General features: G+C 43.1%; 1 protein-coding gene across 1 annotated transcript; it reads left to right on the forward strand.

The window, feature by feature from the left end:
- The first annotated feature begins 12,817 nt into the window (after positions 1–12,817).
- On the forward strand, positions 12,818–38,598 carry HS3ST1 (heparan sulfate-glucosamine 3-sulfotransferase 1). Its single transcript, XM_069202797.1, has 2 exons — positions 12,818–13,137; positions 37,229–38,598. Exons 1-2 carry the CDS (start codon positions 13,031–13,033, stop codon positions 38,277–38,279), a joined length of 1,158 nt encoding a protein of 385 aa, XP_069058898.1. The 5' UTR covers positions 12,818–13,030; the 3' UTR covers positions 38,280–38,598.
- The last annotated feature ends 33,491 nt before the right edge of the window (positions 38,599–72,089 follow it).

The raw sequence follows: 72,089 nt of genomic DNA on the forward strand, positions 1-72,089 counted from the left end.
TTCAGTGTTGCTTTACAGAGTTGTGTCAGCACCTATTTGACAGTAATCTGACTGATCCTAGAAAGCTTTCTGAGGAGGCTGACCTCTGCGTTAGCACCAGAGTATCCAAAAAGGTATCTGGAGAGGACACCTACAAAGGTGCTCAGGGTTTCCACTAGAAGAAAGAGGAGAGGATCTTAAAAATAAGGAGTTCTCATAAGGCTCCCAAAACAGTTCCCGGGGGGGTGGTAATCAGTCCCCACCTGAATTTGAGAAGAAGCTAGGGTACTTTGACAAGAAGAAAGGGAAATGTATCCCCAAATGCTTAGAGTGCTTCAAGCATAGACACTCTAAGGGCGACTACCAGTGTCTCAAGAGGGCACAGCCCCACAGTGGAGGGCCGACACCTGGGTTGGCTAGTGTAGCACTCTGGGGGGAGACAGTCCCAGTTAGCTTTGTGGAGCGGATAGAGGTGTTCCTAGTATCCCTTGGAAATGAGGAAATGGTGCCAAAAACCCACATGCCTGCCAATACTTCCAAGTATAGGCAGTGGGTCACCATTAATGGGCAAAGGGAGAAGGCTCTGTGTGACAGTATGACCACTGCCAGGGGTCAGCTGGTGTCAGCAGAGCAGGTCATCCCCAATATATTCCACCAGGTCATAGTCGCTGACAATCGTGAGAGTCATCTACTGGTGGCTCTCGTACCCTTTGAGTGGGGGGGCTCTGGTACTCTAAAAGTAGCTGTGAGTCCTGCCATGCCTGTAGATTGTCTGTTAGGCAATGACCTTGAGCATACTACCTGGAAGGAGGTGGAGCTCAGGTCCCACCTGGAGATGTTAGGTTTGCCTGAATGGGTCTGCATGACCACATGGTCCATGGCTGCCTGGGAAGGAAGACAACGGCGTCTGGAGCCTGGAATAATGGCCCAAACAGCTGCACATGGGATGGGAAAGGGGCGCAGGAAACCGGCCCCAGAAGTTCCCGCAGTGGTTGATGTAGCCCCAGAAGAGGAGGCCCCTGAGCCAACTGGGGAAGACATTGCCGCCCTGGGTAGCCTGTCTGAGCTTGCCGGTTGGCAAGTAGAGGGTGGGCCAACCAGGAAGGAATTCTGCCAAGCGCAGAAAGAGTGCCCCACTCTTCAGGGTCTGATGCAACAGGCCTCAACCCAAGCAGCAAGTGCAGCCTCTGGAAATCAACACATATATTGAGAGAATGATCTCCTCCACAGTCACCCTAAGGTACCAGCCACTGGGGCAACACATGTACTGGTGGTCCCCCAGTGTAACTGGACCTTCCCACTGACCCTGACTCATGACAATCCCCTGGCGGGACATTTGGGGGAAGACAGGTCCTTTGCCAGGCTTTTCACCCACTTTTATTGGCCATGAATGTGGGTAACCTCAGATACTTTCTGTAGGTCCTGCCCAACCTGCCAGGCTAGTGGAAAGACAGGGAAAAGGCTCAAGGCCCCCCTGATCCTACTCCCCATTAATGGCATCCTCTTTGAAAGGGTGGGCATTAACATCACTAGTCTCTTGGACCCAAAACCATCCTAGGCAACAGGTTTATCCTGGTTTTGGTGGACCATGCCACCCCCTATCCAGAGGCAATCCCTCTAAGGACAGTAACTGCACCAGTGGTGACCGGAGCTCTAATGGGGATATTTACCCGTGTGGGGTTCCCAAAGGAGGTTGTTTCTCACAGAGGCACGAACTTCATGCCAGCATACATGAAGTCCATGTGGGATGAGTGTGGGGTAACCTATCGGTTCACCACCCCTTACCATCCTCAAACCAATGGGCTTGTTGAAAGGTTCAACAAGACCCTGAAAGGCATGATCACTGGCCTGCCTGAGGCCATGAAGCACAAGTGGATGTCCTCTTGCCATGACTTGTTTTGCTTATAGGGTGGTGGCCCAGAAAGGAGTGGGGTTCAGCCTCTTTGAACTTCTCTACGGATAGCCTGTCAGGGGACCACTCAGAATAGTCAAGGAGGGGTGGGAGAAAGCTCCCAGGAAACCTCCCCAGGATGTGGTCAGTTACATGCTGGCCGTCTGCAACCAGATGCAGCGTTTCAGGAAACAGGCCAAGACCAACCTTGAAGCCAGTCAAGAGGTGATGAAGGAACGGTATGACCAGAAGGACACCCTGGTAGAATTCTCACCTGGAGACAAAGTATGGGTGATGGAGCCAGTAGAGCATAGAGCTCTCCAGGACAGCTGGACTGGCCAATTTGAGTCAAGGAGCGAAAGGGGGAGGCCACTTTCCTAGTGGACCTCAAGACCCCCTCAAGCCCCCTAAGGGTTCTCCACCACAACCGACTGAAGCCTCATTTTGAGAGGTCTGAGGTCAGCATGCTTCTCGTGACATAGGAGGGTATGGAAGAAGAGAGTGAGCCTCTCCCCGACCTCCTCTCTGCCAAGGAAGGTGATGGGTCAGTGGAGGGTGTTAATCTCTCTGACTCCCTGACTCTAGATCAGAGAGGAGACTGCTACGAGTTGTTAGAACAGTTCTCTTCCTTGTTCTCCCTCACGCCTGGGCTCACACACTTGTGTGTCCACGATATTGATACAGGAGACAGCCCACCTGTAAAGAATAAAATTTACAGGGTGTCAGATAAAGTGAGGTCCAGCATCAAGGATGAAGTTGCCAAGATGCTGGCTCTTGGTGTAATAGAGACGTCCAGCAGTCCCTGGTCCAGCCCAGTGGTGTTGGTTCCCAAGGCTGCCACTCCTGGTGCTAAGCCAGAACTTAGGTTCTGCACGGACTACCGGAGTCTCAACTCTGTCACAAAGACAGATGCTCACTCCATCCCCTGAGCTGATGAGCTTGTAGACAGGCTAGGCGCTGCCAAGTTCCTTAGTACCTTTGACCTCACATCAGGGTACTGGCAGATAGCCTTGACTGAAGGAGCTCAAGAGAGATCCACTTTTTCTACTCCTGAGGGCCATTACCAGTTCAGAGTAATCCCCTTTGGATTGAAAAATGTCCCTGCTACCTTCCAACTGTTGGTTAACAGGATCTTAGCTAGCAAGGATGCCTTCTGCGCAGCCTATCTAGATGACATTGCCATCTATAGTTCTAGCTGGGAGGAACACCTGCTCCACCTCAAGGAGCTGCTTCAGACCCTGTAACAGGCAGGCCTGACCATCAAGGCCAGTAAGTGCCAGATTGGGCAGGGTTCCGTGGTGTACTTGGGACACCTAGTAGGTGGTGGCAAGGCGCAGCCCCTCCAGGCAAAGATGGAGACCATCAAGGCCTAGCAACTCCCTAGAACCCAGACAGAGGTGAGAGCCTTCTTAGGTCTCACCGGATACTACAGACAATTTGTTAAGGATTATGGCACCATAGTGGCCCCCTTAACAGAACTCACAGCCAAGAAACAACCTACATTGGTGAATTGGACAGAGGCTTGTCAGGAAGCCTTTGACTCCCTCAAGGAAGCCATGTGCACGGCCCCCGTGCTCAAGGCCCCCCGATTGCTCCAGAGAATTAATCGTGAAGACAGACGCTTCAGAGCTTGGCATAGGGGAGGTCCTAGCACAGCTGAATGAGGAGGGCCTAGACCAACCAGTAGTCTTTATTAGCAGAAGAATATTACCACGGGAACAATTGCTGTGGTCTGGGTACTGAAGAAACTGAGACCATACCTGTTTGGGACTCACTTCCAGGTTCAGACAGACCACAGGCCCCTCAGTTGGCTCATGCAGATGAGGGGAGAAAATCCTAAACATTTGGGGCAGTCCATTTCCCTACAGGGGATGGACTTTACGGTGGAGCATCGCCCGGGGACTGACCACGCCAATGCTGATAGTCTCTCTAGATACTTCCTCCTTAGCGATGAGAGCTCCCAAGGGGTTGGATACCTCTCCCCACTTTCAGCTGGGGGGACACAGGTTGGACTTGACAGCCTTAGAGTGGTCACCCCTAACATTTTGCCTGCCTCCCTCCATTTTAGGACACTGTTTTTGCTGGTTTTAGGACTCTGCACTCTTTACCACTGCTAACCAGTGCTAAAATGCATATACTCTCTCGCTTAAACATGGTGACATTGGCTCATACCCAATTGGCTTATTTAATATACTTGTAAGTCCCCATTAAAGTGCACTACATGTGCCCAGGGCCTGTAGATTAAATGCTACTAGTGGGCTTGCAACACTGATTGTGCCACCCACCTAAGTAGCCCCTTAACCATGCCTCAGGCCTACCACTGCAAGGCCTGTGTGTGCAGTTTCACTGCCACTTGGCCTTGGCATTTAAAAGTACTTGCCAAGTCTTAAACTCCCCGTGTTCTACAGATACGTCACCCCTAAGGTAGGCCCTAGGTAACCCATAGGGCAGGGTGCTATGTAGGTGAAAGGCAGGACCTATACCTGTGTAGTTATTTGTCCTGGTAGTGCAAAACTCCTAAATTCATTTTACACTGCTTGTGAGGCCTGCTCCTTTCATAGGCTAACATTAGGGCTACCCTCATATACTGATTGAGTGGTAGATTCTGATATGAAAGGAGTAACAGGGTCATATTTAGTATGGCCAGAATTGTTATACAAAATCCTGCTGGGATTTCTTTAGGCTGCCAGCTTCTCCTTTCAGGGTCCCAGGAACTGGATGTGCACCACAGGGCAGAGTAGGAGTCTCTCCAGAGACTCCAGGTGCTGACAGAGAAGTCTTTGCTGTCCCTGAGACTTCAAACAACAGGAGGCAAGCTCTAAATCGAGCCCTTGGATCATGATGGTAGTAACAGGAGTAGGCCAACACAGTAGCATTATCATGGTTAAACTGTTTTTACCATTCTTATAATGTTGGTTACCATGCTTAGTTTTATCTGCCTGATAATTGCAGCTCATGCTTTCTATGCTAAAATAGGATTGTTGGAATAAATGTTTGAAAATACATTTTTGTATCTTCCTTGTGTCTTATCTTGGGAATGCAAAGTGACAACAAAAGGGTCAATCTGTTTCTACAAGTCCTTTGGGAACAGAAGCAGTCATGTTCGAGATTGCAGATACCATCCGGTACCCTGGTAGGTTTAGAGGTTCAGATGGGGCACTGTGAGCTAGCTAAGAATAGTGTCAACATTTCCTGATGGCATAGATGCTCTGATTTTTTTTTTTTTACCCAATATATAGTCCCACTTAATTTGTAGGAACCGAATAACATGGTCCTGCCAACGTTCTAGCTAAGGTACTTATTTAATGGGTCTCCTGAGTGATTCTTGCGTGTGTCCAAGGTCCCCGTTTCACCTTTTATATGAAGACATTCATGGTGCTAGTTAGTAATCCTCCTAAGCATAATAGGAAACCCCTATTTTAACTTAAGTCTTTAAAAGAATCACCTCACCTAGTATTTCCTCTCTGAATCCTGTTCTTTAAAATGGCCAATGCAATTAACATTTTGTTTAATTGTAGACAAGCTGTTACAGCACATTTATTGTCACAGGGACTCCCTCTTATGGGTGGAGATGGTACCTTTGTGGCAGAAGCCTACGAAGCATATAAATGTGAAACTTTTTACTATTGTGTAAATTTTCCTGCAGCCGATGCCACAGCACAAATATTTCATACATACACTAAGGCTCCAGTACCTAATCAGTATAGGCCATATAATCCATTAGAAATTGCATAAACTTTTTTTCAGGAACAACAAAATTAGTTCCAGGGATCCCTCCCACATCCACTTCAAAATGTTAGATTAGGTGCACTCAGTAATGATGGGGGCAACCTGGTCAGTTCTAGCCAGCTGAACAAAATTTCCAAACAAAGCACCATTGAATGTTGGTGAATTCTAGACACTATACACAGGTCTAGATACACTATATAGACATTAAATGTAGTTTTTTATGCAGATAATAACAACTGCCTCAGCAAAGGCTGTTCAAGCTGTGCTCGTAATTAACACTGTCATGAATAATGCAATTATGGGTACGTTTGCCACCAGAGGGGTGAAAATTCCGTTCTGGTTTGCATAAGAAACAAAACAGGCTTGAAGCAGTGTTCCCCCATAGAGAACCCCAAGAGAAACATTGAACTCTCACAATGTGTCTACCAATTGGTATGGTTCCCCCTATTGAAGATTGTGTCACCTGAGGCACCGTCTTTGCTGCCATATATACCATAACACATGGCACACTGCTTATAGCTGCTTTGCCTGACGTGCTAAAGCATATTCAAAATGAATATAGGGCTGCCCTTGTCCAAGATTTGGGGATGAAAGTAATTGACAACTTTGCCACTGTTTCCCCAATTATTTTAATTAATGTAAAAGAGGGGCAGCAGCACTGGGACTATCTTAATGTCTTGTGCAGTGGACTAAGAGCACAAAAAAACAAAAAATATTGCAGACAACTGTACATCAAGATAGTTTGAGAGCCAGTCCTAATAAGCCACAGTTTAAAGGTAAATCTGAAACAGATAATACTAAGTATGTACCTGAGTCTTGTAAAAAAAAATAGCAGGGACAAACAAAAAAGTAAATACGAAACAAAACACGGTGTGGATCTCCGCAATTGGTGCTCACTGAAAAGCTTTAAGTAACTGTGACACACTCAAACAGCCTGATAGATATCAGTATACATTTACACATTTCCTTCATGTACCTTTTAGGACTCACCAGACAAACACTCAGCGAGGAGTGTTGAAGAGAACACAGGCATGAAGAGTATGTGGAACCGAAAATGGGCTTACAACGCTCATATAACATCAACATAAACAAGCATTTGCAATGCAATGGGTCGTGTGTTTGCTCGATTTAGAACTATTAGCATTGTAAATTCCTCACTGGACTTTCCTTGATACATACATTGAAAATGAATGGTAAAACAGTTGACATAAGCAACTCTATTCAAAGCACCACCGCTGCCATGAGCGTGAGTGCAAGAGTTGTTGGCTCCCTGCATGAATGTCTAGAAAGGATCGCGGCTGTGTTGAAAGGCAAACTGAAACTGGAGGAGGGGCCCTCACATGCTGTAACTCGTGACGTAGTGTAATCGCCAACAAAAATGTTCACTTAGTTAAACTCCCTGGGATGGAACTCTGCAGCAAAGGAGGGACATTTCACAAAATGCACCAATAAAAATGAAGCATTTAAGACAAGCACAACAAAGAATGAATAGCAAGAGTGGGCATGGTTAAAAGCCCACAGAGAGATTACAACAGGCTAGAGCACTTTCGTGCTTGACCCTAAAAAGTAAGAGAAGTTTCCACAACAAAACAATTCAGTTTATAAAGAAGAAAGTGCAAAGAATTTCAGCTAACTATGCAACACATATTGAGAAATGTGCTTCAGAACAAGACATGGGCATTAACACTGCTTGACAGCGCAGCAGAGGTCACAATAATTCACTGTTCAAGAGTTTTTGGTTTCAAGAGCAAAAACTGAATTCATTCAATTTGAGACACCAGATCAGCCAGTGACCCCTCCTGACAGACTTTATGATTTGGACAAAAATATTAAAGTCATTTTCTGGCAAAAATTAACATACACCTATGACATTCTCTTGGCTGAGGTAGATTGGTCACCTGAGTTTCTTACAAACGTCCTGCAAGGAGATGTGATGTTACCTTCCTTCTCTGGTTTTGTAACTAAAGCAATTAAACAAATGTATGATGAAGAGTGGGCTCTTGCACAAGCCCTTGCATTATACCACAATCATGTGTGTTGGGATAAGGGTGCCCCTTACCATATAACACCGTTCTATCCCACAAGTGCAACCACATTACCCAATGAAACAAAAAGCAACAAGCTTCTGTGAAAGAGATTCTCTCACAACTGGAGTACCAAGGGTGTAACTGAACCCTGTTTATCTCCTATGAATAAACCTCTTTTTTCTGTATTGAAACCAGATAATTCCTATTGCATCGTCTTAGATTACAGACATTTAAACAACCATACATGCTCTTTTGCAATAGAAATTCACACAGTACAACTTTAATGAATAATATAGTCCACAAAAAGTATAAAACAACATTGGACATTTCCCATGGATTTTCCTGCAAAATATTGTGCCTGAAAGCAGAGATTTAACTACTTTCAGTGCCCTGGGAAGTCAAAGAAAGATCTGTTGACTTCCTTAAGGTGAGAAGAACAGTCCAGAATTGTTGGCTGCCTGAATAATATCAGTTTTACAAGAAATAGACTCAGAAGCATTGTCTTATGTCGATGGCACATATCTGACAAACAACGACTTAAACACACACTTAGCCAGAGTTGATCACATAGAATTGAGATTTGCCGAATATGGCTACAAATTTAATTTTCACAAAACAAAGATTGCCTTTCTCAGTGTTCTATTTTTGAGATACAAATTCTCTAATGAAGGCAAGGCACTGTGCCACATTTCTTGGAGAAATATGCTCATTTACAACCACCTAATACCATAAAAGAACTACGATCACTTTTTAGGCTTTGTGAACTTTGGTAGAACTTACATACCAGAATTTGTACAATGGATTAAACCACTGTATGATTTAATTCATTCAAATTTTCCCAGTAGATATTGGGCATCAGAAAAAAATAACTCAGGACACTGCAAACTGGCATGATTGCAACCAGACACTTGCATACTTGTGCTAACACAACTAATTTAGGGCCTGATTTAGATCTCGGTGAAAGGGTTACTCCGTCGCAATGGTGACGTATATCCCACCCGCTGAAATTTAAATACCATTGTTTTCTATGGTATTTAGATTTAGGCGGATGGGATATCCATCACTGTTGTGACAGAGTCACCCCCTGCCAAGATTGAAATCAGGCCCTTAGTAATCCGCATAATTACAGGGTTCACTGGCTATAAACTTATCACCTTTAATGAGGGTGGCACAGTGCTGACTGCATATAAGCCACATCGGAACGCAAGTATCAATCATGCCACAAAATGGTGCAGATGCTGCAAAACGTGGGCCAGAGTCCTCATTCTTTTGCATCTCGGTACTGTATATCCGAAGGTGCTCGACCTTACTCGGCATTGGATGCTGTCATGTCTTGTGGGCTGAGTTTTTTTCATCCATTGTGGCTTCTTACTGCTTGCTTCTGTGCTTTTTGGTCTTAGTCTTGACCCACATTAACAATCAGTATTAGTTTGTTGGAGCTTTTTGGGACCCATCCACTGCTTCACCTTGGTAACCTGCACTATATCATGGCACGATTTAACCTTATGATCCCACATGGTTTGTGGTAACACATGGAGTAACCCTCAACTGTACCTCAGTCATAAATTCTTATGCTCTGATAATGATCCCAATATTGTATTAAGGGATCGAAACTTCATCAACTATTGTGCCCTGACTGGAATTGTTGTAATTGTTTAATTGTATGAAAATGAGCATGAGCACTTGCAGCCAGTGACCTTAACAATAGATTTATGTCACATGCGATATGCCCACATGTGGAAATTTCCCAGGACTTACCTAGTGGTTGGTTCCCCACTGCACTTATTTTTAACTCAATAAATATATATAATTAGCCATTTTTGGATATTTGGCATAGACTTAATTGTATTTCTATGCTTAACATATTGTTGTGTTGTACACTCAAAAGACCATTGTTCCTTTAAAACTTTCAAAAAGTGGTATTTTCAAAATTGTAACTATAAATCTGACTTTACAATTAAAGAGGATTTATGATTACAATTCCATAGGTACTAAACATGATATATCAACTCCTTCTCAATTAGGAATTACAGCTTATTAAATGTCATAAGGAATCCCTAGTGTAAATCTATGGGAGGGGTAGGCCTCACAGTAGTGAACAACTAATGTGGGTGTTTTTTCACTCCCAGGACATGTAAAACTTAAAAGTATATATCCTGCCTTTTAATGACATAGCGCTCTGCCCTATGGGCTACTTAGTGCCTACCTTAGGGGCTACTTAAATGTAATAAAGGATGTGTTTAAGGCTTGGCAAGAGGTTTGAAATACCATGTCAACATAACAGTGCAACTGCATATATAGGCTCTGCCATGGTAGGCTTTAGACACGTTTAAAGGCTATTTTAATGGGTGGCAAAAGCAGTGCTGCAGTCTCAATAGTAGTACTTAATTTACAGGCCCTGGGCTCATGTGGTGCATTTTATTGGGGACTTCTAAGTAAATGTAATATGCCAATTGTGGTTTTACTAATCAAACCATATTTAGGGGGAGAGCACATGCACTTTAGCACTGGTCAGCAGTGGTAACACGCTGAGAGTCCTAAAGCCAACAAAAAGAAATAATCAAAATATGAGGAAAGCAGGCAAAACGTTTGGGGGAAGACTACCCTAAGGCTGTCAGGTTTAACAGGGGCAAACTCCCCCTTTAAATAGCATCTCAGAAACCCCACCTGAAGAAATTCATTTTTATACAAGAAAGCCTTTCAGCAGCTTGTTTTCTTCAATCTGGTGAAAGCCATCCTTGAAACAAATGTGCCAAAAAGTGTTCAATGAAAAAGAATGGCAGAACCAGTTTCTTCTAGTGTGTTTTCCGTTTAAAACAAATACAACCCAAAAAATCATCAAAGATACTGTGTGAAATAGAAGAGGCAGTTTTGGTAAGAAGAGATCCATACTGAACAAGTGATTTTTTTCTTACAATTACATCATCAGGGATATGTGATCACCACCACATGTAACACTGCTTTGGTTTAGAGTTACTGTTAGCATTAAGGTCAGCCATGTGTTCCACTGTGAAAATGATACACTAGTATGCATTTGTGCAGCAATGTAGCACAAATGTTTATTTGCTGTGGAACCAGTATTTTCTTTGTTTCTTGAGTTTTCTAATAGGAATAAAATATTATTTTCTGTTGTAGTGAAAAGTTTTTCTGAGTACTGCAGGCAGCTGTATACAAACAACATATAAAAAGGGACAAAGCTCAGAAAGCAAATTGGTAAATTCTGACCCAAAAAGAGAAATGTAGAGGGAGAAAAGCAATTAAGGTGCTGAGGAGCAAAGTTGGGGTCACAAACTAAGCTGGAACCGAGAGCCAATACAACTATCAACTGGCGCCAGACAAGAAGTCACGGGAGCAGTGTGGTTAAATATGCTCAACACTATTGACCCAGAAGTGAAATCCTGAGCTATGAAGTGCGCACCCTGTGGCAGCTAGCGGGTCACAGATACCACTGATATGCCTTCCAAAGTTTCCAGTCCCTTCCCTCGATGAATCAGGCGATAGCATGATTTACGTGGGAGGGACTCTTGATAATTATGTGTATGGCAGGCCCAAGCATATCTAATCGTGAGCAAGTGATTATATGACCTTCTCCCTCACTGGCTTCTGCCACATGAAGGATAGGCTTATTTTTGAGTCAGTGGACCACGAGGATTTCGAACCGGGGCAGAACCAGGTTTCCTTTCTCGAGCCTTCACTGGATCGCCCGCCACTGCCCTAGTTATGCAATCTGTAGTTTAATGTACGTTTAGCTGCAAAATGCACATATTTTACAACAAGGATCCATATCATGATTTAAGCAAATGTACAAGCACCTGGTATTTAGAAGGACATATTCACCTTTTAAGATGTGCCAATCTGAAGTGGCACAAACTGAAAGAACAGCATGTTTCTGCATTTCTCCTCTTGCAGCAGCCCTGTCAAGTACCAAGCAACCAGGGTCAAAATAACTCATTTTAGTGCTAGTGTCCTCATCCCCACACTAAAACATATTAGTCATCCATTTCTAGCTCTTAGCAGTACAATGAAATGCTGCAGGAGCGCTATGGGATGGAAAATAAGCTAAAGCACCCAGCTTTGGCCTGCTACACACTCCTACCCTAGCAATATTGAGCTATCATTGATGTTAAGTAGGGGTGGATGTTTCCACTGCACGTTCACAAACAATGCTGAGGCCAGGCCCAAGTTCTTGGGCCACGTGGATATTTGGTGCATAACAAAAAACATAAAACAGGCACCCTCGGGACACTGAATCGAATCGCCCAGTAGCCTTCTGTTGTTTTCTGGGCTTCCAGTTTTTGATTGGCTCCGTCAGGCATCTGAATGTTTTTTTTTTCTTCTCCTGTGCCCGCTGGAACAGTGAGGCGTGGACCACGCAACAGTTTTCACTGCTGGGGAACTGATTTCACCTCCAGCATATCAACCCACCAGATACTTTGGGAGATGTGGGGTCATTGTTAACTCAAGATACCCCACTTGTTATCGTGCCCCACTTTCCCACCTGCACTACAGTCAAGAGAACCACACCTATGGGGTTACAATTCCCCATTCAGTCCAGCGGACGGACGCACATGTAAAAGAACAGCCAGACTGTCTTTTCGGACTCCTCTGTCGACCACCCTGCCAGAGCTGTGCCGCCCCCAGCAGCAGCACAGAGGCAAGCATCCTCCTGAGCACCACAGCTCTGTAGTAACTTGGTGCACCCATGACAGCTGTATGGTTTACAGGTGAGCACGAGAGAAAGTAGGTGGGTGTATGAAGAAGGAGGGGAACACAATAATGAAGTACTTAAGGAAGGTGAGTGAGAAGTGGAAGGAGTCAATGACGTGTGTCAGCAATGTATATGGGATATTTCATAAAGATGTGAGAAGAAAAAGATCGTAAGTGGCAATCACCGAGAGACTGTAGGAAAGTGGTGTGAGGAGAATATGAGTGATTGAGACACTACGAAAATCAGAACCTTTTTGAGTGACCTCAGCAACCCACAAAGAGGTACCTAAAAAACTGCTTTGTTTATCTTGCGACAAAATGTAACTCAGAGTGTAGAACATGTATTCACACACACGAGTAGCTTGCAGTGAGTGTGCAGAGTCCCTATCGATGTTTGACAGGGACTGTCGCCAGCTCAAGACCAAACATCACCATCCGCTTACAAAGGCAGCGGCGGCCTCTGCTGTTCACTCCTCGCAGAAAAGAGCAGTGAACGCTGCTGGCTGGTGTGAGAGCGAGAGCGGCAGCGAGTCCGGCCTCAGGGTGGGCGGGACAGGCAGGATAGTGACGCAGGAGGAGGAGAGCCTGATATTCACTGGCAGTCGCGGACCAGGGCAGGTTACACGCGGCTCCTGCCAGCAGCAGACGTCTTTCGCTGGGCAGCTCAGAGCTCGTCTGGCGGCAACGGGGACCGGGCATGCGGGGTGGCGGAGGAGGGGAGCGACGCAGTCCGGACCCGTCCCTTTCTATCCGCGCTCATGGGTCAGGCTCAGGAGACTTGACTGCACCACCTGCACGTCCCAGGTGAGAGAAGGGGGAGTGGCTGGGTGACCGGCAGGCTGGAGGAAGCGTGTGCTCGCTAGAATTCTGCGCTCAGACTGTGTGGATTCTCCAGCTGGTACAGCGAGTCCGCCCCGGCCATAGAGGGGAGGAAGCGTGTGTAATTTACTAAATGCTCACCGTCTCCCCCGCCCATCGTTTATAATGAAGGGAGGGGAGGTCCTCGTATGTCACTTTTGCTTGTTTGGGAGGACGAGGCTCAATCCTCCATCTAAAATATTTATCCCAAATCTATAACTTATTCAAATGCCAGACAGACGAAAACGCCAGTTCTTCCATGTTCTGGCTCAATATATTTATTTAATTCATACTTATTGTCACCAATTATACTTTTCATCGTTACAGGCATGGAAGGAACGTCACTTTATCATGACATATGCCCAGTGTGCATGCCTGTTTAGCTGTCTTTCAGATTGTTGTTTACCTTATTTTAAATCCCTGCATCATCAGTTCAAAGTGGCTATGCTATCTATGAACGTGTATTCTACCATGACCTTTAAACACCCACCTCTTCAGACCTAATTCCTGCCCTTTTTTATTGGTGGATAATACTGGTTTTGACAACTATGGTTTAAATTCTGTCATAGGTATGCACGTCTTTAAAACTAACATTCTTGCATTATAAGTTGTAGTGTGTTAGGATCTGTGGAAGAGGTGGGCTCAGTGTTTTTAGCCTTTTGTTTAATTCTCTGCCTCTTTAGCACAGCAAGGGAACACGTGGGTCAGTCGCGCGCTGACCTTTGCTGCCTTCTCCCTGTGTATGAGTAATAGTAGACACGTGCATGTTAATTGTCCCCGCGACACACTCCTAGCGCACTGGTGACACACGTCTCTTGGGACGTTGGTTCTCTTCCGGCTGACGCATAACATGTACAATCGCACCTATGTCTGCAGTATACAGTTCCCACGGGTCATATCATATGCAGGTGCAGCAACAGGAAGTTCCGGGCACGTTGTACGCTCTCTTTTATTTACACTCCGTGCCCCATCCATGCAGTCCTGAGTGTTGTCTGATCTCTTTCGTCACTTCTTTGGCGCTATGTTTGTCTAGTGCCTCGTGCTCCAAAGGTCTGGGGCCACTCCTTTATCTAGGCTCCACCTTGAGGTGTGCCATGCTTACTAAATGAACTTCACCAACATAGTATTTCCTATGATTAGGAAATCAACTTCCTGGTTTCTTAGAAAAGGTAATCAGTGGTTACCAAAGTTTTATTTGAAGGCGATAATTCATTCTCGCTCAACCGAGATAGTGAGTGGCAGTGTGGAACGCAGCACTCGCACTGGAAAAGGGAAAGTGTCCAGGCTAATGTATGGCGTTCACAGTCCATTGAGAGCCACAATAATCTATGGACTGGCTATTGGCGCGCATTGCGGTTTCCCGTCAGTAATAGCTATTTTTTTATTTTATCTTTTTACATCAGTTGCCCCCACCGTTTTGAGGTTTTATAACAGTGCAGAGGACTAGGACCACATTAGCTATGCTATTTGAACTGACACTTGTGTCGGCCAGTACAAAAAGACACCCGCGTACTGTGCAAACCCGTCATTCCTGCACAGGTCAGTCAGTGAAGATGTATTTTTTTATTTAATCTAAAGCAGGACAATCCAGGTGTTCTGGAAAACTGGTGCAGATATTTTGCAGTGCCTCATATGTAATGTGGTCACAGATTGTGTTTTGGTGCAGAATAAGCTACCGGAAACTGATTCACACGAATAGAGCCAAAATGTGTTGGCTGGGTCCCAAATTCTAGTCAACAAAAGTATATATTGTGCAATAATCTCATGACAGTAGCAGTAAATGATTTAAAAGGAAAGCTGTAGATATCAGACCGTTCAACAGAAAGGCCCTCGGCAAGGAGAATGGTGGGAACGCTTATATAAGGCAATGGTGTAATGGAGGGTGGCGGGGAGAGGCATGGCAGAGACATGAACATTTATGGCTTAGAAGATTCAACAAGGGTTTGCAATGCAATGGGTCTCACGTTTGCTCGAGATAGAGCTGTTTACAGTTGTAAACTCCTAATTGGACTTTTCTTGCCACATACATTGAAAATGAAAAGTAAAACAGTTGACATTAGCGCCACGGCCGGCATAAGCATGATCATGAAGGAGAGACACAAAAGGAAAAATAAGTTTGCTTTCAGTAAAACGTATTGGTAAACGTGCAATTATCCAGGTAACACGGTCGATGGCCAAGGTGGTAACAAAACTGCCCTACGGAGGGACAAACATAAAGCATTTACGAAAGATAAAGGATTTTTGAAAGGCAAGCCCATGAACGAGTGATAGGGATGGGCATGTTGTGGGCGTGGTTAAAAGCCCACAGTTAGATTACAACACTCCAAAGCGCTTGCGCACTTGACCTAAAAATGCCTATCAGTAACCTAGGGAGGTAGCAGGGTTAATACAAGTGCTGCAGAATTATTCATGGAGTTTGCAGGGCAGACTGATTGATTTAAATCTCTGCGAGGTCAGTACAACCTTTTATCTACTCAATATTAATTAAATTAGACCATTTCATTACACAATACAAGTGCGTGCTTACTGTACTGTAGCAGCGAATGGGTGGCTGCCAGCACAGTATAAAGTACAATACACCAGGACTACACTTTCCCCATCAAGTATAATCCTGACAACATTTAAGTTTGTGTGTATGTGTAGTGGAGAAGAACTACTGTAGACTCACACACACACTGTGCATCAATATCCTTGCAAACGTTTATAACAGTTCTGTGGCTGGAGTCCCAAAGCAAATCTACTGACGTTCTTGTCTACATGGACATGAAAGCCATATCGACATGAGAATTAAATTGAACATCAGAAATAAGATTTATAATTGAAGCAGCAGCTGTTCCACTTGCAAGCAAACATTTTGCTAAATAAATTGCAGCTGTAAAGCTGCAGTACCACTATCCCAATCTAGGTGTCCCCTCAGATTCCATATGGGAAACGGTCTGTTCTACCGTTGCATATATTTACGTCCTTTTATTTTCATATGTGATGTCGTATGTCGGGCCACAAGCTGTGCATTCTGCCGGCAGTGTAGTTCTGCTTGGCTATCAAAACTAGAATTCTTCAGCATTTCTTTGTTTCATGGCATACCCATAGCATCCACTTAATTGACGTTTTTTATACGTTTTTAATATACTTTTGTTTACTCGTTAGAGAACCGTATGTTTTTTAAATAACATATTTGTTAGAGAACCTCTTGGGTTTGTTACAGTATATTTGAACTTGCATGTACCCCAGCTCTCAGGTCCTCATATGAGAAGGGGTCATGGCCATCAGGCCTTGCTGTACCCCCCCACTTCGCCATAGCCCCCTGCAATATCCTACACTCTGAGCACAGGGCATGGTTTTTGCTACTACCCTCCACTAAACCTTCTTGTTTCGAGACTTGATGTACATATCCTTCAGCCATACCTTGTGGTCTTGAGCACAGGAGATATCCCACTCCACCTGTCCTTAGACCCTGCTGCACATTTTTGGCCATACTTGGGTTCCGGTCAGGTGTATCGAAAAAACTTGAATTCCTACTGTTGCCAATTAGACGTGGAAAAGGCCAGGCTCTGGCAGATTCATCAATGTCATTGATAAATGACATATTGCCACTGAAAGAGGCTTTTCTTATCTTTCTACATTTGAACATAAGGTACCTGCTGTTCTCTATTTCCAAACCCATATGAATACCCTGCTATAACCCCATTATCATGCACACACTCTGCAACACCTTTGGGAGAATTCCTCACAGGCTTTTGCATTCCTTAGACAATATATGAGTAGCATCCCAGTAAGCATAATGGAGGAGAACATTCACATATGAAAGAAATAATGTAAAAATGACCAGTTTATAATGGGGAATAAAGAAGGCAAGGCCTTCCCCTGTCACTATAGACTAGAGTAGTTTATAGGTTACTCATTCAGTACGGCTGCTGCTGTTATAGTTCACGTTTCTAGATGATGCAGAAAGGATACAGAATGTAAGTATTGGCAGGGCATGAGTCCATACAAAGCCAACGTATGCTATTCAGCAAAGTTATGATATACTATATGTGACTTAAAATCATAGATCCCTGCTGTCATCGGTCCCGTGCATCAACAAGTGAATCCCTCTATAGCATTGCAACCAAGGTGCCTCTCAAGACAAAAAACATCTCCCTCATTCTTCCAGAGTTCCTAACAGACGTACAATCAACAAGGTTATTCTCTCCAGGCTTCGCTAATGTGAAAAACGACCACTATGTGGTGCTGAACGGTGATCATTCAGTGCAGTCACTATTCATTTGTGTGTGTAATGATTGAAATCAGTCACTTAGTGCTGTACTAAACAACAGAGATCTTTGAAGCTTTTTTCTGCAGAGTAATCTTTCCCGCCTCCCTCTTGTTGAAAACATGCCCTTTTCTGTTTTAGTTAAAACAGAAACCAGGCATTTCTGACCTCGATGCTATCAAAGGGAACATTCATTTAGTGCACGTTTTGCTTTTAAGTAATATTTTTCTGCTAAAGTGATATACCTGACACTGAATACAATAACTCTGATGACACATAGAAGATCCCTGTGGGATATTGCTGCTTAACATTGTAAGATAATGTTCCCCCGAAATGGGGCTTCTGTAGCAATTCTCTTTCTGCTGCAGGATTTACCCAAGGGCACCCCTCTGGATGGATTTCAGAAATTAATCCTAATTGGCGGCAACGAAAGGGTCTTTAAAAGAGTAGGAGTGGTGACTGGACAGTGGGATCTTTTTAATAGACAGGTATGATCCTGGCAAAAGAGAAAAAATGGATAAGAAGCTTGAGAAATATAATTACATACCTCACTCACAATCCTGCTGGCACTGGTAACCTTAATCACAACGGGAAAAAAACAATGCTAGCCTGTGTGAGCGTGAGCATACCAAAGAACAGACTCTCCCGTGGGAACCTGTGCAAGTCACCTAACTTCTTTCACCACTTATGAGTGAGCTTGGTGTTGCTCATAAGAAAAGATGATCCATAACTCCGTAGATCTGTTATATGATTTACATTATGCTCAGTTGTCAGTATAACACTGCAAAATGTGCAAATATTGCTAAACTCATTTGTTCTAAGATTTCGTAAAGTTATCGGGAAAGTGCACAATCCTTTGGGCTAGATGTTGTTACAACACAGTTCCTGGCTAATTACCCATTTCCACTTTGTTGCAGAAACATTTGTGAGTTTGTGAGGAACATGTCAAGGGTGTAGCTGCACCAGACCTTTTAATGACACTTGTACGTCCTCATCCGATTATGGTCCATTAATGATGGTGCATTGATGTCTTTTAAATCCCCAGGCCACTCACTGACATGCGTACATGCAGCTCTTAAACACACATAGACACTACCCAACACTGCATAGGCTTTCCAAAGTACAGGAGAGCCCAGACTTTCTTCCCTATATCAACCAATCGTGCAGTATATCAAGGAGCAATGTACCTTGTCCCGGTTCACTCTGACCAAGAGTAATTGATATAGAATGCAGCAATTTTAGATAAGCGTCACAAAAAATGTATACTTTGATAGAAACAAACAAACTAACCACTGCAGCAAAATAAGAACAATGGTCCATGCAAGCCAAAACCACCCAACATATATAAATTGATGTCAGTATTCACCATAAATTGAGACTATGTCACTTACATCTTCGCTGATAGTCACACTCATGTATGAGAAGCTGTTCTGTTCAAATTGCGTGCCCCACTGAGCTACATTGACGTCAAAATAATTCAACAAGATTGCTCAGGCATGAGACGCTTACATGCAGACTTGCACCAGAACATGAATGGAATGTTAGAGTACATTTTATCCAATTCACTAAGCCATTCTTATAGCCAGACCAAAAACAAGCAGCACTTACCCCTATCTCTATCTCTATCTACTATGACAGACCTTGGTGAGCCATCACTCAACACATCCAACAAATTATGTTTGAAACACATTCTATTACATTTTTCTCTGTGCATATTCAAACCTAACCATGAAAAACTTTGTTATGAAATATAAATAATCTAGTGTCTGCCTTTTAACCCGTCACTTACCTGTATTACTTGCTCTCTTTGTTAAATGTGAGGTGAAAAAAGCCGTATCCGCCTCAAGTATAGGGTTCTTATGTTTTGAGGAAATTTCAGCATCACATTTGTGAGCATTATCACGATAAGAAACGACCTAGCCATTTTTGTTGATGATCAACAAACCTAAGACTGTATGAGGGTTCTCCACATTTTACAGTTCAAACCACCCATACAAATGAATTGGCAGATGTCAGAGTTCCACCATAGTTGCAAATGCATTTTGTGCATAGTAAATTCCAAAAAGCCTACTTCTGCGAATTAGGATTGTCAAATTCAGTGTGCAGTGTAGGGATTTCGCATTTGAACTGTCAATCATGAACCAAGTACTCTTCACATTTATCACAAGAATCCACACTCTCTGATAACAGTGCCTCTAGATCATTCCGAAATCGAACAAAGGCCCACATCAAGGATAATGTGGCTTTTTGAAAACTTGCTTAATCATAGCACCAATAAGGGTATTCTACTGTGCCAGTGTTTGTCTTTATTCAGAAAAGCATCAGAATGTTACATCGACCTCAGTTGAGCCCTCTTGTACCACTTCATGAGATGTAGTGCCATTACAATGGATCACTTGGGTTTTTAACATGTCAGTGTGGTCTGTTACACAGGTTGGATTACAGTGGCGTGCAACAGTAGTCAAGTTTGAGTGCCTTCATGGGTATGATGGGGTTGCAAATGACACTAATAAAGTGCTCAAATTGTACATTTTGTTAAGGGCACATTTATATTTAATTTTAGGGCACGATACTTGAAAAGCCTTCAAAGAGGTTGAAGGTTAACATTGAAATTATGATATCCATGTTCTTTAACTGTGGTTGATTCCAATGTTTTCCACTGCTGTGAGCAGGCGCCCCCATATACTTGCCGCAATGTTTGCTGCACCTGCAGTGGCTTGGCCAACTATGTTTGGTTTTGAGGGCTCTGCTGTCACCAGAGGTACCAGATTTTACCATCTTCCTAGAGTAAAATCCTTTTAAGGTGTGTGTAGTTTTAATTCTTCACTGTTCTACCAAGAGCCACTAGAGAGGTTCCAGTGCCAAAAAAGGCAGATGGACACAATAGTAAATGTACAAAATTACAAAAAATCTATGTTGAGTACATGTAGTTAGTTGCATTGAAGAATCTTAACACTGGCAAATCCTGCTGAGCAAGCAGCATAGCTGCAGTGTGTACGCCTTCAGGTCCTTGACCAACAGGCACAACCCCAGTCTGCCACCACAGTGGAGAATATACCCCAGATGACAAACATACACGACGTGAAAGTAGCCTCTGAAGACCAAGTCGGTGGAGTCGCGCTTTGGTAGGATCAATTGTTTCTTGGCTCTTAGAGGGGAGAAAAGTCCGACGAGCACGGAAAAGCTGTAAGTCGCTGGAAAAGTTGGCACACAACTTGGAAAAGGAGGCTGGAGGTACACAAAGTCAAGATATGAATTGCTAGGCTACACATGCATCTGGCTGTTTAGTGGCTTGGTCAAAAGGTCTCTGTGGTATTAAACTCCTATGTTATTCTCATGAACGTCAATTCACCAAAATGCCAAGGGTAGCGGGAAATGACATCACACGAACTTCGAACTTCAGTATCACTCACATACTTACACATGACACACATTTACACTTACACCCACATTCACACTTATACACACTCTCTCATGCAAACACACACTAACCCACAAGCACGCACACAACATACATTTAAAAGCATTTTTTGTACTTACCTCAACAGCAAGGAAAGGTCATATTTCAGCTAATTGTACATCATTTTTATTTCACTAATAGCAAATAATGTTTCATTATTCCCAATTAGTGTATACAAAAATGAAAGAAAACAGAGTGGAGTCCTAGCTGACATCCGTAAAGGGACAAGCTGTCTATGTTTTCCTTGAGCTAAATCTGCCACTCCGAGGTCAGAGGTCGCAAAACCTGTTCCAGGGTTCGCAAGAGGTAAGCCAGGGGTCGCAATCCGACCCCTAAATGGCGTCCGTTCATTCTTCAGTACCAAACTGTTTATATTTTACCACTTACGACTGGTAGAACTGGCTGCAAAGGGATGTTTAAAAGAATTGAAATTTGATCCAGACAGATGCTACGAGTTAAAGAAAAATATGGTCAGATTTAAGTTGTGAAAAACAGATGCACGGTGAAACGTGAGGTAGTATAAAGTTTAGCTTCAAAGTGAGCATCTGGAAGCATGTTACTAAAAACATTCAAAGATTTTTATAGAACAAAAAAAGGCTGACTGTTGAGCAGCTAAGAAAAGGGCTATAAGGAGAGCACTTACCGTGAGTTATGAGTGGAAAGGGTTTTTACAACCTTCTGTAGCTGACATAAAATCAGGAACAGAGTGATTTTATGAAAAAGAGATCAAAGGTCAGCCACGTGTGATAACAGGCAGGGGGATGGTTGTTGAATGTCAGGGCTTTAGCCACTTCAGCACCATCTGTTTACATCATCCCGAATTTCATATTTTACATTTTTGAAACAGAAGATAAGAACATCTGTATTGAGTTTGTTACGTTGTTTAATTATTATTTTTTTTTTTTATCTCGGTGCATATTTAACATTTTTCTAGTTGTTCGGGTAGGTGCGCAATTTCTTTATAAATTTACAGTTGATATGGAACTGACATGAGCATTGAGGAATAAAGCTGTATCATGTAGAGAAAGGCGAAACTTTCCTCGTTGGAAATGAAGTTTGGAATGCATGTATCCATCCCTCTTATTCATTCTAAAGTGAAAGGGGTGGTAAAATCAAATCGGTATTTATTTTTTCCTTAAAACATGTCCACATTTCGGGGTTCATACAGATTTGATGATCAATCAAGCCCATGCGAAAGGCAGGCTGCAGCTATTAACACGTGATCCGTCTTTCCTGAGAGCAAAACGAAGCCAAAAACATTCTGCCTTTATTCAAATATCGTAGCAGTCAGAATTCCAATTGTGGTGTGAACAAGAACAGTTGGCAGCATCCTGTAATTCATTCAAGTATTGACAATGTGTTAATTAAAATGTCAATAATATGCAGAATCGAAAATTAATTCCTGAAAGGAATATTGAGTGGCAATACATGTGATACGTTTGTACATGTAGCGAGGTGAATACCTTTAATCAGTTTTTAGCGAGATTCACCTGTTTGTCACAAAAAATTAAAATCACTACATAAAAATCCTGATTTCAAGCATGCGCTCTGGGAAGGAAATATTGCTCAACGACCTCCTCGCGGAGAATGAAAGCTTTCTTCAGGTTTTTCAAGACCAGACCCCACTTTGGAAGTTTATTTTTGAAAATGAAGAAAGCTTGCTGAACAGGGGCATCATACCTGGTTGGTGTCGACTCAAAACTCTTTAGAACAACCACAACAAAAGCGGTCACAATGATGGCATAGCGATTCCCGCCAGATTGGGAAGGATCTGTAAGGCTGGTGGGAAGTCCTCTGTCAGGGAAGAAGATGCCACTGAACTAGAAGGCTGGCTGGCCAACCAGCACCATCTAAATCTGGGGTTTCCAACCTTTCCTAATTTAAGAACTACTAATATTAGTAGTTTTCTAGTAGTGGCCACATCAGACAAGATTACATTATCTGCTACTAAATCCAGAATTATTACCAGAGATCACCTTAGTACATCAGATATGCTTGCCAGCAGTAATGTTAAAAAGTTAATATGGAATGCTGTGCATCTACATGGGTAATGCATAATAGCCATAGCTGCAATCCCCCTGGCACCAAGGTAATGAAGTTTTGTAAAAAGTCTCCCCAAAGCCTCATGATTTTGGAATTTCGGCCATTTTTCTTCAAATATTAGCTTGTGCATTCTGAGAATAACTGCATTTTCGCCTTGAATATACACTATCAATTTTGGTATATTTATATTAATTCAACCATGCAAAAGCTTCTAATCCAGTAGCCTGGACTGCACACAGGAGAACTACTTACAGGTAGCTGGAGAGCTCCCGGTACTCGTTGGAGTAGCTTGCTCTAAATTCGGCCTCAGACTTCTTTCCATTGGTTTCTTAAATAATTATTATTTTGTACATATTTTCATTTATAGGTTCAATTTCCCATATCCATCTATCATCCGTGAGAACTTTAAGTAATAAAAAAGAGAAATGGACTGAATTTAAGCTGGCATGGTGAATGTTCATTACCTTGAGTCCATTGATAGGACTAACCACTAATTGTCACCACAACCCGAGAAGTGCTGGAAAGAAAGTACTTGTGCAGCTAACCATACAGCATCTACTCTCTTTGCAACTCATTCCTGCCACAATATATGTGACCGTATTATCGACATCTCATCACTTCTGCCTTCATCTCCATATCTGTTAACTGTGCCTTACTCTGTGCAACTGATTTATTCTCCTTCTCTCATGCGATGTTTTAGATCCTGATTTTACTCAAATCATCACTTCTAAAAGGGCATATGACTGCACTTTTTGCCTCGTTAAAAATGTGTTTTTGTGTGTGTGTTTTTTTTTTTTTTTTTCCATATGTGCCTCCTCCCTGCTATAGGACTACCTTGTCCCCGGTCTCCAAACGTGGACTTCTCTCATAAATTTGATTTTAATTCACTGAAGAAGGCCATATTATCCCAGAGGAACTCAGGCATAAACAACTAGTCGGGGCAGGAGGGGGTTTTCACCTTGGCTGAAAATAAAGTTTATTCTAGCTGTATGTTAAGATCAGTGGATGGCAGAAAATGGCTGACAAATTACTGTCTTCAGCGGTCTTGTGGAATTGAGGCACACTGGAATAGTTTGGAACTGAATATTAGGAAAGCTTGGTGTAGCTGGACAAAATGACTATCAAATATTAGTTTTCTGGAGAAATATCCTTTAGCATGAGCGTATCGATCAGGTTTTCTGAGTAAGTTCTAAGATTGGATTTTTCTCACTGTGGAGGCAAAGCCCCAAATTCGAAGAGAACAATTTCATGCTCTGAAAAGGATGCAACATCTGTCTTATACTGCCTGGTGGCTTTTTGAAGAATTGCTTGTGCGTTAAAACCTGCAGTATACTAGAACAGCTTCACTGCTTGCATCACCTTGCTGTAGTAGATGCTGGGCTATGGGATCATGCTCAACCGGACACTGAATATCACACTGCTGCCTCAGTGACAAGGTTTGAAAGTGGAATCGCCCTCAAACAAGTGCAGATTGGCATTAGCAGTGCTTCTTGTCAACTCCTGCCCAGCATTTACAGATGCAGAGGTACGATTTCAAAAGCAGCACAAAGGTATAGGTCCAGTCTAGTGTAGTGCTCATTTCACAACAAATACTGTTTGATAATCCAAGTGAAAATGTTTGCTTTTTGCAAAGTGATAGCTATTAACAACCCAAGAGAACAACATCAACAACTATGACTTTAATTTTCTAAGCTAATTCACTCTGGCGACTAGTTGTCATAATTATTTGCGTGGAGGTTACACACATAACCTAATAGTTTCCTTTGATTTCTCTTTGATGGTAATCTGATGCAATGTAGTGACCACGTTTTGTGTTACCAGCTCTTCTTTCCACCATGGGTGAAAGTTACATTATAGACGTGGAGATCAGTGCTCACGTTGTTTATGGTATTTCTTAGTACCCTTGAGTGGAAATCCTTGGCTCTCTTGATAACTATTGATCTACAATTTTAAGTCATATTTGCCCCCTCTAGGCCTCCTCAAATCGATTTTAAGAACAAGCTAAGGAGAGAATGGGATGCCATGTCTCTCCTTCACAAAAATGGAGCCTCGTTGTACCATTCCCAGTGCTCACATCTTTCTCCTTCACTAAATCTGTATGAATGATACCAGGCTTCCTGCCACCTCTGCAATCTCACCTGCTTTTGTCATCCCCATCCTCTTTACGTTGAAATTCATTAATCAAGACCTCCATGTGTCCTGCTACCCTCAAAAATTTGACTCCTACATTCTACATTCCCTTTTCCTTAACATTTATTGAAAGAAAAAAATGCATCCTGTCGCCAAGTGCCACCTGCCTCTGGCCTCTTCTCACGTCTTCACTGAGTGCACTGCAGCCACTATATGTTAGAGAGCAGGGAGCAGGCACTGAAGTTGACATCTGTTTTGGCATCAATCCTGCTTCAAAGAATGGAAGAGATTCACAGTGATATGACAGGTGGTCATACCACAGTGTGACATAACTTTCCCCTACATCTGTAAGTTCTTCCTAAAGGGTGTTGCAGCAGAAGGTAAGAGAAGCCATAGACTACCATCTGTCCTTCAATAGTGCTTCATAGCTTTTTTGGATGCCTACTTAAGGGGAAAGCAGGTGATGTGAGCAGCCATTATATGGCTCCTGTATGCCCTGAAGTGATGGCAGTGAAAAGGAAGATTTGTTTTTTCGGTATTGTGATATGCAAATAACCGGGAATACGTTCCAGACGCTATAGTATGAGGCTAATCCTTAAATAAGGAAACAACGGAAGTATTCTCCCTGAATGTCTTTTGCCTTTCAAATATACCCACTCAAGCTAACCTTAATTGACAGCTTTCTAGATAAAAATCCCTAGGCAATGAATTTTCTAATATGATTGAAGAAACTAGATTGAACATAGAGAATACTGTACCTGCTGAGATTAAAGACTTAAGTGATATGTGGTTACCTAGGTTTATCACATGGTGGGGACGTATAGAAACAGTCTAAATTATACTCAAATTAACTTCTTCCTAAGTATGTTTCTCATTAGAGCGATTTCTTCCACTAAAAACTATTAATATACTAATATTCTACTTTATATAGAAAGATAAATGAGCAAGAATGTCATTACAGGAACTTCAAACAAATAGATTTAAGGGTGGCCCGACCCTCCCAAACCCAAGAAGTTACTAAATTGCATCTCTTGCTTGGCAAGCCACCTGGTGGCTGAATTCGGATTCCCTTTCATGCGCTGCCACGGTTGATATTGAAGTTGAACTAGTACTTTCTCCTTAATTAGCACCTTTATGATAACACAACTAAAGGGTCTTCATTCATTTCTAATCCTTAAGGATACACTGACAGCAATACAAACTTAGATAAAATAGGGGATCTAAGTTAGCTTAAATTTGGTTGAATAGTTTACTTACAACCCATCCTACATTAACCTACTAGAAACACTAGGCTGCACATGGCATCCCTTTCATTACGGACCATGGGGATAACAGTACTCTTCATTCTTTGCTATGCTTTCTGAGAAATTACACCTTCAACTTTATGACTTTTCGAGAAGTTGTAGATTGCCTTTGCATCCTTAAAAAAAATAACAAATACACCTTACATTGCTTCACTAATGTACAAATGTTTGCAAAAACTCTAAGCCAAACAATAAAAACATTCAAATGAAATGGGAAGTCATGCTTTCATAACCATATTGAGACCTTACCGCCATCTTCCTGGCAGGGAATTTGGAATTCCCTTTGCCATCACAAAATGCCCCCTCTCCTCACTTTACTAATACAAGTACTGGAAGGCTCATAGATCTTTTTGGTCTCCAGTGCAACTACATGAACTTGGCCTACCAGATTTCAGAAACCTGCTGGCATTGTGGTTCCATTCCTGGAGACTTAGATCACCTAATCTTTTACTGCAATCATATTAGACCCACTGGGTGGAAATCGAAGCGGTCCTTAACAGGATGATTTTGAACACTACACTCACCCTAAACCATTTAATTCTCTATTTATTGCTCATAACCTGTTCATCTGCCCTACTTCTAGACATTTGGGATAGACACTTGGTAGATGTACTACTTTGTGTCGATGTGAAACCATTCTGGCAAATCGGAAAAACAACAACAACAATTCATACCACACATGGTGGGCTGGGGTTTGTTTTACAAGAAGCGCAAACGCAGCATACACAACAGTGATTACAACACCAAATCCTTCTGTCTACTATGGCTAAAACTAGATCTTTACCTAGAAAAAAACACTTTGAATATCAGCTCCTCCTAATACATATGACCTGCAATTTCTTATAGTGCCCACCCCTATCTTCTTTTCCACTTTTAATTTTTCCAAATTTTTCTTCTTTTCTAAAATCTCCTTCTCTCTAGACCACTATCTCATCTTACCCTTTCCTAGTTTTTTTTTTAGTTTTTTTTTTTAGTACAGAGTCTACATTAATGCTTTAGATACTCATTTCATGACATGAAACATATAGCTGTGTACTGTAACGTATCAGCATATATTGCCCTCAGTTCCATATTTGAATTATTCTGCATAGGACTTCTCCCCCCCAAAAAATATGTTTTTTAAACATATTTTATTGAGTTTTATAACAAAAGCCCCTGTATATGCAAACCATCAAATTGCAATAAGAATATGTGCTTACATGTTACAACAAATTTTGATCTATAAGGAAGGGGGAAATTAATACATTTAAACCCCATCTGAGTCTCACCCAACCCTCCCCTTCTGACTAGTGTTATAATGTAGTCTGTAATGTTAAAACACTGTGCCCAATAGGCGTGCAATGAGGAAAGTGAAATGCGAGGACATCTCTTTGTGTGATTTCTATGGTGGGGAGCCCTAGGGTGGCATTGGAGGTCAGTCTGCACGCTAGGCATAGCTTAGTCCTGCAACCCTTTTTCGTTGGTGCCCTCTCTGGAGTGTCTGGAGGTGAGTCAGCTTCTGGGGACATCAAACTGTCTGCCAGGGTCTCTCACGCCTAAGCCGCTTCAAATGTGCCAGTCCCTCATATAGCATCTCTGATCATAACCCTCCCCTCACAGCCTGCCCATTTTATCAGTTTTCTGCACCAGGTGGAAAAGCAGGTTCCTCTAGGGGCCTTTCACTTTCTGGCGATCTCCAGTTTGGTCAAGAGATATGCCAAGTCCTGGAACTTACTTGTACCCTTCTTTTTGGGGGTGTGAGGGAACCAACTGAGGAGGCAGTGCCCAGGTGTGTGTGGTATATCCCTCTTTATTAGTGTCCCAATTGTGTTGGTTATAGTTTCCAAGATATGTGAAGGAGATCAGCCTTGACCTCCCTGCACCTAGGACATGCCGCCTCTGCAATCTGGAAATAGCTGGCGATCTTTTCTGGTGTCAAGTATGCTCCATGAAGGACATAATAATTGATGAGCTTAAAGCAGGCATTTCTAGACACTCGCAGGATTCTCTTTAGTATAGCCTCCCAGTCATTCTCAGATATTGGGACACCTAGATCTTCTTCCCATATGGCCCACAGTTGTTCTAATGGTTTATAAAGATATTTCCTTAATGCCCTTTAGAGGCATGTGACTGCCTTGAAGGTGCCAGAGGGGAGAGCTATGTGGTGGCAGCTATAATGTTGGATTGGTTCCGTCAGGCACCTCTTCCAGTGTTTACAAAATGGCTGCTGTTCAAGCCTGATGGAGCAGGAAGTGGCCTTGAGGGAAGTCAAATTCTAAGCAAAAGTCTTTGAAAGACATGAGTGAACCTTCTAGGAACAGATACCCAACCACAGTTGCCCCCACAGTCACTCAGTCTCCCCCATGTGGCAGCTCTGCCAGCATGGTGATGGGCAGATCCGGTGTGTAGGGTATTTTGCAACGAAGTTTGCGGAAACATCAGGCCCAATTCACCATTACCTTGAACTATAGCTGATTTGTGTAATTATTACAATTTTCAGGAAGTTCAAATATCCAATTACAGTTTTTCATAGTAAATATTTTGCATATATTGTGTACTGAAAAACTAGCAGATGGTGTCCTGCCAATGACCTATTAGGGAGCCAGGTGCAAAAATCAACATCAACAGGAGAACAATATATGCTGAAAAAGTTCTTAACCCAATAGTTAGCGCCATATTTTATTATCTGATGTTCCCCTTGCCTTACATTCCCTGAGCATGGACCAGAAGGTCTTGGTATCTTTTTGATTAGCATTAGCCTTGAGTTAATTCCTCCCTGTTTTAATTCCCTGTCTGTAGTGTCTCCTAGCGCTTGTCACCTTATGCAGGATCCTGGGTTTGACCAAAAGTGGTTTTCTGAGATACCTATTAGCAAATCTACATGCAAAATGAAACCACCTGCTTTAGACACATCTCAAATAACAGCAATGCGTTTCAAATGACCCAGGGTATTAGGACCATCTGGTGCTTCCGAAAGATAGCAACATTAAGTCCTCAGATACTGTTGAAGTATTTTAGCCTGAAACTCACTACGGTTTTGCATTTGCCAGTGCAACCTGAGGCTCTTATCCTGAACCAATGGTAGTTCCTGGACTGTCAGTGGGGCTGTAGTTCTCAAAAAGGGTAGGGAGAAAGTCGCAAATAGAGCGTTATGGTCACTCTCAGAAGTTTCCCATATGCTACCTCTAATAACACAGAACAAAATGCCTCCAGCAACAAATATATAATCATGCTTGTATGCCCTTCCCTCAAAACAAAGGAGGATAGCCATCAACTTTTTCGAAATATTCCCATAAATTCACCAGATCATGTGTAACATGTTACCTCCCCAGCTCTAGCCCTCAATCTTGTATCATAGTCAGAGCAAACAGAGCATCACCTCCTGCATCAAGAGACTTTGATGCACACTTTGCATTAAAATTGCCTCCAAACATACAATTTAATAGAGAGGAGTGGCAGTCAACTCCATTTTCAGGTCAAGCCTAGCCAGCCCACTGTCTCTTCGAGACATGCTGTGATCAGTCTGTGGGCTTACATCCCACCCATGTTTTTTGATTGGTAACTTGTATTGTTGTTCAAAGTGGCTATTTCTTTTTTTTTTTTTGGTCCCACCTTTTGTTATTTGGTAATGCCCAGAGTGCCTAACTACTGTTAACATTCCATCTGTGTCTTTACATGTTTCTTGGAAATCTTTTTTTCTTGTTACTTGTTCCCTGCCGACAGGCAATTTGTTTGAATTGACTTGTGCACAGCTGATGGCTTACGTGTATTTCCTTTGTTCGGGGCGTGCTGCATTGCTTTGTTCAGACCACTGTGAGCGATGTTGCTTCGCAAAGCGAAAGTGCTGCTCAGGGCTGTGGTGGGCTGCATGAGGATTTCTCTCCTTCCACGCCAAGCACCTTTCATTGCCCAGGGGCTCAGTGTAACATGCGGTGCAACTCTAAAGCAGTCCATGGAATTCAAGGCACTGCTTATCCCACAGTTAAACTCACACGCTGCATGGGTCCCCAGAGGGACACTCCTCAAAGCGGTGCGGTCTGCTGTCCCACTGCTAGGAGCAGCCTCGTGGCGCAACACTGCCTCCACCTTTTGTAGGGGAGCGGCACTTTGCTCCAGGTAACTGCAGAGCAGGCTTGGGCCCGGCGGCACAAAAAAAGCAACAACTTGGGGGTTATCTGAGAAAAGACCACCAGTCTTACACACTTTGAACCGCATGCTGCTTGTTTGAAGGACCAAGAATGGGAAGCAACATATGCTTTAACGATTTGTGTTCCAAGACAGCAGATGCCGTCATATCTGGTTTGGTTTTGTCTTAGTACGTACTTTCACCCACATTGTTTTCTTTCTGCGAACTTTTCCAGATGAGAGGAAATGTTGTTTCACTCACATCACATTAAACTTAGCATATTATTTTCAGAGCTCCAGCTTGAAACATTTGTTTCTAGTTTATTTTGTTGCTATTTCCTCCTAACGTACACACTAGTCTAACAATTTTGTGCTGCAAAACCTTTGCTTTATATGTTCACCAAATGCCCTTGCACTCTTTCATTTGTTTTTTAAAAGTTTTCATATTATATTTCTCTTCCCAGTGTCATGCTGCATTAGACTCTTTCTGTCTCTGTGCCCCCCTGACTCATTGCTGGGTCTTCTATTTCCCTTAATGTACTATAAAATGTCAGAAACACCTTTACATGCCCAGATTGAGACTTGCAGACATATGTGAATTCTCATTTGCTTTTGTATTTCCTCCTATACTTGTCTAGCCACATTTGATGAACAACGCACATATTGCCAGTCAGTTTCTGCATTTACATGCTCGTTTCATATTGCCCCATGAGTTCAGAAATCTATGTGGGCTATTTCAGTTTTGTCATGTACAGTTTTCTTCTATTAAGTAAGATGATGAAGTTATGATTTGGGCCTAAGAATTTAAAAAGCAGTGCTAGAATATAGCGTTTGATGCAGAGATAGTCTATACAACATTGGCAGCTTGGCGGCCAAAGACCCTTTTGTGATATTAGTTGTATATGAATATAATAAAATTACCTTGTCTTTTGGGAACCTCTCTGTAATATGAATCTAGACTTTTACAATGTGCACATTTGTTATAACAGAACTCATAACAATAACTGGGCAGAGTGTTCTTTTTCTCATATTGCAATGTGTATCTCTGCATCTATGTGAGAACTTCCCTGGACAAACGTTGGCTTTCAGAGTATTGGCTATAGCCAGTGCAATTCATATGACCATTAATCCTTTTGCAGCAGATGCTTTAAAGTGATCCTCTCTGCCTCCCCTCACAGCCTCAACGTATTTATATGTGTGGTAAATATCAGTTATCTTTCCTTCTCACCGGGATACAGATACATGCATGACTGACCCTGGCCTATTGCATTGCAAATGCTTGTTTATTACTGTCAGAAACAATTCACCAGTGGCTGAATTGCTGAAGAATGTGGGTTGATAATATTTGAATGGCAATAAAAAACAACCAGTAGATAAGGGTGGCTAAACTCCTACCTCTGTCTGTAAGATCTAGTGAGTCTACTTCTAAAAGATATGTTTTTCAAAATGTTTTCTTCTAGTGATGGAAACATGTTTTCATCTTTTACATTGCCACTAAAAACCATGGGGAATTCGTGAGAGCTGTATTTGTTTAATCATGTTAAAGCCATTCTCATTAAAGGGGGTCATTAAGCAATCATTATGAAAATGCAGTCTCTCTCTCTGCTCAGTTGTAGAGACATGTATCTGCAAACTGCTAGTGATATTAGGGGAAAAAGCACAATGGAATTCCATGCCAAGCCACAGCAGAGCAAAATCCAGAGAGGAGTGAAATTAACTCACACAACAATAAACAAAACCAATGAGGAGAGAAAGTTAATTTGATAAATCTGGATTTGGTTTGAAAGTGCTGTGGGGGTTAGGGGAATGACGCACAGATCCGAGCGCGCTCTGTAAACCCACAAGTGTGATATTCCTGAAACCCTTGTGGTTTTAAACACAGATTGGTGCCTGCCTGAGGTTCAGAATGTTTTTGGCACACTACCTTGTGTGACCTTTACAGTGTTACTATCCAGGGATGCAAAAGCAGACTTGCTTTTTGAAAACCATTTCCAATTCTTCGCTGCATCTTTTACCTTTTGCAACTCTCGGTCAAGGACGGGAAATCTTTTTAGTGGTGAACTCAACTGCAAAGACTCAGGGTACAGCCATAACAGGGTGGCTAAATGTCGGCAATTGAATTACTTCACCCGGAAAGAATCCCCGCCATAATATCCATGTACTGCTCGCGTTTAGTCCTTTTTTTGCTTGAATATCGTTTCTGTGTCTAAGTATTTAGAACAACCGAAATACATTTGTCTTACAAAGTTTATTAGAAGACGTGTTTAATGCCTTAATTCTTACATTCTTGTTCTAAAGTATATTCAGATTCTCTCAGTTTTCTAACTTAGAGATTAAATGAATACATTAAATTGAAAGATTGCTTGAAGTGCACATTGATAAACGAACCCGGATTGTTCTCCTCATAAATACGTGTACCTGACTTGCTTTGGCAGCAGCGGCAAGATTTGGCTCTATACTGGGTCCAATTCATTAAGCTTATCTCTACGTACTGCGATTCCTTAATAATATTTTCCTCTACGCTTTGCTCAAACAAGAAAATCATCTGTATTTACTGATAAAAGGAAATATTCAGTAAAAAGAAAAAAGAGCATCTGGTGAACAACAGAGTTAGGACCGACATTGTCAAGAACCTGGGGATCGTCATCAACCACAAATACGACATGACTGCCCAAGTCAACTATGTTTATTGTCCCGTCCTTGTGAAAGGGGTGGGGCCATGGGGTGACTAGCAGTGAGGGGAGTGCAGTGTGCACTCCCCTCGCTGCGCATGTATGTTTGGCTGGCTGGCCAAACATACATGCACAGTAGGCAAGGGCACTCCCAGCCAATCCTGACGCTGCTCTATGCAGGGTCAGGATTGGCCACAGGGCAGGTAAGTTTATTTTTTATTTTCTTCATTTTCATTTTTAATTTACATTTATTCACCCCCATGCGCTACCCTGCCCTGCCCACTGTAACCATGGTGAGCCATGACTGCACTAAAGATGCTGAGGGAGATTTTCCAATGGCTCCCAATCAGCATCAAGGTATGCGGTTATGCACGCTGTCGTCATACGCAAGCTGGACTAAAGGAATACTCTCTCTGACAGGATCAACAAAAACGTACTCAAATACTGCAGACCATTTGCAACTCAGCAGCCAGAAGCTCTGGCTTCCCGTACACACAATAGCACCATTTACACTCCTCACACTTTTTCAAGGCACTACATAATACTGACATAACATACCTCATCAGTCGCATCTGTTTTCACAAAACTTCCAGACACCTCCACTCGTCTGGGCTCTTACTTGCACACATCCCATGATCCGCCAGTCAAGCCTTCTCCTAAAGAATGGAACAACTTGTCACTACCCATAAAAGCCGCCTCCTCTCTTCTTGAATGCCACAAGTATTTGAAGACCTGAATTTGCAAGTAGTGCCACTAGACAATAGGTTTGGCTGGATTCACAGATGCTCAGTGCCAAGATACCCTCCCGAATGACAGTGCCCTCTATAAATCTGCATAACACAATTAACAAACTTTGAGGTTTATGGCTTGGGTAACTACTAGGTAATGTTGGATGGATAGTCACAGCTAGGTATTTTCCTGCTACAAATGAACATTTGCTCTAGTTTATGTACTGAACACCATAACACACACAAGGAAGTGGGAGGCAATGTGTGTCCCTTCAAAAAACATTGAATAAATTAAACTCTGATGTTTAAATCTCATAATCAACAGTGGGATCAGTCTAATCTAGAAAGTGTTAATAGCAAAATTAACATGTAGCCTTTGTCATAGCCATCAATCACTTGAATTGAAGCCTTTGTTGTCTTGTTTACCTTCCCACATTTAAATCCTTTCAAGCTAAGATAAGTAAGTGCAAATACAAGCTTCATGGCATTGGGATTAGGGTTAAACCCACCTACAATATTTTGCACACCGCAGTTCTGGAAACCTAGACTGAGGACAGCAATTCCAGAACCCAAGTCCAGTGATGCTGTAAGCAAGATTCCTCTTCTCACCTGAATATCAGGCCAAGCTTGGTTTTGCGTACAAAGTTTACAACATTCATAATCCTATTTCAAGTGGACAGCGATAAACGTGTCTGATTGAAGAGCAGGGCTTATCTATAACCTTCATTTTTAGTGCGTAAATTATAGAAAGCAACAATGTAGCTTGCTACAGAAAACTGGTAAGCCTCCTTTGCTAAAAAGCAGAATCACTAGCTGCGTTTACTAACTATTTGTCTTTCCTTTGGTCTGAGCAATGGTATCCTTATACAGGCTCCATTCAGACAGTTGTGGGTAAGCAACCACTTTGTGGTTTGCTCCATAAAGTAGTGGACATGGAATTCCAGCCAAACAATTTTAAACCTCAATAGTCCATTGTGTGACCTAGGTGTATGATTAGAAAATGATTGGCGGACTACAAACCCTGCAAGACGTCACGGCAAAGACACTCACTTTTTCACCAGCCCTGAATAGCTAATAGCAAAATTATATTTAGAATCTTCATTTAAACGTCATGTTTTAATATACTTCCTTTTGGCAATTACTGATAGACATTATTTATTTGTAGTTTTTTAGATCACTCTTACACCCCTAAGTGACCACTTTTAAGCACCTTCAGAAGGGGTATAAAACGAGCATATTGCATGGTTTTATTTCTCAGTGCTACAAGTATGTGATTATAGAACACAAGATCAGCAGAATAGCTGGTTCTTTTATCCCCACTCAAATCTTAAGAGTTTTTTTTTTCAAACAGAGATGGAGGGGTAGGAAGGCTGAGGAAGTGGCTTTATCTTTGACACTAATACCACCAAAATGATTGCATCACTTTAGGGCGAGTTTTAGTTTTTTTATATGGCCAGTAGTGGATGATGTGGTAGTTCAAAAAGGGTTTTGAAGTTCAAACAGTGCTAATGCAGTGCAGTCATAGCAGTGCCGGGAGGATTGGATCTTCTTAGAGAGACAATAGTGTTTTTTGCTATCTCTAGTTTTCCATTGACTTAAGTATGGAATGCAGCACAGGTTGAATCTAAATAAGTCTGTCAGTATTTGACCACAAAGATAATTGGACTAATCTGGTACAGTACATTCAACAGATTTTGGATCCCTTGCCGGAGGTGCAGGTCCCTGACATCCATTATATACCACCATGTTTTATTCTTGGGATAATAGGTATAGCAAAAACTAGAAAGCTTAATTTCAAATTATAGGTGATGAGATCGGTACATCACATATGTTGCTTCCCAATCCAAAAGGTTTACAAGCAGCAACCTCTATTAGAAGATTTATCACTACTCCACTGATAAACATTACTCGTATTGGTGCTTGGCAAAAAGTATGAGTACTGCACATACGCATTACTTGAATGTCTTATACTATAATCTTGATTTGTCTTCATGTGTAGGGTTGGAAAAAGGAGGAAGGCTTTGCAAGCCTGCATATAATCCAAACCTTTGTATTTTTATTTAGCAATGTTTTTAAAAATACACTCTAGAAAAATAAAGAAGATAATATACCTATTCAGATTACATAGCAACAACATTCGCCAAATCGTGTTAAGCCAAGAAGTTGAGAGAGGTCTTGTGAGCAAAAGAACAATACTTTGGGCCAGATGAATTAAAAATATGGTCAAAAAAGGCTGCTGCAATTATTATTTTGCTAACCAATCTATGTACAATTAGGTCAGTTCACAAGATAAGGCATCAGAGTGGGTCTCAGTTTGACCTACCTTATTTATAATCATGCAGTAGGGCATGTATTTGGGATGAAGGCTTGTTAAGGTCAGCAGACTACTATAACTCCACCTGTACATAAAGTATTTTTTTATTCAGCCCTGTTTTGAGAGTTGGCAGTGTTCCCCCATCATATACTCTCCAATTGTGTGTGTTTTTTTTTTTTTTTTTCTTACAAAGGTCTCCTTGTTTTTTGCAAATGGGTTACAATGCCATCTCTTGGGGATCAGTAACTTTTTTTAATGTTGCTGTGTAATCTGGTTACAAATCTGTACAAGGTACTAAATTGATATTTGGAAGGAATGCCAAAAACACCCCCTTCCAAATAGTCATTTGTTAGCCATTTGTAAACACATTTAGTGAATCAGAAAAAGTTTTCCACTTTCCTGAATGCATTTCATACAAAAGAAAAAGTTATTTAGCATTTGCAGAACCTCTGATTTACCAATTCTAAGAGATTGCTTATGTTTAACCTCTTTGTTAATCGGACCCTGATTCGCTGACTTTGGATTACTTTTACAACTCTCAGCTGAAGATTGATTAGTCACAGGGAGCGGTCCAGGCAGGGAACAAAGTAGTGCAGATTCAAACGATTCTTTCACAAAAAGGCAGTGGAAATGTTAATGTCCGTTTTCGGACACAGTAAGAGATAGAGACACAATGCAACATTAACTAATGTAGTAAAATCCTAAAAACTATGAGAAGCTCTGACAAATGCATTTTAACTTAAGTGTCCAAAAGCTTGAATCCTGAGCCCTATAAATTTGTTCCTTGAAATCTTTGAATGCCTGTAGACATGAGTTCCAAACTAATACACTAGTAACATCAGAAAACAATTTTTTTTTGTTCCAGATTCTTATGAGTAGTATTAGCATATCTATCAAAATAACATTTCATATTTTGAGCCCTACATAAAAAAATAATAATAAGTATCACGTAGAAAATCTTCAATTGCTTTATTTACGTTCTTTATTGTGCTTTTTGAATATACTAACTTTCATTTTTTTTTTCTTTCAGTGACTTAACATTTGAAGCTATGTATTGGGTCAGTGAAACGTTCCTATGTTATTCCAAAGACATCTTCCTGAAAACTGAAAATTGTCTACGCAACTGGAAGAGCGAAAATAGTAAAAGAACTTCTGTCATGGCAGCTTTTTTACTGTGGATTGTGCTCATTTTTGTTCATCCTACTTTGGTGTCCTCAAGGCCAATGACGAACTCGCTCATCACCTCCATTGATAACTCCAAGAAGAGTTTCATTAAAAGTGACTTGATAAACAGTTCTAACATAACTCATCAGCATTTGCCACACACAATCATTATTGGAGTGCGGAAAGGTGGAACTAGAGCCTTGTTGGAGATGCTGAGTCTTCATCCAGATATTTCAGCAGCAGAAAGTGAAGTCCATTTCTTTGACTGGGAAGAGCAATACAATAAAGGCTTAGAATGGTATATGAAACAAATGCCTTTTTCCTACCCTCATCAGCTTACTGTAGAAAAAACTCCAGCATACTTTACATCAATGAAAGTGCCTGAGAGAGTTCATAAAATGAACGAGTCCATCAGAATACTTCTTATTCTAAGAGACCCAATTGAGAGAGTTCTTTCAGATTATACTCAGGTCTTCCACAACCACAAACAAAAACAGAAGCTCTACCCTCCAGTAGAAGAACTTCTGTTAACAAATGGAGAAATCAACGTGGACTACAAAGCAATAAACCGAAGTTTGTACTATACTTACATGCAAAACTGGCTGAAGTATTTCCCTCTCCATCACATACACATTGTGGATGGTGACAAATTAATAAAAGATCCCTTCCCAGAGATGGAGAAGGTAGAAAAGTTCTTAAAGTTATCCCCACAAATAAATGCATCAAACTTTTACTTCAATAAGACAAAAGGGTTTTATTGTTTAAGAGATGGTGGACGGGATCGCTGTCTGCATGAGTCGAAAGGAAGGGCACATCCACATGTGGACTCTGTGTTAATGGAAAAATTACAAGAACACTTCCATGAACCCAATAAGAAATTTTTTGATATTGTTGGTCGGACATTTGACTGGCGCTAATTTGTGATAAGCCAGGATATAAACCATATTTCACAATGTGTTTTGTTAGTGTCAAAAATATTTTAAGCTATAATTTATTTGTAAAATCTATATGACTTATGCACAGTATTAAAGCCATGGTTCACTAGAACCATGTTATATTTTTCTACTTGTAAAATAAAAAAGCATTTTGTATGTATTTTCATTGTTAACTATCCGTCTGAACATTACTTAGATTATGTACAGAAACTAATATATATAGCTGAAAAATTATTCTTGTAATATTTTATTTTGTATTCTATGAATTCACTCTGATAAAGAAATCTATTGGCTCTCTTTTTATATACAATTTCTCTTTTAGAATTGGTGTACATTTTTATGAGTGCTTATTTTAAAATTCTATAAATGGACACTGTTCATAAATGCCATTTTCCAAACTAATTCTGCCTAATGGATTGCCATTACCGGCTTGATTTTTCTTTTTTACTTTTATTATTATTATTTATTTTTACAAATATTAAAGTCTTTAGAGATTTTCCTGACTAATCAAATAACATATTTTAACTGTACGTGCATTGTGCATGTATGTGCTATTAAAATAGAATAAAGTCAATCCAGTATATGTAGTTTTATGTGCTTTAGAGCCTGTTATGAATTCTCCAACATTTGCCTTGTATTACACCAAATACAACTAATTTTGCATTAGGGTATACTCCTGGTAAGTAGGTGAACAGAAGTCTACAACCACATTGTACAAACACAGTACAACACATAGGGTATAAAAAGTTCTGCTACATAACAAAGATTTAACCTATACAGAAGAAGATAAAGGGAAGAGAACAGAGATTCATGCATTGACTCCTTTGGGTATCTTAACTCTTTTTCATGATGGTTTCTAGATGTAGCTGTAAATTCTCCTGTTGTTCTGTGTTGCATTTCACCTAAATCCTAATTGGAACCACACTTAAAATCAGATATAGTATCCCACACTTAGTCTAAATATTTTTCAAACATACAAATATTTTTCAAGCTATTGACTTCTTTGGTAACCAGAGGACCTTGAACTCCTTTTGTCTTATGATGGCAAACCATTTCAACTCTTCTGTAGCCCCGATACATGGTTTTACCTCCTCAATCCTCACATTCTAAGGAAAATACTGAGTAAATAGCATTCCATTAGGAAGGTGAGAAAAGTGATAAATAATTTGTGTTATGTTATATTTCTCTATAATGCTGCCAGCATCCTAGCAATATTTTCAGAGTGCAATGCGCAAAACTGACAAATTCTTAACTACTATAATCAGGGTGTTGTGTGCCTACTTAGACATAGAAAAGAGAAATGTGAAACTGTTTTAAGGATAAAGGTACACATTGGAAGGCTAAAATCTGTCCATATTAAGGAGACGTTCTGCCTCAATGTTCCAAGTCTGAATTGAGTTTTGGGATACAAAGATTACTTGAACAAATTTCTGTAGCTGCTTCCCAGTTATAAGGAACATGATCCTCTTGAATGCATTTGCATTTCCTCAAGACGTCATCCATTATATTATGGTACTATCTTAAAGACTCATCTTTACCAGAACAGCCTCACCAATGTAGGCTAACGTCACCTACATATGCCTATAGCATGCATAGTTTACCAAAGCTCCAAACAGGCATCCACTACTTTTTTTTTAATGCACAGATGCAAGGCCATACTGACATTCTCTCTTGCACCCATCTTCGTATCTTATACTTTGTTCTTAGCTGGCATTTTACTGTCAACAGGCAAATCTCATATGCAACCTGCTTCCTAAAGATGCTTCCATCCTATAAGCACATCATCTTTAAAAGGCTGGCTGTGAATCCCTTGCATAATGCTACTCAAGAACCAGATAGCTTAACTCTGCCTAGCATTATGTTTACTAGTATTTTTAAGGGTTGTCAGGTGTTATAGCGAGTCTTACATAGGCATTACTCCCTCAGGAGTACCTTGCCTCATAGGGAAGATGGTAAGTGTATGCTTTTATAAGTGTGTGTGTGTGTATATATGTATGTATTTATGTGTATATATATATATATATATCTATATATCTCCAAACAGAAAAACCGTTACTTAATGTGCCAGGTTTTGTTTGTTGCAATAGGTCATAAAATGGAAGCAACTTTGCTTGTGTGTGCAATTCTTCTGTTACATTAGGCAAATGTTTTTCTGTTTTAATTTGTATGCATTACAGCTGGGTTCTGCTGTGGGAATAGCATACACCCACCCAAAGAGCAGCATTCGTGTCCAACAAAAGTTGGTCAACAGTGGAGATATATAATTTTGTGTGTGTATATATCTATTTATCTACATATATCTATCTCTATTTTTCATTTAAAAAAAAAAACAAATGTTACAGGGACATTGTAGTTAGGCTCATGTTTTAAATGTGCCAAACCATAGAAATTCACTTGTTATAGTTATTTCAAGTAACTCATGCCCTAAGGTCACTATAAATCAGGGCCCCGCCAAGCGCAGTGTTTTTATGTCTGATTTTAAAGCAAATGTTGCAGTGATATTATCAATGATATTATAAGAGATGTGATGCATGCTGCAATATCTGAGGTAATTAGCTGTGCATGGGGAAGGCGTGAGTTATAGTTACCTTAGGGCACAAGTTATAGTTACTTGAAATAACTCTAACAGGTGAATTTATATGGGTTTGTCAATTTAAAATGTGAGCTTAACTATAACGACCCTGTAACCTTTTTTTTTTTTTTTTATTTTTTAGCATAAAGTAATTTTAATTACTATACTTTAATCCAATCATTGCCCGCGCGGCCTTTGGCCATGCATGGTGGGGGTTGCCTGCGGCTAGGCCCTGCGGCTAACCTCCTATAAGCACACAAACACGCACCATGCGTGGCCTTTAGCTGTGTGTGGCAGGGATTGGCCGCGGGCAAAATCCTATACCCATACCAACCCCGTGCCATGCACAGCCTGGCCTGTGGCCCTTCCCTGTGATCAATCCCCTTTAAGCTCCAAACTACAGCCCCGCACGTGGCCAAAGGGGTATGGAGTTAAAAGGGGCAACCTCAAGTTATATATGTATATATATATATTTGGGTGGGGGGGAGCTGCAGGGGTGCCCAAAGGACCACCATCTCCCTAGAGCTACATAATGAAAAAACCTAGTGAGTGGGGCAGACCCCTGGGTCCCGGGGACCACCAATTCTCCAAGACATAAAAAAAAAATATGGGGGGCCACATGGACCCCCTGGGGACTACCACGTGCCTGGGGCTAGATAATAAAAAAACTTAAGGGGGCACACAGATGGGCCTTCCAAAAATAGGCCCATCTGCCCCCAATGGGGGGTAGATATGGCCAACAGTAATGTGCCTTCCATGGGGAGCAACCCTTACCCAAGGGGCTGTCCCCCCCCCCAAAGAAAACACATGCATACCCTCACACACCAATCCCTGGTGCCTAAGTGGTTTCTGCCCCTATGGGGGCAGATTGGCCTAACAAAAATTGGCCGATCTGCCCCCAAGGGGGGCAGAAATTGTCTAAACACAATTTGCCCCCCAGGGGAGTGACCCTTGACTAAGGGGTCGCTCCCCACCTCTAAAAAACAAAAAAACAAAAAAAACATTTGTGTGTGTATACTGTATATCTATTTAACTACATATATCTATCTCTATTTTCATTTAAAAAAACAAAGGTTACAGGGACATTGTAGTTAGGCTCATGTTTTAAATGTGCCAAACCATAGAAATGGTGCTTCCATCCACTTACAGAGCTGTGAATGCAGCTCCTCCTTTTGAAGATACAGATGAGGGAGATTAAAAAACAGAGCCCATAAGCATCACCCCAGAGGAAACTTCACAGGCCCTAAAAGTACTTGACATGGTGCTGATATACAAGAAGGGGAACAGAGACTTGCCAGGTGACTACTGACCAATAAACCTAATTGATACCTGTCAAAAGGTTTTCTGTAGGCAAGTCCTGGCAAGACTCCAGTCTTGGATTTCGGAACATCACATCCTTGAGTACTCATAGGCAGGGTTCAGGAAAGTGGTTAGCACTCTTTATCAAGTTTTTAGGTTTGAAATACTGTGTTGGAAATATATAACCCTAAAGCGGGACCATCTCTATGTTGCCTTCATTGATCTGAGAGTGGCATTTGATTTTGTCTTGAGGGAACAACTGTGGAGGATCCTTGAATTCTATGGTCTCCCCGATTACCTCCTCCAGATTTTGAAATTTATACATAGCGATACATAGGCAAGGGTGAGGGGGACCCGGGGAGGGTGGTGATCTCAATACACAGATTCCAATAAAGTGAGGGGTCAGACAGGGCTGCGTGCTGGCAGCCCCTCTGTTTAGCCTTTGTCAATGGTGTAATTGATTTATTAGCACAGTGCATACGTGATGCCCCCAAACTAGCTGGAACATCTGTACCGATTTTAATGTTTGCCGATAATACCCTCCTTATATAAAGAGAACTCCAATAGGCTTCCAAACAGAACTGGACACTTTTCCCGCTTTTGCATGAGCAGGGGCCTGGAAATAAACCCTGCCAAATCTAAGTTTATGGTGTTAATCCTCCAGAAGTAATTTTTGGGACAAAATGGCTATTGCAGGTGTTACCATTGATCAGGTTAAACAGTTTGATTATTTAGGTGTAAGGTTGGTGGACAATCTGACTCGGGCCTGGTAAATTGAGAAACGTAGTACTATCCTTCACCTAAAGGGCAGCAGCAATTGGGTGGAAATATGAGGCTTCTATGGAGGGGTCCCTCTCTTCACTCCCAAGAGTGTATAATGTCACAGTGGTGGTAGCAGTAACCTACAGAGCCAAGCTTAAGGAGTACACAAATTGACGTAGGCTTACACTGATTACTAGGGCTTTGCTAAGCCTACCCACAAGCACCCTGATTTGACATGGCCCTAATGCACATCCATTATGTAAAATCTTTAAAACTATTATATTGGGTACACCTATGGAAGTCTGAGGATTTGAATTTATATAGGGTCATCCTGTCAATACATCTTATACAGGATAAAAATGTTTCCACCCCATGGCTTAAACATGTCAAGAATCTGTGTCAGATGAATAAATGGATGAGATATGGACTGCTCCACAGAAAATAATTAAAGGTGTTTTACAGAAAATAAAGCAAGCATGTTTGGAAACTGTATTAATGCGGATTTGGAAAGGTCAGGGAGATGGAGGTTTAACAGGGCATTTTATTAATCACAAGTGTTCCCCTAAGTATGAGCAACATTTGGACAGAATTTACCCAGCCCAGGCCAAACATCTGTATGTAAAATTCAGACAGGGTATTCTACCTTTAAATTCTTTCATAGTAAAATGGAGTAATGGTGGTTAAGAAACGAAGAACTGCCAATATTGTCCATCACACATGGAGACCATAGCACACTTTCTCTTTTCTGGGCCTAAATATCCGAAACCTCAGAGAAAGTGGATTGTTGCATGGTGTCCAGAATTACCAGGAGATGCTTAAGATTTTAATAAGTGATACGAGTGAGCAGACTGTTTTTGCAGCCTCTCGCTACTTATTGTGGACTTGGAATTTGAGAACAAAGGACCTCTATCTAGGCGATAGTCCAAACAGTCCCAATTTTCAATAATTGTGAAGAATTAGGCTCTGGTCAACTAACCTTCCTGTTTATAAGATGGTTCTTACTATTGTCCCCAGTTTTAGTGTCTAATTGATAATTGACTGATCTAATCATTAAGGCTAGATTTCCCGGAGGAGGATGTTCCATTTTCTCTTTGGACTTTTTTTAATTTAATTTAATGTATTTTGTCCAAATCTGTAAATATATATTTCTTTTAATTGTATTTATTGTGATGTTTGCTTTTATGCTTGTATTGGGATGGTATGTCTTCTGCATGTCTCTGGAGAGCGTGCTTCACTTCCTTATGGTGATCTACAGGCAAGTCACTTAAAAGTTACTCTATGGTTTCTGAATCCCTACTTCAGTGAACATGACAAAAATGTATGTCCACTGAGGATCTCCCTGTTTATATGGACAGAGGCCCTAGAGCTTAGCTCTGAGATCGAGAAGGGGCATGCATAGGGACCCTCTATTTCACAGAGAGTGGCTGCTGCCCTCTCTACCACTGCAGTGGTAGACTGGCAGTAGTGGCAGCAATAAATATATAGTAAGGGATACCTGTATCCTTGTACCCTTGGTGGGGGAAGGGAGGTGGGGGGCTAATAGCCACACCCTTGATTAAGTTGTGGAGTCTTCTTTGCCTGTTGCCCTGTTGCCTTTGTCTACCTGGGATGTGATTTTTGATAGCCAGTATGTTCCCTAGGGGACGATGGTGAGGTGAGCCATTGTGTTTGGTGTGAGCCGAGCTATTCTGCTTGACATTCCAGATCCCCCATGCCCTTCCCTATTTGTTGGAGAAGCTTGACAGGCTGGGGTAGAGGGTTGCTCTTATCTGTGTTTAGTTGCCCTAACTCTGCTAGGAGAGATGATGGTCAGTGCCTCCTGGTCTGAAGTTAATTCAAATTCCTCTCTGAAGAATAGCCTGGGATGATACCAAGGCCCTGTCCTGAGGCCCAGTACCTCATCCTTTACATGTCTTATACACACAGTGCACATGACACAGATAGACCTCATGATTGGAGGGGCACTCAAGATTTAAAAGTAGTAGAGCCTCTGACTGGATCAGCCTATCAATCAGAGGTGATAAAAGTCTGGCCTAAGTGGTCAGTGGTTGTTGAAAAGTGGTCTATGGTTCTAACAAGCATCCACAGAAGCCAGCTATGGGCCCGCAGTGTAAAGGCAAGGAAGCTTGCTCACCACATCTGAACTTGAGAGTTTTCTCTCTCATGGATGGATTCTACTGTGAAGGAATTTGCCAGCTGTGAAACATCAAAAGGATTAATCAGCAACCTGAATGCAGATGCAGGGGACCAGCTGTTTGTGGGGCTTGTCGAGCGGAGCTGCATCGGCTTGGAAGACAAGGAAATTGCAAACAGCAGCTCAAGATAAGGAAGCTTTCAGCACATTAACAAAGACAGAGGGAGATGGGGAAACTTGATTCCACCAATCCTTTGAAGGTGGTATAACTTTGCCTAGACCTGTGCCGTTGCAGCATGGGTTACTTACAGTTACAATCTGGAGCTGGGGAAGAGTGTCCTGGGGTACAGGCCCCCTACCTTTCTTTTTTTGATACATGTGGGTACCAGGTTGTTCTGGCCCTCTGGCCAGCTAATACCCTCCTACTGATAGCCAGTGGCTACTGGTGTAGTGGGACTCCAGAGAACTGTGCCAAGACATCAGGCACCTGTGATCAGATCCCTGATGCCACCAGAGCAGTGTCCTTGCTAAGCACAGGAGGGCACTTCTGTTCTTTGGGTGGTCGGTTCTGGGGCTGGTCTGGAATGTTTGACTTCACATCATATGCTGAAATGACACCATCGCCATACAAGGATAAGTATCATGGCTCTAGCGAATAAGAGCAACCCTATGCAATATGATCTGTAAGATGCAATGCTATTTGTGTGTCTATCTGCTGTATTTGTGTAGTGTTTAGTGTCTAGGTGCTATAATACGGTTTGGGGTTAGAACTCTGGCCCAGAGGGTTGTAGAGGTGTCTGTTTTTCACTGTTCATCCTAGTTTTATGTGTAGTATATTTCTCTTATGTGTGTTAAAGTACTTTTAGTTTTTAAAAGTAAAGGACTGACTGGACATTGATCTTAATAGCTGGTAGTACAGTATACCCTGTATTCTGAATGTCTAAACCCACCTCACCTCCTTGAGTAAGCCTTAGACTGCGCTGTCTTGCTACCCTGAGAGAGCAAGTGCTGGAGACGGGTATTTGGTCAGAGTAGAGGTACTTTGATCCCATGGGACTGATGGAGGTGTCTGTAAGGAACCCCTCATGGGAAACAAATTGTCTTAAAACTGTTTGTGCCTGCATGAGGACCCACAGTTGATCCTTGGATCCAGACCCACATTAAAACAATTGCATACATCCAGTCAGGGAACCACAGACCTACTCAAACAGCCACCTACACAACCACTCACACACCCTCTCAGACCCACAAAATTGCTCTCACCCACAGACCCACACAGCCATTCACACACCTACTTACACACCCACAAAACCACTCACACACCGATGGAGCCACCCACATGCACACTCTGACCTACACAACCACTCACACACCCAGACAATCACCTATATAGCCACCCACACAGTGACTCACACAGCCACCCACACACAGGCAGTGATACACTTCTAGAAACTGCAGTATCATGTGTTTCTATGAAATGCATTGTTTTAGTACTTAATGTGTGCTTTTGGTTGGGAATGGATCCTAGGATCCACAGTGGATCATCCTGAAATATAACTGGCAGACCCCTTGTTTGTCTGACGATTTTCGATGGATCCATAAAATGAATTAAAATCAGTGATGTCATTTGAGATGTGACCATGTCATGTGTAATGTAATATGTGAGATCATAAGCATTGCGGGGGTTGTACATTATAATTAGCCCACACATATATATATATATACATATAAATATATATATATCATCCCTGTAACATTTGGTTTGTTCAGTGAATATATATATATATATATATATATATATATATATATATATATATATATATATATATATATACTGTATAGCCTGTATCCTTGGCACTGTTTGAGAAATCTTCACAACATTTTCCAAAAATAGTGCCCCAGTGATTCTTATTGTGCATGGACATTTTCTGGGTGGTCTGTGAAGCAGGGGGTGAGAAAAGGGGGGGATCAAAAAAGCTGCATTTCGCATGTTAACTGCCATAGGACCTTTAGCCACGACTGCAGCAAGAACCACTGGATGGAATTACACTGAATGTTGCAGAAAGCTACCTTTCAGTATGCAGATTACACTTTTCTTATTTGGTGGAAATCTGTCAGTACTTTAGGAGATATTAAAGGGATAAAAAATGTGTATGTCTTAGCTTGTGGCGATTTCATGATGGTCGCGATTTATTCGTGCATGCGAGAGAATACAGGGATGCTGTGATTGGCTGCTGGTGACCTGACTGGAAGTTGCACCTGCCATCTTAGGGAATGGTCTACTGTCCACTGGGTTGTAGTTTTAGATGGAAAATGGCATAGGTGGTCAGAGTGTAATTACTCTGCCCCTGATCTTTAACATAGGAAATTATGGTGGTCCAAGGATGACTGCAAAATCTTTATTTATGAGGGTTCACGATATTCACAAATACATTGCGACTCTCAGTATGACCTCCCCATGTATTGTCATGATGCCTTCACGAATATCAGCGGCAATGAAAAAAAATACACTAATTTAAATGCTTTTTTACTCACTGATAGTGGGACTCAGAAACTAAATCACCCCTTCAAGGATCTACTCTTATGCTGACCCAGTCATTTGGAGACCCAGACACACTGTCACACACCCATTCATAGAATCACTCACACTCTGAAGCAGGCATTCGTAAGCAGAGTCAAACTCTCATACATCCAATCACAGACCCAGTCACACTCCCATGTACCCACTCACAGATCCACTCCCACCCTGATGCACCCATTTGCAGACCTAGTCATACTCTCATGCATCCATTCACATATCCACTCAAACTGTTATGCACCTATCTACATATCTACTCCAAAACTTGTGCACTTTATTAGACACCCAGTAACACCCTCATGTACCCATTCGCAGACACACCCTCATACACCCATTCATGGATCTACTCACACCCTGTTGCACCCATTCGCAGCCCAAGGCTCAGCCTGATGCAGGCATACACAGTCTCACTCACTCCCTCTTTCACCCATTCTCAGACCCAGTCACACCTTGACATACCCATTCACAGATCCACTCACATCCTAATGCACCCATTTGCAGACCTAGCCTGAGGCTGATGCATCCATACAAAGACTCACTCACAACGTCATGCACCCATTCAAAGAACCAGTAACAGCCTCATACACTCATTCGCAGACTCAGTCACACTCTCATGCATCCATTCACATATTCAGTCACATTGTGAAACACCTATTAAGGACCCAATCAATCCCTGATGCACCCATTAACAGAATCAGTTACACCCTCACACACCCATTCACAAATCCAATCACATCCTCATGCACCCATTGACAGACCCACTTACACTCTGATGCATCCATTCGCAGACTCAGTCATGCTCTGATGCAGCCATTCGCAGATCCAGACACACCCTGATGCACCCAGTTGCAGACCTCGTCTGAGCCTCATACATCCATTTACAGAATCACTCACACCATGATGCAGCCATTCACAGACCTACTCGGACAGTGATATACTCAGTCGCAGACTCAGTCAGAGCCTGATGAACCAATTTGCACATCCACTCACAAGCTGATGCACCCATTTTCAGATCTGCTGACACACTGATGCACCCATTTAGAGACCCATTTTCAGTCTCACGCACCCATTCGCAGACCCACACACCCTCTTGCAATCATTCACATACCTACTCTAACAGTCACGGAGTTGGTCCGTCACAAAGTCACAGAGTCAGTCAGACCCTCATGCACACATTCACAGATCCAGTCATGTACTGAGAAATCCATTTGCAGCCTAGTGATACCGTCATGCACCCATTCACAGGTCCACTCTTCCTGTTATGCACGTATCTACACATGTACTCAGACACTCATGCACTCCTTCAGACACCCAGTAACACTCTCCTGCACCTAGCCGCAGATCCAGACCCATCCTCATGCACCTATTAACATATCCACTCACACTCTGATGCAACCATTTGCAGATCCAGTCACACCATGAAACATGTATTCGGAGACGCAATCACATCCTGATGGACTCATTCATAGACCTAGTCACACCCTGACGCACCCATTCACAGACCCAGTTACACCCTCACACACCCATTCACAAATCCAATCACAACCTGATGCACCCATTCACAGATCCACTCACACTCTCATGTACTGATCCATGGACCTAGTCATACTCTGACGCAGCCATTGGCAGACCCACTCACGCCCTGACACACCCATTCACATAGCCAGTCCAGCCCATATACACCCATTCACAGTGAGACTCCCACATACCCATTTTCGCATCTTTTGCATTTTCACACCTATTTTTAGATCACCAAAAGATAGATTCAAGATTGTATATATGGAGTTAGAGACACTCATAGATATGTTTGTGGATTTTAAATAAAAGTAATATTTGGTGTATGTTGTTTGATATATGATTTATATGCATTTTAAATGGGTTGATATGTATTGAAAGTGTCCTTTAGTGTTGTGTTTTTGTGATATAGTAGCAAAGATTGCAACATCGTTGTGACTATGCCAAATAATTTTTAAAAGGTATACAAAAAAAGAACAATAAGTTTGGGCAATAGGGTGGCCCTAAGAAGAGCCTTCATGTTCATTGTTAGTATGAGATAGTTACATGTAAGACTGGATGCAGTTTCAGGTTTGAAAGAAAAACTCTGTTGCCTTCATCTATAAAGAGCACACCATCACTTATATGTGTGCTTGTCATATTAGAACATATGTTGTTGTATACACAGCCTGTGTTATGGTCCCTGAGAAATACAGAAACAGTTTTATTAACATGTTTCCTGGCTTTGTCAACCTGTGGGCAGAATTGGGTAGACAAGTCCCATTTCTGTCTTTGGCATATGTGGGGGTATACAAAGACAGTGTGAGGTAAAAGTCTCATTAATTGTGCAAAGGTATCTTTCATTAGGATTTCCACTCCTACCCAAGCCAGTGTGCCCAGGTCATTACCACCACAGTGCACAATCATGAGGTCATGGGTTGGTAATCTCTAATGCTTTTAACCCAGGAAGCAATTGATGGCACTTTAACGCTCTCTAGTCAATTCACTTAATGTCCACATTAGGCAAACCCAAGTCCCTGTCAATTCCAATCTTTCTAACAGCCTCCTTAGTGCAAAATACATAGCTGTGCTCAACAATCCACACTCTAACCATTCTGAAGTGAAGCAGAGACATGCAGTCAAAATGGAGGTGTGCTACCAAGTTTTAAAAAATCAATACTTTTGGTTGGGTATTGTGAGTACATAAGTGACTGAAGTTAGGTAGTATTTTCAAAGGATTAGTAAGTAGATTTTTCATTGGCTCTGGAAAATATAGAATTTCCAATGGAGATTGTTAGAAATGGGGTATTTGGTTGGCAGTCAGGTTACCCCCTGTCCAAGCAAGGACCTTCACTCTAGTCAGGGTAAAAGAGAATCACCCTCAGCTAATGCCCGCTCAACCCCTTGGTAGCTTGGCGCGAGCAGGCAGGCTTAACTTCGGAGTGCTAGGTGTAAAGTATTTGTACCAACACACACAGTAACTTAATGAAAACACTACAAAATGACACAACACAGGTTTAGAAAAATAGAAAATATTTATCTAAACAAACATCCACAATATACAAGTCAAGTTATCACTTAAAAAATAGAAAGAGTCTTCCTGTAGTTTAAAACACAATGCTAATGCTGTTAGTGTGAAAATGTACCCGGACGCATCAAAAATGTCCCTTGCGTCAAAAAGGGCTTGCGATGCATCAATATCACTCACGAGCAAGACCTTGCGTCATTTCTCCTTCATCTGGGTCGGCGCACGTCATTTCTTTTTTCCGCAGGAGAGCGATGCGTTGATCTGAACAGCACTCTCGGGTCCGGGCAGGCCTTGCGTTGTTTTTTTACACGCCCAGCGATGTTTGCATCAGAAATCCTGCAGCCCAATGATCCGAAAAGCACGCAGTGCGGGTTGCGATCTCACCAGCCTCCGTCAGCAATGCTGTGCGTCGTTTCTCCAGCTGCGTGCGTCAAACTCCCAGCAGCACAACAGGCGAGCATCCATTTCAGCCATGAAGTTGGTGGCACGTCCATTTTTCAGCCGCGTCTCAGAGTTGCATCAATCTTTTCCCCGCACGGCGGTCTGTGCGTGGATTTCTCACTCTTGTCCCAACAGCTTCTCCTTTCAGGGCCCCAGGAACTGGATGGGCACCACTTGGCAGAGTAGGAGTCTCAGCAGAGGCTCCAGGTGCTGGCAGAGAGAAGTCTTTGCTGTCCCTGAGACTTCAAACAACAAGAGGCAAGCTCTAAATCAAGCCATTGGAGAGTTCTTCCCAAAAAGGAAGGCACACAAAGTCCAGTCTTTGTCCTCTAGCACAGGCAGAAGCAGCAACTGCAGGATAGCTCCACAAATCACAGTCACAGGCAGGGCAGCTCTTCTTCCTTAGCTCTTAAGCTCTTCTCCAGGCAGAGGTTCCTCTTGGTTTCCAGAAGTGATCTAAAGTCTGTGGTTTTGGGTGCCCTTCTTATACCCATTTTGCCCTTTGAAGTAGGCTTACTTCAAAGCAAAGTCTCTCTTGTTTGTGAAATCCAGCCTTGCCCAGGTCAGTCCCCAGACATACACCAGGGGGTTGGAGACTGCATTATGTGAGGGCAGGCACAGCCCTTTCAAGTGTGAGTGACCACTCCTGCCTTCCCTCCTATAACAAATGGCTCATCAGGAAATGCAGACTACACCCCAGCTCCCTTTGTGTCACTGTCGAGTGAGAGGTGCAACCAGCCCAACTGTCAAACTAACCCAGACAGGGAATCCACAAACAGGCAGAGTCACAGAAATGGTTTAAGCAAGAAACTGCTCACTTTCTAAAAGTGGCAATTTCAAACACACAATCTTAAAATCAACTTTACTAAAAGATGTCTTTTTCAATTGTGAGCTCAGAGACCCCAAACTCCGCATGTTTATCCGCTCACAAAGGGAATCTCCACTTTAATCATATATAAAGGTAGCCCCCGTGTTAACCTATTAGTGGGACAGGTCTTGCAACCGTGAAAAACAAATTTATCAGTATTTCACTGTCAGGACATATAAAACACATTACTAAATGTCCTACCTTAACCATACACTGCAACCTGCCCTTGAGGCAACCTAGGGCCTATCTTAGGAGTGTCTTGCATGTAAGGAAAGGAAAGGTTTAGGCCTGGCAAGTGGGTACACTTGCCAAGTTGAATTTGCCGTTTAAAACTGCACACACAGACACTGCAGAGCAGGTCCGAGACATGATTACAGACCTACTTATGTGTTTGGTGGCACAACCAGTGCTGCATGCCCACTAGTAGCATTTGATTTACAGGTCCTGGGAACCTCTAGTGCATTTTACTAGGGACTTACTAGTAAATCAAATACGCCAATCATGGATGAACCAATTACAAAGACACAGTTTGTATAGGAGCACTTGCACTTTAACACTGGTTAGCAGTGGTAAAGTGCCCAGAGTAACAAAACCAGCAAAAGCAGAGTCCAGCACACATCAACAACCTGGGAAACAGAGACAAAAAGGTAAGGGAGACCACGCCAAGGATGAAAAGCCTAACAGAGACTCAGATTTTTTTACAGTAAACCACACCTGCTGCAGGTCAATGTACAACAAATATGCCCCTTGTAAAATGTGCTATGAACTTGTGACCTACTGGTTCTAGTTGGTTTCTATGGAGAGTGTGCTAAGAGTGTATTGGTGAAAGGGTGTTAAAGAGAGAATTCAAATCTCAAAGAGTTTGTTCTCATTATTGAGAGAAAAGTGTGTACCTTCTTAGAGAGGAAATGATAATAAAGTGTACTATGCGGTTGAACTCACAAAGCTATGAAGCTAAATGTGGTTTTGGGCGCCCTTTTTTTGCTATGTTGTTGCGATCATTGTGATTATGTCACGATCAGGGGGAAAAAAGTCTACCACGTGGGTTCTTCTGAAATGTACATGAGAGGATTAACATATAGTAACCATTCAGAAGTTGAAAAGCTTGGCATTTATGTTTGCTATGTGTAAGAGTGCTAATCGATTCTTATGCTTAAACTGACAATTTCTTAGAGTACTGAATATAACCAAGCAAAAAATATTTTACCAATGTAATCAGTTTTCAGATATGTCAATAAGTTTTAATTTTGTGAAAAGAAAATTGATTACAAATGTGTATCTCTATATAAGGTTGTTGAAAGCAAGCATGAAACTTATAGAAAGTAATAGATGAGACCCTCTATCTGTGGTAGTGTGAGTGCTTCTATATATTTATTAATAGGTGACTAAGATACAATTTCTCTGAGGTGCAGAGTAAGTGTCTGAGAAGTTGGTTCATAATCTGTTCCACAGAACAGCATACTATATGTCTGCTGCTTTTCTGCATGGTGTAATTGTCCAAAATAATAATGTATTAGTAGATGTGAACGTTTTACATGTATATACATGATGTGCTGCTCACAAACAATGTGTTGGTTAGAATTCTGCAACTTGTAGTCTTATTTATTCATTTTTAGAGGAGTCTATAAAAGCCATTATTGAAAGAGACAAACTTGCACTGTAGAGGTATATGAAGTATACTCTTGTAATATCTCATACAGAAACTGAGGTATTTATTTAGCTATTTATATACACATTTACAGAGCCCTACCTCTACTAAAACACTCAGAGTCACACGTACCAGCAGATTTACTAAAACACCTAATGGCGCTACTATAGGTAGACATGTACACCCACTCATAAATATAGGGAAGTACTGACAAAATCTTGTCACGTATCCAGACAAATACTGCTTTAATCATGCGTCAGGTGTAGTAGTGCAGAGCATGTTTATGGTCACTCAAAACTAAAGTTGGTCTGTAAAATCCCTTTGTCAGGTCTCAAACTCATGTTTTATTTCAAATCCCTCACCTCTGTGATATGCTGTAGGTATGCCATCAACTATGGTCCATTGTGCTTCAGTGATTAAGAAATCAACTTTTTAGTTTTAAAAATAATCCAGATCTCTAAGCCAAGCACTACATAGAGTATACCACTCACCAAGAAACTAAAATGTATCTTTCCAAAACATGGATCCTGTGTCTGAGCCAGTGACAGACTGACAGAGAGACTTCTACGTTCACTCAGATATACAGAAAGTACTTATATGTGCAGCACTACCAAAGGCAATTTCTGACACACTCGCATAGCATGTATTCCCTAACACAGGCACTAAGGTATTTGTTCAGCTAGTTATGTACCCATGCTATTCCCAACCTCTAAGCCAAGCACTACATAGAGTATACCACTTACCAAGGAACTAAAATGTATCATTCCAAAACATGGATCCTGTGTTTGAGCCAGTGTCAGACTGACAGAGAGACTTCTACGTTCACTCAGATATACAGAAAGTACTTATATATCCAGCACTATCAAGAGAAATTGCAGACACACTCCTGTAGAGCTGTATTCCGTAACAGAGGCACTAAGGCACATATTTATACTTTTTGACACAAACCTGCGCTAGCACAGGTTTGCGTCAAAAAGCTTAATGTCGGCTACCGCCATTCCAATGCACCAGCGGGCATCATATTTAAGGAATGACAGTAGCCGGCACTGTGGCCTGGTTAGCGTCGAAATAAATGACTCTAACTGGGCAGCGGAGGCATAGGGAAGACTGGGGGTTGTGCATCAAAGAATGATGCTCGTCAGGTTAGAGTAAAAAAAATTACTCTAACCTGACAAGCGTCATTGTTTGATGCACAACCCCCATGGAAGTGACTCCTGTCTTAGCAAAGACAGGAGGCATCACCCCTACACAATGGCCATGCCCAGGAGACTTCTGTCCCCTGGTCATGGCCATGGGGCACAGTGGCATGTAGGGGGGCCCAAGTTAGGCCCCCCTATGCCACTTAAAATAAAAAAATAAAAATACTTACCTGCACTCACCATATATGGGTCTCCCCATCCATGGGTGAACTCCAGTGGTGGGCTAGGGTGGCAGAGGGTGTCCCTGGGTGCAGGGAAGGGCACCTGTGGACTGCTTCCATGGTCTCCCACCATGGTAAAGGGCCCACAGGTCCCTTAACGCCTGCCCTGACCCAGGCGTTAATTTTTGATGCAAATCACCATTTACGTGATTTTCCGGCTCTGCCTCCCAGCCATGCGCCATTTTTGCCCGGTTGAAAAATACGGCGCACATGTGTTTAAGTCATTTTTTCGACGGGAACCCCTACCTTGCATGTCATTTACACAAGGTGGTTTCACGCACCCAGAAAATGAAAATAGAAATTTTAACGTTCACGGGGTCGGGTGTCAAAGTATAAATATGGTCTTAGTTTTGCGCTGATTTTGCGTAAAAAAAATCTGGCGCAAGCAGAGTATAAATATGCCCCTAAGATACTTGTTTAGCCACTTCTTTACACATTTACAGAGCCACACAGATACTAAAACAAGCACTAACATAGCAGCGGATGTACTAAAACATTTCATAATGGTACTACAGGTGGACACCTACATTCATTCAGATATATAGGTAAGTACTGACATAATCCTGTCATGTATACAGACAAATACTGTTTTAATCATTCATGAGGCCTAGTAGCACGGAGCCTGTGTGTGCTCTCTCAGTGCCTAACTAAAGTTGGCCTGTAAAACCCCTTTGTCAAGTCTCAAACTCATGTTTTAGTACAAATAACTTACCTCTGTAATATGCTGTAGGTATGCCATTAAGCATGCTGCACTGTGCTTAAGTGATAAAGCAATGCACTTTTCAGGTTTATAAACTTACTCATGCACTTGCAGACCTCTAAGCTAAGCACTACATAGAGTACACCAGTCACTAAGGAACTGACACTCATCTTTCCAAAGGATGGATTATGTGTGTCAGCCAGTGACAGAGCAACAGGAGACTTCTACATCCACTCAGATACTCAGAAAGTACGTATAAATGCAACAGTATGAAAGGCAATTACACACACACACTCACATAGTGATGTATTCCCTAACAGAGGCACTAAGGTATTTGCTCAGCCACTTATGTACACATTTACAGAGCCATACAGGTACTAGAACAGGCAGTCACAATCGTGTCATGTATACAGACAAATACTGCTCTAATCATGCATGAGGCCTAGTAGTGCAGAGCCTGTGTTTGCTCTCTTACTGCCTAACTAAAGTTGACCTGTAAAACCCCTTTGTCAGGTCTCAAACTCACATTTTAGTACAAATAACAAATAACTCTCCTCTGTGGTATGCTGTAGGTATGCCATCAAGCATGGCGCATTGTGCTTAAGTGATTTAGAAATCTACTTTTCAGTTTTAGAAACTTACTCATGCACTTGCAGTCCTCTAAATCAAGAAATTCATATAGTATACCACTCAAACAACTGATATTCATGTTTTCAAACCAGCAATTCTGTGTCTCGTGGACACTGCCAGACTGACAGAGACCCTTCTTCATTCACTCACACACTCAAAAAGCAGTTATATATGTAGTGTTATCAAAGTCATTTGCATACACACTCACATACCTATGTATTCTCTAACACATACATTAATGTATTTTTTCAGATAGTTACAGATACATTTACAGGCATACAGGTACTGAAACAGGTATTCACATACTATCAGATGTATTAAAACATCTCATGGTGCTAGTACAGATAAACACGTACATTCACTGACATATATTGGCAAGTACTGATACAATATTGCATGGATCCAGACAAATACTGGTTTAAGCAGGGGTGAGGCCTAGTAGTACATGGTCTCTGTGTGCTGTGGCACTGCCTAGTCAAATTGACCTGTAAAACTCCTTTGTCAAGTCTCAAAGTCACAATATTCTCTGCTATCCAAACAAATTCTACTTTTCAGAAGGGTGAGGCCTAGTAGAGCAGACTAGCCCTGTCAGAGTTCGCGTAGTCGCAGTACGTGGAACTACATGAAGTTGTAAAAAAACTCTGTCATTCCCCTAACGGGCGGAGTGTCTTACCATGCCGTTTGCGTGATTACCATAACTGGCAATGTGAAGTACGTTCTTGCGTTGGAATTCTCGCATGTACAGCACTGCTCGGTTCGCATGGGCAAGGCCATCTTGTTGTATGCTTTGTTATGTTGGTGGGGCCTACTTTTATCCCTCTTCAATCTGTCCCATCTCAAACTTTTAAAACTTATTTTCCCCTTATTTTTGTTTATCATATTACCTTTTCTCTTGGTGTTTCTATATATTAACCTGTTTCCTATTTGTGTTTCTTCGTGACTTTTTAACTTTTTAATGTTTTTTGCTTTACGTTCTTTTTTCCTTCTTTCCTTTTTTTTCCCTTTCTTATCTCTTCCCCCAAGTCCCCAGCACCATGTCAGAGCAGGGGAGCTGCAGCGCCAGGCCCCCAACCACCACAGCCACCTGCCTTCCTTGTGGGTGGTGCCACTGTGAAGGGGTGTAGCCATGCACAATTTTTTCAGCGGTAGAGGTGGCTTCATTGGTCTTTTATGTTCAGCGCCACCTCCCCTCCACCTTGGCAGCAGGCAGCAGGCCCGGGTGTGGTCTGGGTATGGCCGCAGGGAGCGTCGGTGATGCTGGAACAGGGTGCGTCGGCTGAGCGCTGCAGCTCCGGGGTCTGACGCACTTAGCAACAGCTAACACATCAGTGTGCTGATATCCTGGACCCTGAAAAGGACCTACTGGACCTGCTAGGTTTATAGGTTGCATGGCTTGGTGAGTAATAATTAATTATTAGTTGTGTTCTATGCTAATAGTTTCTTCCCAAATAGCAAGCATGCTGCTCACACACAGGTAAGTTAACTTTATGTTTCAAATATAATTTTATGTGATCATCTCATCATCTAGACAGGTGCTGGGTGCTACCTAATTGTACATGTTGTTGGTGCTTGCTTGGGCTGATTAAGAAGTAATGCAGAGACTCCTCCTGTGCCCCGTCCGTTATAAGATGGAGAGAGTCAATATTAGTATTAGTGAGTTACCACATTCTCTCACTTCTCTGTGCCTTTAATTTTTATAACTCGTACAGTGCCAACTGCCAAACAATGTCCCAGTGATGTGTAATTACGCATGCATTGAGAGATTGAGAATGAGAAAAGAACTGTAGAAATAATTAATTGCAATGAATTAGTAATTCTAACATGTAGTTTAGTAAATTTGGAATAGAGTTAGGAAATTAGGAACAGGATGGCCCATGATAATAGTATTATTATACAGACGCTCTGATGTAAAAAGATTACTGCATTTGCCTTTTGCTTTCAGAAAATTAATATTCTTGGAGATATTGGGGGTCATTCCGACCCTGGCGGTCCATGACCGCCAGGGCCAGGGACCACGGAAGCACCGCCAACAGGCTGGCAGTGCTTCCAGGGCCATTCTGACCGCAGCGGTAAAGCCGCGGTCAGAAAAGGGGAACCAGCGGTTTCCCGCCGGTTTTCCCCTGGCCCAGGGAATCCTCCATGGCGGCGCTGCTTGCAGCGCCGCCATTGGGATTCCGACCCCCTTCCCGCCAGCCTGTTTCTGGCGGTTTTCACTGCCAGAAACAGGATGGCGGGAACGGGTGTCGTGGGCCCCCTGGGGGCCCCATAAGGATTTTCACTGTCTGCTTTGCAGACAGTGAAAATCGCGACGGGTGCCACTGCACCCGTCGCTACCCTGCAACTCCGCCGGCTCCATTCGGAGCCGGCTTCCTTGTTGCAGGGTCTTTCCCGCTGGGCCGGCGGGCGCCCTTTTGGCGGTCGCCCGCCGGCCCAGCGGGAAAGCTAGAATGGCATCTGCGGTCTTCTGACCGCGGAGCGGCCATTTGGCGGTTCCCATTTGGCTGGCGGCGCCCGCCGCCAGCCAAACTTAGAATGAGGCCCATTATTTCTTAACTGTACTACTAATCTTTTCTCATTTTTTTCTTAAATCATCCAGTATCCAGGGGCAAGAAGAGGGCTGGTCAGGCAGGTGAGGGAACTGAAGTTGCCCCCTCCACAATTGCTGGGGCAGATGGCTCTAGTGGCCCTAGTAAGCCCTCCTGTTGTTGTTAATATTATATTTATTTCCCTAGCTTATCGCTCCATATTTAAAATAATGTTTTACCTTTTTACTGTGCAATGCTCAGAGAACCCATGTACTGAATAGTGCATGCCCATGGGTTTTCTACGCATGTTTCTTTAGAAGGCTTTCTTTTTCTTCTTCCAGCTCAATCAAAGTGTTTTTGAACATGGTTGTGTAATTGTTTTGACTCTCCAATGTTGTGTGTGTCTTAGTATAGTATACAAGCAGCTGATGACTGTGCACCATGGTTGGAAGTATGAGGAGGATGGCCCTATTGCATTAGCCAACCTAGACCATATGTCCTCCATTGACCAATTCTTGTACCGTTTTATTCCTCTTGAAAAACTCAGATTCATCAATCTAGCTCCGCTCCTCCATTACAAAATGTTTTTGTTTGGCTTGACTGCCTGGCTTTTAAAAATTTGCCAACCAACAAAATGCCCACCTATTTTACTAGAAGATAAGTCTGCAACCCAAATACAGTGATGTATTGCAGTTCTAGTTTAGGTGGTGGGGTAACTGGTGTCTAAAAAGTGTAATGTTTTTTCTAACCACACTGACCAACAGTGCCAGGGCCAGCAGCGCCAGCACAGATGTGGCAGCGGATGAAAGAGGAGTCTCGGCGGCGGCAGTGGTGGACAGTGATAAGACATATTGCTTGTTTATTGACAATTAGTAATATAGTCACTGCAAGGGTGTATTATTGTTGTTGACTCACTCTTTAATACCCTGCTTTAGCAGATACAGCAGGAGGCCTCTTTTATCTGCAACTCAGCAGACTAAGGTTCATAAAATGAACTTTAACTATGATGTGTTTTGGAAAATTGGAAGGAGGATGGAAGGAGAAAGGATGGGTGAAATGTAATATGAATGAAAGGATGTGTGGGTGGAAGGGTGCATAATAATCATATAGGTGGGTGATGATGATAGGATGCATGGGTGGGTGAAGGATGGATGGAAGGGTATACGGGTGAAAGGATGCCTGCCCAGGTGGGTGAAATGGTATGGGTGAAAAGATGCCTGCCTGGATGGATGAATGGAATCCTTGGGTAGGTTTGATCTCTTAGATGGGTGAATGGGTGAAAGGATGCATGGGATGGCATTAGATAAATGGATGTTGGTGAAAGGTTCATTGAGAGCCATGTTTGGAATGTGGATGGTTTTAAATGGCGAAGGACTGGATGAGAGAATGTAAAGCTTAAATAGTGTGTATCAAATCCAAGGCTAAAAAATAAGAGGACTAGAAGAACAAATTTGCAATGATAAATAGATAAATACTTGGAATGAAGAAATAAGGGAGCTCTTCTGGATAGGGGTGTTCTTCACACTTACTTTACTTACTTCGAGTGGTTTTTATCAAAGGTTTAATTCAAAGGGTTGGGTGATATTTCTGACTCATAGTATTTTTCAAGCCAGGCAGATAATATTTATCCCAGCTTCCATTAACCATCACCTCTCTCCCTCTCTATGGCCTTTCACCAGTGCCACCCATGATGACCTAACAGCTGCATGGTTCAATTCGACAGAATCTGTACTGCAATGTTGCTGTGCAATGTGCATTTGCTTAAGTTAATTTAATAAGTCAAACAGTTTTCAATGCATGGCAATGCAAAAACAAACTGTGTTCTCCCTCCTTCCCAATGCCCACTCATTCAGTCACTTCCTAGTACTTCAAGCCATTAATCTTTCTTACGTTCTGTTGCAGCATTCTGAATAATTTGAAAAATCCTTTCTTTGCTTGTGCCACATTTTTCTAACCAAGTAATATATCAATATAATTAATATGGCTTCGATAACAGATTTACTTCTGTTCAATTATTTTCCCTTTCCACATTTGCCAACTACAATGACTCACACTATTAGCCAAACCTTAGGCACATGATGATGATGAATTGATCAGTAAAGCGTGTATTCTACCTATCCAGCATAATCCCCTCTACCTTACCCTGCAGCGAGTAAGTTAAGATTCCTTTCCTTACTGCAAAGCAAATGTATTTTTTGGGGAAAAAGTCACTATCACAAAGTGTGGTGGAGGAGGGTGATGAGGACAGTGAGCAAAGCCTTGACATTTGTAGATGGGATAGTCTTTGACGAACGTGCCAAATACATTCTATATATATATATCCTATTCCTTAATCCTTTCCCTGTACTGCAGTACATCACTTTTCCCACCCTCTACTTATGGCAGACAGGATGTCTGCATGATTGATTTTATTGTAGTATGTGGCATGTATCATTCTTATTATTCATCTGCCTTGCAGACTGCATGCAATTAGGAGGCATTTATTTAGGAGCCATTGGAGTAAGATAATTTTCTAGTACAGCTGCCCTAGCTGTAGACAGTAACGAGTAAGACTAGGGCACCAGCTGAGCTAGCATGCCTCCATTCATTTAGCACAATAGGAGAGAGAATAATACTTGTACTCCATAGTGCATAATGGCTGTGACTCTAATCACCTCAAAATCGAATGGCCTGAGGTGACCAGAAAATGTATTGCTACTGTGCCACTACATGATTTTAAACAAGTGTTTTGCTCAGAGCAACTTTTTTTTCCCTTTTTTGATATAGCTATTCCTGATGGTCCACCAGCATGCAGGAAATAGCAGCCCGGCTGGAACAGCAGAAGCTGGAGGCCATCAGAGCAGAATATCACCAGCTGGTGGTCCTTGAGGACGAGTCCCCAGCGCCTCCAGCCCACGCTCAACCCCAGCGCTGCAATTCCAGGGCAGCTTCCTGCTGCCATACCATCACTGCTGCCCCCTCTCTTGGACACCGCTTTCCAAAGCCGCATTCTTAGAAAGATGGCGCAAACAGAAGTCAGGTAGACCTGCATGGAGGGGCACCTTAAACAACTTCTTGCCCGCCCTTAGTGCCCTCTTTTGCCCTGGTGGGTAGGACTTGTTGTGGGTGGGAATGGGTTTTTGGAACTGGGACTTCTGCACTATGTTTCCTTTTATTCATGGACAATTGGACTTACAGTTTTTGTAGACACTGGTTGGGGAAAGGAGATCTGTTTAGGTATAGGTGTGGGCCAGTTGTGCGTGGAAGGGGTAGATTTCTATTCTTGTTGTTAGAGATGGGGTTGATAAATATTTATTTATTTTTATTTATGCCTAAAATCTTTTTCGGGGTGTTTTACTTTGCACTGCAGCCTTTTAGCGCAGCATGATTTTAAAAACTGCTGATAGTGTATTCCTTTTAGCACAGCATGTTTTAATATCTGCAGATAGTGTATAACAATAAATTATGCCTCTAGCTCCCCATGTCCTACTACTTTTCTAGTCTCTGCACTGCATTCTGCCACCATATTTGACACATAAGGAGTGGGCGGTAGAGATTTGCCATTGCCTTTTATATTGCCTAAAATAAAAGTACAACAATGCTTCATAGTTCTCTTTCCTGAATAGATGAAGCGAGGGCTGCATGATTTCTCATGTGCCATGGTGGTGTAGAAGTAGCATGCTAGTGCACTAACAGTGAAGGCATCAGAAGTGAAGTTCCACTCCACTTAGGTGAACTCAAATGAAGATCCTGCATACTGAGTTGGTGATGTTTCTTCCACATCCTACCCACCAAGTGTGTGATTAATCAGTGGTGTAAATTATTAAGAAACACCTCAATAAATCACAAAGCCCAGGAGAAGAGGTTGGGGACTTGATGAATTAATGGGAACAGGATTTAGGGAAATGTGTGACTAAAAGACAAACACTACACAAACACAATATTCATCTGGGCAATGATCAGCAGCCTGTTGTGGGAGGAATAGAAACAATGAGTATGTTTGACACAGTTAGCTTTACATTCTGTCAGCCCCAGAGAGCCCAAATGTCTTACTTATATACCTAAAAAATTTCTGTCACCTACGTTTGCAAAATAGTAAATATAATTAATGTTGGAGAGAAGCTAACACGCAGAGTTCTAAAAAAAGCATTATTGCAAGAAAAATTATACTAGTCTGTATTTGGTGGTGCATCTGCATTGCTCTTGGATTGCCCCGTTAACCTTCTTGAGTGGCTGCCTGAAGCAGTCCGATAAGGTAAACATGAGTGTTATTGTGCAGGAGAAGAGAAGGTCTGCGGAATATAAAACAGAAATGTTTATCATGATATTGTAGCATTAAGAAGGATAGAATGGAAGGTAAGCCTCAGGAGCTTCATGAGGAGTAATGTATCAAGAAGACTCAGAGGTGGCAGAGCAAGAGCAAATTCCTTTGCAATCATTCATTTTAGGACTGATGTTGTGATCAATTAAGTGAGAGCAGTTACAACAACCAGCAATCACAGACAAGTGGCTGCATGTATTGGGGTGATCAGGATTGCAAGTGTCATGATCATCATAACATTTAGCCTAGAGCAAGTGCATAATGTGACATCATCCATCACATGTCTGTCTCCTCTAGTTACCTACAATAACAGGCCCCCCTACCCAACCACATAGTTTCAAATTTTAGCCAGCCAGCACTCACGCAACAGCAATTGCATTTCCCAAATCAAGTAATCAAGCCGCCTCTCACCACCAGTCTACAGATTGGAGTAGGCCTCTTAAGCCCATATTTATATTTTTTGATGCAAACCTGCGCCAGCGTCAGCGCAGGTTTGCGTCAAAAAGTTTAACGCCGGCTACTGCGCTTCCAACGCGCCAGCCGGGCATCCTATTTAAGGAATGACGGTAGCCGGTGATGTGGCCTGGTTAGCGTAAAAATAAATGACTCTAACCGGGCAATGGAGACGTAGGGAAGACTGGGGGTTGTGTGTCAAAGAATGGTACAAGTCAGGTTAGAGTGAAAAAAAATGACTCTAACCTGACAAGCGTCATTTTTTGACGCACAACCCCCATGGAAATGACTCCTGTCTTGGCAAAGGCAGGAGTCATGGCCCCCTGCCCAATGGCCATGCCCAGGGGACTTCTGTCCTCTGGGCATGGCCAGTGGGCACAGTGGCATGTACGGGGGCCCAAGTTAGGCCCCCCCATGCCACCTAAAAAACTAAATATATTACTTACCTCTACTTACCGTTGATGGGTCCCCCCTTCCATGGGTGTCCACCAGGAGTGGGTGAGGGTGGCAGGGGGTGTCCCTGGGGGCAGGGATGGGCACCTGTGGAATGCTTCCATGCTCAGAGACCATAGAAATGAGCCCGCAGATCCCTTAACGCCTGCCCTGACCCAGGCGTTAAAAATAGCGCAAATCCAGCTGGGCGACATTTTTTAAGGCCTGCCTCCTCCTGTACATCAAAATGATGCGGGAGGATAAATAAGGCGCACATGCCTTAGAGTCATTTTTGCACTGGAACACCTACCTTGCATGTCATTAGCGCAAGGTAGGTTTTCACGTACAAAAAATGACTCAAACTCCATAACTTTGGCGCTGGACGTGTCTAACGCCAAAGTAAGAATATGGAGTTAAGTTTGCGCTGAATTTGCGTAAAAAAATGACACAAATCCGGCGCCAACAGAGCATAAATATGGGCCCTAGACTCATCATCATCCATATTGATTTCCATGAAGTTGATAACTTCCTTCTTCTGGCAGTTGCTTACATTGTCAATTCACGCTCTGAGTCCTTCTATCGTCCTCTAGACTCTGATTAAAGATTATGTCCAACTCCATACAAACTGCTCCAGAGAGTCAGTCTCCTGATCAAATTGAAATAGATCGACCTGTAGCGCATAGCTGTGTTTAACAACAAGAGAAAATTTGAGTAGTTTTTTAAATGTAGACTAGATTTGTGTTTGTTAGCTAAATGGACTGGTTGGATCTTTGACGAATGTGATCCAGTAAACAAAGCACCAGAAAAAAAAGCAGTGTGTAACTGTTAGCAAACAAATCTTTCTAAGTGTCAAGGGGGAAGGAAAAAAAAATCACCTTCAGGAAAATAATGATCACTCATTATTAGGCCACCAACATTGTAAATCAATCATGACAACCACAATTGAGCGCAATAATTATAGCTAAACAAGAAACACCCACTCTTACTATCTACCACCTCTAGACACGAGTCACAAGAACCATCTCAACATTGAAACAAGAATCCCTCATGTCACTTGTTGGGACATATAGCATTAATCAAGCATGGTGGTACATTGCTGATCCTCTTTGATTCACAACACAAAACACTGGCCAGTGAGCTGTAAATCATGGGGAGGTCCTCCTATGGCATAAAGGAGGGATAGGCACAGGATGGAGGCAGGTATTGTCTCTCAAATCTCCTTCAAGTGATTTTGGGGGTGGGGCTTCTTCAGTGCACACTGGTCCAACTCCAATCTGATCATACATGTGCCTAAAACGGTTGTGGTTGATTAGTCATTGAGACAGAAACAAACAATATAAAATAATAACGTTCCCCCAGATAACTATATAATTTTTTATCTCAAAGCAGTTTTTTCAATAGAAGAAAGAAGAAAGTTCTATGGTTCACCCAGAAGTTGGTCAGCTAACACACTACCATAACCTGAGTGTGACCAATGACCAGCATCTATCTCCTGTTGTACTTCAGGTATGCTATAATTCAGGGGTATGAAGTGTTGATTCATTTTGATCAAGGTCAAACTCTTAATGTTTTGGGGTGAGAGACTGGTCTTTCTCACTGTGACAACTGCACCAGCTGCACTGAACACATGCTCAGTTAACACACTGGCTACAGGGCTAGCCAGATGCTTTATTGCCAGCCAGCTGAGCACTGGCCATTGCCGCCTCTTCAAATTCCAGTACACCCATGGGTTTTGATCAATATAGATCTCCGTTGGGTCATCCATGAAGCTTTGACATCCTCTTAATAGTCATTGGTGTTCCACCTTGTTCGATCTCTTTTGCCTTTGCCTCTGCAGTGGACTTAAGCCCTGCCTTTAGAAACCAATCAAATGCAGATTTGGGGGCTGCTGCTCCTGTTGTTGTTGCTGGTTTTGGTTTTGGCTTCTGTGAGCCAACAGCACTGTCCACAGGGTCAATAGAAGTTTTAGTCTACACCCCAGAACATCTGCCCATGAGTGGGCCTCTAATTCCCAGCCATCATTTTTCTAGGTTGCTTGCTTGCTCAGCAATTCACATCTTTTAGGTTGAAACATCCCCATCCAAAAAGTGGCCAGTAATTGTTTGTACCTTAGATCAAGAATTGTGGCACAGATATAGGCCCTCATTACAACCCTGGTGGTAAATGCCGCCTACCGCCGTTCTGACGGTTGCCAACATACTGTGACCGCAGCAGTATTCTGCTACAGGTATTATGACCCACACTGAGAATTCCGCCACTATACAGACGCCCACACAAGTCCGCCAGCCCAAAGGTCAGTGATAAACTGGCAATAGCAAAACCCACACTGTTACGCCAACAGGAATACGCCCACAGTATCACGACCCATGAATCCCTGCGGCGGTCTTTCAATCGCAGTAAACCATTGGTGGTACACACTGCTGCGCTCAAAATCTAAACACACTAACAAAACTACACACACCTGACACACATACACACACCACACCCACACACCCACACCACTATAAAACACACACCTACATTACCCACAACCCCTTACAGCAGAAAGATATCAAGCAGAGAGAGACAAGCCAGGAGCCCCCACTCAATCACAGGCACAGAACACCATCACCCATACATCATTCACACACATCAAAGCATACACCCCAACACATCACCCCACACATCACCCCACACATCCTCACACATATCACACACACCACATCCAGGGTACCCCAAAGACGCCCCAGGTTTTCTGAGGAGGAGCTAAAGGTCATGGTGGAGGAAATCATCCGGTTAGAGCCACAGCTATTCGGATTACAGGTGCAGCAGATGTCCATTGCAAGGAAGATGGAGCTAAGGCGGAGGATCGTGGACAGGGTCAATGCCGTGGGACAGCACCCAAGAACCAGCGATGACATCAGGAAGAGGTGGGATGACCTACAGGGGAAGGTGCATTCCGTGGTTACAAGACACTAGGTAGCAGTACAAGGACTGGCAGTGGACCCCCACCTCCTTCTCCACAACTAACAACATGGGAGGAGCAAGTCTTGGCGATCATGCATCCTGAGGGGCTCACAGGAGTAGCAGGAGGACTGGACTCTGGTAAGTCAAATCTTAACTATTTTATCCCCCCCACCCTACGTGCATGCCATCACAAACTCATACCCCTGCCCTCACCCCATCACTCCACCACCTCGCATATACCCCACCATCACGACCCACCCATCCCAATACCAAAGTCTGCATGCAACAATAATGCATGGACACCCATCACAGACCTGCATGGACAGCCATCACCCCAGCATGCCCAGTAGAGAGACACACGCAGCCCACAAAATCACCATTCACACAAGGCCAAGCTGACAGGGAAATCACAATCATAGAGGGAAACACACCCATGCACAAGATAGCACACACAGACACATTAACAATGCATTTGCATAACCACAGGACCCATACTACACGTCACTGGAGAGGAGGTGCCAGCCACATCCAGTCCCCCACCTGAAGAGGCCCACAGTGACAACAACAGCTCTGGGACCAACCTGGCCCATCCGGAACCTCTGGACAGTCAGTTCCGCTGCCACAGTCCCAACCCACCACAGACCTTCCCCCTTCAGGAAACACCAGCACAGCACTCACCCAGCAGGCCCATGCCACTGTCCCCAGGACATGCCAGTCAGCAGTGTGTCCACCACTACAGGGACACCAGGCAACCCCACAAACACAGGACGATCAGGGACCTGGGGTCAGTGGCAGTGGGCACACGGTTGAGGGGACAGAGGTACAGGACGACAGGGAAGCTGGGAGGATGGCTGTGCGACAGGAGGAGGACAGGCCCAGGGAACCCACTCTCCAAGAGGCACTCTCCAACATCCTAGGAGCATACCACCATTCCCAGGAGACAATGGGCCAGATACTGGCCAAGTTGCAGGATACCCAGCGGCTGCAGGAGGGACAGTACCTGGGGATCAGGGATGACCTCACAAAAATATACACCATCACCATTGCAGGGGTGCTGGCTGACATAGGCAAGATCATGAGTGAGGCAGAGGCACAAGAACAACGGGCGCCTGACACTAGTCAAACTGACAAGCAGCCTTCCACCTCCGCTGGTGCTAGTGGACAGGAGTACCCACCACTGAAACAGGCCACCAGCACCCCACCCCCTGCACCTGCAGAAGGAGAACCACCCCACAAACAGTCCCTGCGATCCAGACAGAAGCCAGAGAACATTGCCAACACCCCCGCCAGGAAAAAGGACTTTCCTGATTGTCACCCTTGTATCCCACTCTGTTACCCTGTCCACCTTGAACTGCCATTGCTCCCCTTCTTATGCCCCCTTGGACAATGCACCTGTGATACCAAGAGACTGGACTCTACCCTTGACTTTCCTACAGCATCACCCCAGCCCCTTGTACATACCCCTAGACTTATGAGCACCTAAATAAACAACCTTGGAACAAATACCAATCTGGAGTCAGTCTAATAATTCACAAATGTATTAGTACAACATTATCAAAGCATTGCAACACAAATGTACAGTGAAATATACTTTAGGATGACCTTTGGTGGGCAGAAGTACACATAGCAGGAGCCAGACTGGGGCACAGAGATCTGAAAATAGAGATTCCAAAGGGAACAGTCAGTGGCCATAGACACAGAGAAAGAGACTGCCTTGTACAATGTCCAACAGATAACTGAAATGTAAAGTGGAGTTACAGTGTCTTACCTGTGTGTAACTGGAAGTACTGCTGTATTATATTTGTTCTGTTGTCCACATCTTCTTCCTCTGCCTCCCATTCCTCACTGTCCACAGGCTCCACTGCTGCCACAAGACCATCGCCAGGCACATCCTCCTGCAGAAAAGGCACCTGGCATCTCAAGGCCAGGTTGTGCAACATACAACATGCAACGATGATCTGGCACACCTTTTTGGGTGTGTAGTACAGGGATCCACGGTCAGATGGAGGCACAGGAACCTGGCCTTCAGGAGGCCGAAGGTCCTTTCAATGACCCTCCTTGTACGCCCATGTGCCTCATTGTAACATTGCTCTGCCCTTGTCCTGGCATTCCTCACTGGGGTCAGTAGCCATGAGGAGTTGGAGTAACCAGAGTCACCTGCAAATATCGAGGGACAACTGTTGGAAACACACTAACCCTTAGGGACAATCCCATTCCCAGACACCAACATATACTGGGTGGGGACCTTTTGCTCACCTATTAGCCACAACCGGTGCCTCTGGGGTTGGCCCATCACATATGGGATGCTGCTAATTCTCAAGATAAAGGCGTCATGCACAGAGCCAGGATATTTGGTATTCACATGGGAGATGTACTGGTCCTCCAAACACACCATCTGCACATTCATCGAGTGATAGCTTTTTCTATTCCTGTAAAACTGTTCATTTCTTCGGGGGAGGGACAAATGTCACATGTGTACCATCAATGGCACCAATGATGTTGGGGATATGTCCCAGGCCAGAAAAGTCAGCCTTCACTGCAGACAAATCCTCCACCTGGGGGAACACGATGTAGCTGCGCATGTGTTTCAGCAGGGCAGACAACACTCTGGTCAACATGTTAGAAAACATTGGCTGAGACATACCTGATGCCATGGCCACTGTTGTTTGGAAGGAACCACTTGCCAGGAAATAGAGTACTGACAGAACCTGCACTAGAGGGGGGATTCCTGTGGGCTGGCGGATAGCTGACATCAGGTCTGGCTCCAATTGTGCACACAGTTCTTGGATTGTGGCACGATCAAGTCTGTAGGTAATGATAATGTGTCTGTCCTCCATAGTCGCAAGGTCCACCAGGGGTCTGTACACCAGAGGATGCCGCCATCACATATTCTGCCTCAGTGGTTGAAGACTATGGAAGAGAACGGTGAGCAGAGGGTCATATTCCCACATCTATTTTGATTAATTTACTTTACAGAAACAGTATGTGAACTCAAGAGTCAGTTGATGTGCCAATGTCTGCTGTGACTCAGTTAGGTGCCATGCCCTGTGCCCCCCTGAAATGGCAGCTGCCTGACCTGTGAGGAGGGACAAGTGGGAATGAGGTATTTGCGCTGGCCTTGTGCACCATCGCGGTAGGCCGCTGCGCAACTTCACATTGGTTATCATTGGGCCCTATGGGTTCCAGGCGCCAATGGCGATGTACGCCGGCGGTGACGGTATGCACCGCCGCAGACCTGGACGCCATTTTCTATTTGTTCACTCACTTGCTACCTGGCCTTCAACAGGAGAGGACCTACACTGCAAGTGCTGCTGTGACCTGTGTCTGGAAGCGACAATGGCTCATGTGTCTGGGGAAAGGGCCCCTGCCTTCACTGCGGAGGAGTTGGATAAACGGGTGGATGGGGTCCTACCCCAGTACACATTACTCTACGGTCATCCAGACAAACAGGTGAGTACACTGTGAGCACGATGCATGGGGCATGAATGTATGAAGTGGTGTGGATGTGAGCCACATGTTGGGGGGTGCTGAGGCATCCTGGCCAAAGTGCAGCATGTAAGGTGGTCACTGTATGTGTGTCAGGGGATTGGTGGGAAATGGTGGCCAATGAATCTGACGGTCCGGACGGGTGAATAATTCCCTTTTCTGCTGTCTTTTCCCTCCAGGTCAGTGCCCACCAGAAAAAGGGTATTTGGCGTGCCATCGCCAAAGAGATGAGGACCCTGGGGGTCTTTGACAGGCGGAGCACCCACTGCTGCAAGAGATGGGAGACCTGCACCGCTGGTCAAAGAAGACGGCGGAGGCCCAGCTGGAGCTGGCCTCCCAACGAGGAAGGGGTGCCTGTCGCACCATTACCCCACTGATGTTCTGCATCCTGGCGGTGGCCTATCCAGAGTTGGATGGGCACTTGAGGCCATCACAGCAGCTACAAGGGGTTGAGTTCAGATTCTGAAAGCTGACTTTGCACAAGTTAGGAGGTACCTGGGTGGGGGATGTGGGCTGGTCTGTGCCCCTAGGACAGGGCGAACATGGCAGGGTAGGTCCATGTTGGGTAGGCTCTGGAGCACTCCTACCCCAATAGTGTAAGTGGCCATCTACTACTGGGCCGGGTCCTGTGGGTTTCTGGTGTGCAGATGCTGGCATTAGGCATTGTACCCCATGGGCTGGTGACTGTCTTAGTAAATGGTTGGGCATGGCCTAGTGCATAGGGCTGCTCCCTGTGTGTTGTGTACGCCAACGGTAGTGGTGTTGCTAGTATTGACTAAGTGTATCCTCTGTCTCTTCCCCCCCTTCTTGTTTTGTCACCCTGTCCTTGTTTGCATTAGCATCATCTGGCGGAGGAGCAGAGGCACCTGCGACGGACGGAGCTGCATCCCACATGGGCCTGGAGGCCGAATCCACCAAGGGTGAGGGCACCAGTGGGATGGAGGCCAGGGGGAGCACCACGATGGGGACAGGAGGGGAGACCACAGACAGCGACTCCTGCTCCGATGGAAGCTCTCTGGCAGTGGCAGACACCCCTGTGCCCACCCCAACAACAGGTACAGCCGCCACCCCCCCTACCAGCACCGCCCTCCCAACAGCCCATCAGCGTGTTTCCCGTGCCTGCTCACCCAGGAGGGTGGGCATATCCTTCACTCCAGGCACCTCAGGCCCTGCCCCAGTCAGCCCTGCTGTCCTCAGTGAGGAGGCTATTGACCTCCTGAGGTCCCTCTCTGTTGGGCAGTCAACCATACTGAAGTGTATGGGAGTAGCAGGGCATTTGCAACAAACAAATGCATACCTGGAGGGCATTCACTCTGGTGTGGCGTCCCAACAGAGAGCATTACAGGCTCTGGCCTCAGCACTGATGGCAGTCCCTATCCCTGTGTCTAGCCTCCAACTTCCTCTACCCAGACCCAATCCCCTCAACCCCAACCTATCCCAAGCACACCTTCCGACCAGCATTCACCCAAATCACCACACAAAGGTGGCTCAGGCAAACATAAACACCACACTTCATCTCACAGGCACTCACACAAGCACCATACCCATGTACACACACCAACATCCTCTGCCTCTA

Source organism: Pleurodeles waltl, chromosome 1_2 (assembly GCF_031143425.1).
Source record: "Pleurodeles waltl isolate 20211129_DDA chromosome 1_2, aPleWal1.hap1.20221129, whole genome shotgun sequence".
Lineage (NCBI taxonomy): Eukaryota > Metazoa > Chordata > Amphibia > Caudata > Salamandridae > Pleurodeles > Pleurodeles waltl.

Excerpts from the sequence above, each read along its gene's own strand:
- HS3ST1 (XM_069202797.1), top strand. The coding sequence starts at position 13,031 with ATGCGGGGTGGCGGAGGAGGGGAGCGACGCAGTCCGGACCCGTCCCTT. Across the intron at positions 13,138-37,228 it reads GCACCACCTGCACGTCCCAG|TGACTTAACATTTGAAGCTA; the intron begins GTGAGAGAAGGG and ends TTTTTCTTTCAG.